The 72,089-nt window shown below is 39.1% G+C and overlaps 1 long non-coding RNA gene across 1 annotated transcript; it reads left to right on the top strand.

The window, feature by feature from the left end:
* Positions 1–44,826: 44,826 nt before the first annotated feature.
* Positions 44,827–62,093, top strand: LOC109145678. The gene is made up of 5 exons (XR_002047243.3): positions 44,827–45,162; positions 46,708–46,840; positions 56,900–57,022; positions 58,633–58,823; positions 61,873–62,093. It is a non-coding gene; the product is annotated as an uncharacterized LOC109145678 (long non-coding RNA).
* The last annotated feature ends 9,996 nt before the right edge of the window (positions 62,094–72,089 follow it).

Below are 72,089 nucleotides of genomic sequence, written 5' to 3'. Positions count from 1 at the left end.
AGACACAGGGAGTATAGTGCAGCTCTCATACCCTGCTCTGGCTACTGTGCCATGGTTAAAGATTCACATTGGCTTTGCCACCCTTGTTTGTTTCTCTTTTCAGCAGGTTTTTTTTGGTTTTTTGTGTGGTTTTGTTTTGGTTTTGTTGTTTTTTTTTTTTTTGTTTTTTTTTTTTTTTTTTTTTTTTTTTTTTTTTTTTTTTGTGTGTGCCAGCTACTCAGAGCTGTGGTCTTTTTCTAGTACAGGTCTAAATCATTAAACTGCACAGTGTTCTTTTTCTGTTAAGCAGCAGGTATCATTTCTGTCCTGACAAGAGGAGGCTCCACCTGCCGACTGCCCACCAACGCATCCAGCTGTCTGCTTTGCAGAACAGGCAAGGTAATTTGTAAGCAGTCTGGGAAGTTTAACAGTAGACTCTAAGAAGTGACAAAAAAAGCGCCTTTTTCTGCATGAAGATTGAGAATTATCAACACCTTTCAGTGCATAATAGTTAAGCCTTTATCACTTCAGGAGCTGCTGATAAGGTTAAGAACACCAGACAAACTGCTCATTAGTGGAAAGGTTTGCCTTTTACATTAAAGACTGCTGGGTACTGAAGTTCCTCCAGTGAGCAATACATCCCTGGCATTTGAGAAGAACGAGCTAATCATTGTACATAAATGAATATGGAAAAGAAAACCTGGCAGGTTCTGATGATATTGGCAAGGTTTCCCTCCACCTTCCTTGCCTGAATTGTAGGCACCTGAAATTGCAAACAGCAGCAGTTCAGGAGACTGTCAGTGGACAAAGTGCTCTCCACGACACAGGGTAAGACCATGGACAAAGGTTGCCTTCTGGACCTGTCCATTCCATCTGCAGAGGTTGCCGGCTGCCCTCGAGCCATCCTTGCTCCAGTGCCTGGAGGCTAGAACTGTGGCTCTGTGTGGGACACTCTGGTCCCAGCCTACTTGGAGCACAGGTGGGTGTTTTGCTGCCTGTTTGAACTGACCAATCCTTGGCTTGAGTTGAGCCAGGATTTGTCAGTACCCATGAAGAATGTTACACAGCAGTTTCCCACAGCAGGAGAGATCATAGCAATGCTCCAGGGGAGTGAGGGACTGTCCATCTGCACCAGGAGCACTGCTCTGCACCTCTACACTGCCTGGCATCTGCAGGCTCTGGCCACCACTCAAACTGCTCAAAGCAAGGTGCTGTCATTGTGAAGTTATTAACATCTACTTTGTTCAGTGTTACCGCTGAGCTACATTAACCACACCAGTGTGGGTAATTTAAAAGATGGAAAAGTAATATTTCATGAGAAGGCAGTGTTTACTTCATTCTCCAGAATTCTTCAATTCATGTAACTTTCACCCTCTACCATCTGGAGACCACAAAGCAAAAAAGCAACTTAGGCTTTCCTCTGGCTTAGTGGTAGATAACCTACAAACACGTCAAAATTAATTTTCACACAAAACTGCTTCACAAGAAAAAGACAGGCTGAATTGTGCTGGGGAAGGCAACAAGGTAGTAAGTAAAATTTTTAGAAGGTATTAAAATAAACATATTAAGGATGGCGATGTCTTTTACAGAAAATAAGTTAAATCAATAGCCTTTGCTGCAGCTACTGCTGGCTGGTGGAAACTCTTTCACCATGCAGCTGATGGTGTATCTCCAGTCACTAGTGAACTAAGTCCTGTGAATCAAAGCTTGCTCTGTTGTAATTACCAACTGTTAAATATATGTATATGAGTGATGTCTTTTTTCTTGAACTAGTAGAATAAAGAGATGAAAGACTTAAACCAGAATTTACTGAGTTCTTCCTCCATGGCTGCTCACTTTCTCACAAACACATTTCCTCAAAGAAGGGGTCTGGCTCTTTACTTTCATGAATGTACATATGGCATTCCAGCTAAAACCACAAGCTTTCCAGTTTATCACCTTGAAAAAAGGAAAATTGAAATAGTTTGTTTATATCTATGAAAAAGCACATGACACATGTCCATGATCAGCTTTCCTGAAGAAGGGGACAATTTAAATTCAGAGAGAAGGCACCCAATTGCTTTCAGAAATTTATCTGTAGATGTTTTCATACTTAAAATAAGCTGGGGTTTACTATGAACAACTTCCATCTTTTCACTGTTCCCTGGGTGCATGAGGAGCCTTTTGTCTGCAGTTCTCATAGAAGTAGTTTGGGCTGATGGCTCTCAATGCTTCCCAGAATCAGCCCTCAGTCCTGGGACCACACCTAGAAGTTGAGTAAGTTTTGACTGAGGTATGTATGTGCCCAGAAATGAGAGAAATGATCTGGTGTGGAAGAATCAAGTTTGCCTAAACCTGTGGAAGAATAAAGTGATTTTTAGTACAGTATTGCATCTAATAGACATCTAGTGCAGATATTATTTCAAAATTCAAAACCAATTCCACACAAACCCAAGATATAGGCTGTTTTGTTGAAATGCAAACCTGAATGGCTGGTAAATCCTACTCTATAATTTTTCCTTTGTTATAGGATTTTTTTTTTTCTCATTTGTATTTTACATCTTCTTTAGTCATTTATACAAATTCAATACAAAATAAGTAACAGTAAGCTTTTAACTTAAAAACCTGCCAGGTGCCATATTTTATTCTTTTTATATGGATATTACCTATTCTTCTAACAATTTAACTAGGCATTCCATTAAATCTCTGTAATGCAATTAATGTAGAAGGAAACAAATTTTCCATGAACATGAAAACATCACGTTTAGAATATTTAGTTTAAAACTGTCTGTGATTTGATGATAACATTGTTTACCTTCATTCAAACCTGTGATTGTATCTTTATTCAGTAGTTTTTGTGGGTTTGAAAAAGTTGAGTCCCTTTTCTCCTTTTCAGCTTGTTTTCAGAATTTGAAAAACGGAGATACAAAGGGAGCTGTGGCAGCTGAATTCTCTTTCATGTGTGTCCAGTCCAGGTGAAGCCCAGCATAATGTACTGTAATATGTCTCTTCAATTCTCTGATACAATGACCTGTGCATCCTCTAAATCCCCCACAGAATGCACAGACACAGACTGATTGAGGTGAGTATGGACTTAAGTATATATATTGTTCTTTGTAGCTCTGAGGAATCGGCACTTTTGCCAAATGTGAGATGATGTGGATTGTAATCTATTGAGATGTGAGTTCAGACTGGGCCCTGTTATACATTGTAAGAATAACTAAAGATTTGCCTGGAGTAAGTTTTGTGGTGGGTTTTTGTTGTTTTTTTTTCTTTTCTTCCTCAAAACAAGCAAACACACAAAAAAACCCCACCCCTTTTTTACAGTTTCTGGTACTTTGCAGTTCCACTAGCAACAGTACTCATGAGAGTACCATTGGGCTAAGAGCCTCTTGGTGTAGGCTGGGGTAACATGATACCAGAAATCCCAGGCCCTTCCTCAGGGGCATGGATGCAACTTAGAGAGAAACTGCTAAAAGGTCTGCACAGGGGAACAATGGATTTTACCCTTCTTGATGGTGCAGACTTTAAAAAAAAAAAAAATTCTGGAAAAGAGGAATGAATATTGAGCATAGATGCTCCCAAATCATAGCTCATAACTATTTCAACAAGATCACCTTTCCAGTATAATTGGATGAGAATATTTTATTTTCTTTTGCCCTAATAGGAAAGGAGTAGGGCAGCAGTTTATCATATAGGTCTTGGTGACACAGGAGTATTTTAAATGCTTAGTCTTTTGTTCCATAATGAATGAGAAACAAGAGGTTTAACACTTTAACAGGGAAGGTAGTCACAGCAATTAAACAGCATTTTTAATAATCCCCCAACCTTTCTGTTGGAATCAAAAGCTTGATCCTGATTCTAAACTAATATGATTGTGTTGTGAGTGTGTACCTCTCTCTGGCTCTCTATCTGGTGTACAGAACTCCCCTTGCTCCCCTTGTCTTCACACTCCTAAGGAGCTCATTGCTGTCCTTACTCTGGATCAGCCTCCTTTGTAAAATACCCTAGTTAACCAACCTGGGGGATTTTTTCTACTGTCATTTGTTGTCAGTAACACCATTTCTGGCCACTCAGGTTCACTGGTCCCACGGTTCTTGGGCTGCCCTGCCTTTGGCTGCACTTGGCTGGGGCTGCTGGGAGAGCCCAGGGGAAAACCCTCCTGTTCTCCCCAGGTGCCACGGGGTGGGGAGGCTGATACACATGCTTCTTTTCTGCTTTCAAGACTATAGTCATAAATGCATAACCACAGGCAAATATATCAGGATCTTAAATGGTTAAATAAATAAAATTATCACAGCAATTCTGTGGGTCAATAAAAGAAAGGATAGATTTGAACATGTGGCTCTTAGAAAAGTTTGGGACAGGAAAATTTTGTCTAGGATTGCAGACTCCAAGAGATACTTCCACTTATGAATAGTATACAGTAAAATTAATTGGAATCTTCATACCTAACTGAATTTAAGTTTTACTAGATTCAAGATTTTTATCTTAAATATAAAAACCGCAGCTTAAGACTTTAACATTTAGATTACAGTTTTTCTTTTACAAAGTCAGAAAAAAGAGATTTGCATGAATTTCCCAGTAACATATTTTATAGAAAACAATTTCTTATAATATTTTCAACTGCAACTCTTCCAATTTTAACTACTTTAGTCAGGGTCATTCTGCAATCTAAATTTTTAGGCGTAATTTTTTTTTTCCTTCAGCACTTAAAATAGAAATCTAAGAACACTGACATCTTAGCAGTAACCCAGAAGATATTGCTTGTTGATGTTTGGGTTAATGGGAATAAAACATCCAGAATGTTTTACCCTAATTGGCTGGGTTTGTGCTAACACATGTGCTACTGTGTTCTAAAATATCTTACCAAAATTCTTAAATACATTTCAACAAATCTGTTTGAACTCTACATTTCTGTTGGAGGCAGAATAATGTCTATTGGTTTTATGTTTGATTCCAAACTTCTTGCAAGGGAGATTACAGGTTTGTGAAGGAAGTGTCCTTCATGCAAATTCCACCCACTCCAGGACCCAGCTTTGCGGAGGGGGGAACGTTCTTTGCTAACACACAGACGATCAAGGTGGGGAACCTACTCCAGAAAGCTGAGGTGAATAGCCAGCTCCCATAGCTGGGCCTGTAATAGCCCACGTGCACTCATGCTGGCGTGCCAGGGTACCTTTGTCTGTGGGTGAGATTCACTGGTTGCTTTAATAGCTAGTACTGTTTTTCTCAGAGAATTAGTGGGTCATTATGCCCTTAGAACTTTTCTTTGTAAGAGATGAGGGGTTGTGATGTAATGCAGGACTTTAAGTACGTGTTTCATTCAGCACTCAAAACTACTCACGTCGTATAATTCTCTTTCAGTCACAATCTTAGCCTTTTTGGAGGATAAAATTAATGCAAACAAAGGTGGAGAAACCCGAGTGAGAGGGACCCGTTTTGTACAGCCAGTGGTGCCCTCAAGCTAGGTAACTTGTTGCTCTACAACTTTTCCTTATGAAGGTATTTTGAAAGCAGAATGTGTTTTCCTTCTGGAATAATGCAGTTAGCAACCACTGTATTTATAGTTTCAACTTGTGAGAAACAAGGCTTACATCTATTAAATTTGTCTCTCTTTACTCATGTGATTTCCCCCTGAAATCTAATGAAAACATCCTTTAAAGTTTATTGTAAAGATTGAACTTTAATAGAGAGATACTGAATTTGGGTCTTCCTGTAGCAGAACTCAACACCTGGAGTGTAACATCACCAAATGTTCACAAAATTGGCAAATATAAGTGCAGTAAAAACTATCAGTATTCAATTGAACACAGTAGCACAGCATTGTCTAATGCAATAAGAAACCAGTTGGGAAAATGCATGTCCAATTTTTTTGGTATTCGGATACAGAAATGCAATGGTAAGAGCTGAGTTTCAAACGTCTTTCTCAGCTTAAGAAAAGGAATGATAAAACAGGGTTGAGAAATCTCCTGCTGACTTTCAAATGTAGGTGCACAGGGGAAATATATTTGCTTGACCAATGACCTTACCTTTCTATACCCACTTAAAGGTGATCCTGAGATATCAACACATATTCCCAAATTTGTCGAAAACAATTTTTGGAGCTTACATTTTACTCTTAAGGAGATATTAAAAATGTATGTTTCTAGTGCTTCTGTAGCACTCAACCAGGATGTTGTCAATGCCATCATTTCATGGCTTAGGCTGGTCTTGTATGACTTGTCAATATTTCTGTTTCAAAATCTTCTTCACGAAAAGTAGTTGCATCCATGGCAGGGGTTATTAAGGCTGGATACCAATGTTAGGTGACAGGTAGTCAAATGTCAAAATAGTCCATAGCCACCACTGACTTCCATCAAAAAAGATTGATGCCAGGCTGTAGCTCTTGTTTTCCAGCTACCAGGAACTACCACTCCTCAATCAGTGAACAAATTGAAATCTGGAAGAAAAGAAAAAAAGTCAGGTTAATGGATCTTTCTTTGTTGGACTACTGCCGTGTCTCCACTTCTGCTTCCTGCTAAAACACACGCTTGAAAATTACAAGTCAACGAACACACACTTCCTTAAAAGCTGAGCATACTTTGTGCTGTGAATAGAATAAAAATTCCTTCTGCTTCCTGTCTCAATGCCCCCAAACAAACAAACATTTTCTCCTCCTTCAGCAGCCTCTATTGGCACCTGTGAGGGGAAAAAGTTTGTACAAAATCACTCGTAGGTTGCAAGAATATAGATATTTAACTAAACCCCAAGCGTAAGATAACCCAACCCAGCTGCCAGCCAAGCGCTCCCTTTCCAAATCAAATGGCTAAATAAGATTAGTGAGAGGGCTTACAAATACACTGGGGATGAAGAAGTGATTGAGGGGCTATAATGTCAGTATATAACTAGGAGAGAAAATCAAAAGCAATTATAAGATATGTAGGATATTGCCATCTTTCTTATAATATTTATTTAAGAGAACTCTGAAAGGGTAGTCCAGCTGAAGCATAATCATCCTTACCATTCACCCTATGCAAGGAAGTGAGAAGGAGCAGCTCTGGCACTTCCAGAGTCTAAAAGCTGTCCTTAGCTATATCTTCTGCAGCACTTTCAGAGGAGTGTGTTGACCAACAGAAGTCAGATGAAATAATTGTGGGCTCCCTCTCAGTCACTTCAGACTCAGTAGATCAGCAGTGCAAAGCATTTACAAGCTTATCTCTGACCTGTCAAACACCTGGATATGTAGAAAACCACAATATTAAAAAAAATGTAAAAAGTAAAGCAAAAAATTTATAGAAAATGTGAATCAACAAATTATTGCATGTGAATAATTTATTGCAAGGCACATGCTAACATGGTGATTTTTCTCCACCAACCATAGAACACCTGAAGGCAACAGAGCTTCTGTTTCCTATAGGCACAGCATTTTTTTGAATCTGCTTTTTCTGCATTAATTTTAGAGACTAGGGCTCCTGTTCCCATTGTCCTTTTGCTTGTAGGCAGCTTGACTACCAATGCCAACAGCTGCTGCTGCAGGTGCTGCCACGGCTCCTCTAGGAAGGCTTCCCAAAGCGGGTTGTCCATTTGCAAAGCCAGAGGGGAGAGATGGAGACTTATGGATGAGGAATGGGATTTGAGGGTCTGACTGCACAGCCTGTAAAACCCTCGCTGGGTGCAGGACACAGAAGAGGATTTTCTTGTAAAAGCCAAATTGGGCCACAGGACCAATTCAGGGCACATGTCAGCAAATTGGGAAGTGGCAAAACTGACCTTGGGCTGGTCTCAAGGCCACTTAGGTATGGCCCAGAAGACTGCAGCAAAGCAAATGTGGTCTCAATCTTCAATGAAAGTCAACATATTGGGTAAGTTACATGGTTTGATCCAGAGGTAGCTGAAACCATGAGCTGCTTCAGGTTTTGGCAGGTTCTCTGCAGGTGGGACAGTTTGAGTATTTACAGAGGATTCTTTCAAGAGACTGCTGTGTTTGAAGTTCTTCACTGGTTTGAAGTGCTCTAACGGATTGATGGATTTTTGAGCAGATTTCTGGCAAAATGTACATATGTAAGGTAAATGTAACTCCTTCGGGACTCTGCACACTGAGTATTATTACCATGATCACTAATGTGGGCTGCATCTCTGCAACCTTGTCTGCAGGAATGCACTATTTTATTATCATATTGCTGTGTCTGGAAAACACTAACAGGTATTTCTTCTCCCAAGGACTTTATGTAGCACCAGAAACTCATTTTACCACAGAGGAAGGGAACAGGTCAATTATTATACTCCCTATGGTTAGTAAACTGATTTTGTTGCCTTTTTGGTTCCTAATACTGAAATCCGAGTAGTGAACATGTGTGGGAGCGCCTATAAAGACAAAGATACTTTATATATGGATATATGGATCCATTTTCCAAATTCAACACTGTATCATCTCTATTTCTTTTGTACAAGTCAGGTTTTTACTCGATTTTACTGTCTCTTACTCTTGTACCAATATGACCACTTACAGTGAAGTTCAGTATTTGGACGTACAAATTATTGATATGTAATGTATGCTAAAGACATATTTTGAATAAAAGAAAAAGAGGTCAGCTAATAATTTTAAATCTCCTCCTGACACATATTCTCTTCTCATGACCATAGCATCTAAGTCTTTATTAAGGCAACAGTTTGAAATGTGCTATATATTTTTGCTAGGTTTTCCTGATTGTGAGGTAAAGGGAGCAACATTGCACACCTGAGAAGTTAGTGAGCCTTTTCATTAGTAGCAATAAAGAAATTGCCACTATCTAAATATATTTATGAAAATTTTCCAGTGAAGTGAAGCAGACAGGGCACACATCATTATATAAGACAAGAACTGAAATTAGCAAAACTTGTTTAGATACTTGGGTGACCTCTGCAAAAATCTACCATTGCCATAAAACTCTCTAGCCTTGCTTGTTCCTAGAAAATAGGTGATGTTGGGAAGGTGCCACAAAGGCAGCCTTCCTAAACAGCTCCCTTGCTATCAGTCACTCAGAGCTCCTGCGTGACTGGTCTGTTGACGATTGAATTGAGAATAGAAGGGATGAGATGCAAGTTACTGGTTTTACAAATGAAGAATGAAATTGGATGCATTTTGCCCACTTTGCAATCAGCCATTATGTATATGCTTAGATTGAAAACCTAATCTGGTAGTTTTCACATCCAATCATATTAATGAAGTAGCAGAATTACTTGTGTGATTCTGTACTACAGTCAATTTAGTAAATAGATATGAAGGAGAGTAAAATACGTAAATTTTTATAATACTCTTATAATTCTGTAGGAATTAAACTAGTAAAAAATGTAGATTGAACGTTGTTTTAATTGGTTTATGTTTAAAGATTCTTTGATCAGCGATAACAGTAATATGTATTAACATGTTGCATTTTAAAGTGACGCTGCCTTTCATTAATCAAGTGTCTGTATGGTTGATTAATTTGAACAAGGTTTAAATTGCTATGAAAATTTATCATTCATAGCCATGATCTCCATTTACATATATGTTAATTATTGTAAATGTAATCTTTTTCTGAATCCTCTGGGCTGCATACTAAAAAGACACAGTGATCACAGTGAGTGACTACTTTTCTATTACAAAGTGAACTCTTACCAGTATTCAGTAAAGTCTGTTTCAGTTGTCAAAGATAGACTCAAAACATTAAAACATTTTATGCTAAAGGCAAGTTCAAATACTGTGGATGCTATTTCCTTTTCAAATTATTTCTTTATTCAATGGCTGGAACATTTAAGAAAATTAAAATAAGCAGTACCAACCACTATAAAATTAAGTTCTGTCTCTATGGGCTTTTTTTCCTTCCTACTCTGAGAGTTTCTCATAGTAGCTACATTATTAATAATCATGAGAGTGGGGTTTTCCATATGTCTTTTGAAAAGAGTGGCTTGAAGAAGTTACTAAGTCAAAAGAACTCTTTGTAAAACAATTAGAATGAGTTAAATTGCATAAGACAGACATCACCAAGGTTTATAGTCTTTTAGCATGACACAGAAAAAGAATCCCTTCACAGTGGCTGTAAAGTAGCTGTACCAGAGCTTCTCACACACAGCACCACTGATGCATGTGCTTAATGCAAATAAACACACTTGCTGTGCTCTCTTCAAACTCTCCAGCTCAAGGAGATGACAGTCATTTGTCTAAAACTTATTACATTTGACGTAGTCAAGAATTTTATCAAGGTTTAAAGAGAGAAGGTGTTTCACAGAATATTTCCTACAATGTTACATAGAGAAAATGCATTGGCAGGAAATGGATTTCAGATACAAAGCATAAAATATTTCTCTTTCAACAAACAACTACTACAGCTTTTATTAAAGAATGCATATCAATAGAAACTAATTACTGTCCATTAAGTTACACTCTGGGTGTATTGCTGTTAATTCCTTTTTTGCATTCACAGAAACTGACATTTACTTGGGGTTTTTTTGCTTTTTTTCTTGAAATATCCAGGCAGATTTTATTCAGAAATGACTTTAAAAATATCAGAATTGCAAGCAGCAATGTGTTAGGGCCTCCAGACCCTGTTCCAGGAAATATTTCAGCATATGCTTATTTTCATCTTTGCTAAGACAGTATCTCTTCACTTACTTATCTTTAGTGTATGGCCTGGTTTCTTCTTCCAGAGGGTGTTAAATTGTTCCTTACACATTTTTTACTTGTTTCCAAAGTGGTTTTGTTATTTTTAAATTTTTTAAATGAATCTTTTATTACATAGTTGAAAAAGGAACCACTCCTAGGTGCAAAATAAAAATTTCCTTTATTTCCACAATTTTTTATAATTTTATGTTTAAATGGTTTGTATTTACATAATATATGCACTGAAGGACCAGCCTCATTTCTCAGTCACAATTTAATGCAATTAAAATGTCTATGTGGAAACCTTTGCAAGCATAGCACCTTTGTACTACCTGACTGAGCAGTTTTAAAGATACTTAATTTGCAGTTTTCTGGTAGACAGTTTGATAATGAAATATGTTTTTGTGTTTTGGGTCCCAAGTCTGTAAATGGATAAGATTGATGTGAAAGTCACATCAATCTTTTGGCATGAGCATGCACGCAGATTTTGGAGTGTTGCCGTCAATATTCTGAACACTTATCTTTATGTAGTGTCCTAATGTTGCATTTTGCAAGATCTGAATGGTTTGCTGAATGCTGAGCAGAAAAAGGTCACCTTTTTTTCCCCCTACAGTCATGGTGGCTATCGTGTTGTATCTTGTGGCACAAATTGTTTGAAATTCATGGTTATCTAAATCGCTTTTTTCTCCCACAAACCTGAAATAGGCACGGTATTCACATTTTGAAGAGATTTTGGTGTTAATTGATCGAGCTGTGTATCTGCAATGGTACCCTGGATGTTGATATATTTGTATACAAATAAACACATATATATATAGCATCTGCTATATATAAATCTGGGAAGAGGCATGAACTGGGGTTTGTTCACAGTACAGGAATAAGGATGCACACAAGGAAATAGTTTGGGCACAGAGGTAAAGCAAGCGAAGAACAGAGGATTACCTTTTTATAAGGCACGTTACCACCACTCACTGCTATGGAATGTACAGAGGCCAAAAAATACAAAGGATTTAAAGAAAATTAGATTAATTCATAGAAGAAAAAAATCTCAGAAGTTGTTAGAAATATTTGTGGGTTTTTGGTTTAGGAAGCCTTTCAATGGCTGTTGGGGGCAAGAAGGACATGCCAGCTTGCTGAGTTAACAAAACCATTGGTGCCTCTGCAGCTGCTAGTTGTGAATTTTATTTATATATTTACTAAATGAAGAATTGGGTTCATATTTATTTGTTTAAGTCATTTATATTCAAATGTGACATTTGGGAAATTTTATTCAAACAAAGATACCTCTTGCTAGAAAGAAAATTATTTCAGCTGAAACTTTCTAAAATATAGGACTAAAATATTATCAGGCTTGAGAAACCTCAGATCATTTGGTAGAAGACCTGTGAATTAAGAATAAGATTAAATAGGGGCTTACAATAAAGCAGGAATTTTATTTGTAGTAATGGCTGACTCTCAATTTTGCTGACATGTATGTATGTTTGTGTGTGTGTATTTTAGAGGATACGCTGTACGCGTCGGTTGATAAATCTGTAGTCAACTGAAAGGATATAAAAACATTCAGCATGTTTTAAATAGATGTACAGTAAAACCAAGGTCTGAGTTACTTTTTTGTGGAATAATTCTTGGTTTTAGTTTATAGGGACGGTGGGGCAATGATCTTGACTTACATAGTTGAGCAAATGACTTTTCAATTTCAAAGCCTGTATATGATTCTTTTTTATCCTGCAGACAGAAGGTGATGGAATTATCCTTGGTGATTACTGAGTTTAACATAAATGAGCCCAAAACATTTTAGTTATTTAGGATACTTTGTGGGTATCTGTTTAGAGCCTAAAATTGTCTTGTAGCAAGGGTGGGAACAATGCAAAAATGAGTACACAGACGTGTATTCTGTCACAAAAATATTTCTCCACTTAAAATACTGTCAGTTTAAAATTTTCTGTATCTACATTGCATAGATTTCATCTGTAGCAGCCCCAATAACTTAGTCCATCCTGGGATCTATGGCAGAAGTTGCCATTTAAAGAGGGATTGGTATGTTGGAGGTGGACTTGTGAATAACTGAGCCTTTGCAAAGGTAAAGGTGACCCCATCAACTCTTTTTGGCTTGCCGTATTAGAGAAGGAGAAGTTACTGGAGGGAGGAAAGAAGTAAGTGATGTGTGGAATAAGGACCTCTGCAAAATCCTTTTTAATGAAAAGAATCAGAGTAGGTCACATGTGCTTCTACCACAGAAAGGCAAGGTGCAGGGAGAAAGATGAAGTTTTACATGCATTGCTAAATATATGGGGCTAAAAGACCACATGTAGGATGCAATACATAAAAGGAACCTGCTAGACCTTCACTGTAGCTTCAGTACATAAGTGTTGGTGTGAGCTGGTGCCCACCTAACTGGTGTGAGTGACAGGTAACCCCATGAACTAGAACATCTGAGGAAAACCAGATTATTTATGGGAGCAGGTTAAAATTTGCTGTGTACGGATGCATCACACTGCAGTCCCATACCTGCTTTACACCTCTTCCAAAGCACTACCTGTGGCTGTGTGCTTCACCTTTCCCTGGTGCCTAGCTAACATGATTGGAGTTGTGGGAGGAGAAGAGGGAGAGGACAGTTTTGAAATCTGAGGGACCATTAAACACTTGAGCATCTGTAATATGCTCTATTTGTTGGACAACAAGTATGGGAAGCAAGGAGGTATATTAATATCCTGAACCTATTTCTTCTGTATCTCCTGAGGCCTCCAAAGAACCCTTTGAATATACTTACTTGAAAAGTACTGTGCTGAAACACTTACTATGGTAAAAGTGTATTCTTTCTCGTTTCCTCTTTTTAAAATAGAATCTGCTTTAGCTCATAGAAGAGTTTGGGCCCTGTTATTAAATCTAAATGCAATAAACCTAAGTAATCTGTTTATGTATACCCTTATGAAATGGGGGGGGGGGGGGGGAAAGAAGTTCATCATCTGGATGCTAGATAATCCATGGAACTTTTAAAGATGTATTACTTTCAAGACCATTTCTTTTGTTTTATAGAAAAGGATGCTGCTCTCTGTGACTTAACCAGAATGAACACCTCCATTGTTTCTCTCTGTTAATGATCACTTTCAACATTCTCCTGAGCAATTTGTTTTTCCAAAGAGAAAATAAAAAATATTTAGCAACAGAAATCACCAGAAGGATTACATATTTCATGTCTCTAAAGCCTAATTTCTTCTTTTGAAGGGTAATAGTCTTAGATTTCTAATACAACCTAAGAATTGGATTGCTTTGGCCTTCTACCAGACTCTGAAAGAGTTATCATCTGAGCTCGAGTGCACCCATGCTGCTGCCTATGCACCGCCCTATTGAATTTGGCTGGGGGAGGGGGGCGGTTCTGCCATGCTGAGCAGCTGCAAAATTGGACCCTCACAATAGAAATTATTCTGGTAGGCAGCCAGGAAGAACAAATATTGGGAGCTGGGTTTCTGCAGCTACAGACCCACAGTCACACAATGCTTCACCCCCAGATCTGCTTTGCTTGCTCGATTCCTCTGTGTGTGAGAGCCTGCCCTCCAATCACTTCAGCATCTTCTGTATTTCAGTGCCCTGCCCGCACACAAGAATGATGGAGTCAGCACGTAGAGCAGAGGCAGGCATGCATGAACACCAAAACAAAGCCGGTTTGGTCTAGTTTTAGGCCAGATCACTTTGAGAGTGTCCTTTCAATAAGGACTGGGAAGCTTTCAGATTTTTATTCAGATTAGCTGCATTTGCGGGCAGTAATAAGAGATTTAGTTTTGTCTTCTGCTGGTATTTCATTTTTTCCCATATACCCAAAATTTGCCAAGAAGATTCCCTTTCCCTCCCAAATAATAATAAAATCTCAGTACATTGTTCAACCCTACTTTACATTTTTTTTTCTCTTCTAGGACATCTGTACTCTGCATACTTTTGCATTCTCCCCTCACCCTTTTCTTCTCAGCTGCTCCATGTTTTTATGTCTCTCAGGAGGGGTTAATTCTTTACAGCTGCGTCCTGCTTGCCAGGAGTCTCACATGTGCAAATTATTAATCTTTTCTATTGCTACAGTAACTCCCAAAGCTTTAAACACCCCCTACCTAAAACTGGCCCTTTTCCAAAAAACTTTTCATATTCCCTTACTGAAAGATAATTTGGTCCCCTACAGGGTTTGCACTGTTATTTAGCACAATTGCCTAAGTAGAGTTCCTTATTTCCCCATAATAATTTACAAATTGGAATTTAATTTAGAAATTCAAGCCCCAGAGTATTGAATTTCTCTACTTGTTGTACAGTTGATTTGTTAGTTTGTTTGGGTTTGGGTTTTTTTTTTTTTTTTAGAAAATGACATTGTTTTATTCTGTTTTGCTTTTAACCTTCAGTTTTGAATAATGTGTGTAGTTTAGTGATTGTAATGATAATGATGTGATGTGCAATTTGTAGTATCAACTGATGTAGCTAGGCTTCCTGTCCATGAAACACAGGAGCTGGTTCTTAAATATGGAATGGCTTAACTGAGTAAGTACAGAATGTTCTAAATCTTTATTTAGTAGGAGGTCTAGATATTAACATCTGTTTAGCCCACTTATGTTTTTAATTTATGATATTAACTCGATGCAGTAGTTCCATGGTTTGTATCAGCAATCAGATAGGGACATATAAGTGTATATATTGTGTGATTCTTGCCAGATACAGGTCTATGCACAAATAGAAATCCACTGGTTGTGCACACACATCACTGTGTCTATAGGCGTACGCACACATTGTTTTGGCCTGGGATGACTGATGAGCTGGCATTTTTTTCTACCCTCTGTCTTTCTCTTTCTGATGTGTTCTCCTGATTTCCTATTTATTTCTCAGCTGCTGATTGGATATCATTATGACACTTCCAAGCTTTCAAATAAATAATTTATTTTGAAAGTTAGATATGTCATAATAAAGCATTAAGACACTCCAGGCAGTGTATTTCTGGCTGATTATATACCTCCAGTGGTATTATAAGGCACAGGCAGAGGACTGAGTGATTTTAAACACCTGACAAGTGCAATAATCCCCAAGAAGTGCATGGCCTGGAGCATCTTACTGCTGTTATGAAACAGAATTTATAAATAAAAATAAGAAGAACAGCCAAACCTATTTATTTGTTGGGCATTATGACTCTGGTATGATATCACTAAGAACCAATCACTAACCTTGTTTTATGCTGATCAACATAATGGTCATTTTCTAGTGTGAACAATAAACCTAAATACTTCTAAGAAAACATTAAACAGCTTTGAGTTTAATGTGTGCAAAGGAAATGTAAAGGTGGTTTAGTTGCAAGTCAGACACATGATCTGTTTAATATATACAGAAGGCTTCCCTGTAGGCCAATTAAAAAACCTTCCAAACAATGCTGACTATTAATTCACACAGTATTTATAACTCAAGTGAGTTAAATTTTAGCATCTCGGTGAAGAGCTCTGTAAGGAGGAGAAATAGATTTCATTAGGACAATAACCAGATATGAATTTGTTTAGTTCAGTGAAGTAAATTTTAAACAAACCTTTTAACAGCAAGGAGGTTATGGGAGATGTAAGAATGCTGCTTGTAGATTATTTTCTCATTAGGAGTAAAAATTCCTGATAAAGAAGTCTGCTTCTGAAAACTTAATATGTATAGCTTATAAAACTGTATCTGTAAGAATATGCTGCAGCATGTAGTGGTATCATCAAAGGTGTAGTTGAACAAATAGTACCATAAAGAGCAGTTATAAAGAAGTGTTTTGTTTTACTTGTTTTTCTGTTGCATACATAAAAATAGAACTTCAGAAATGTCATAGCCAACACATTTAACTGCGGGACATTGAAAATCTTCCTTGTGATTCACAGCCTGACACTCAGTGTAATCAAAAGCTCTTATATTCTTGTGCATAAGCACAAGCTGGAGTGACTTTCCTATTTGACTCTCTAGCAGGGAAAATGTGTTCAGGTAAAGGGGATCACCCTTAAAATAGCATGGGGTGTCTGTGATAGAAGTATGGAAAAGGTTCTGTGCTGCAGATAACCTATCCTGAGGAAAGAGAAATCATTGTGCAATGGATGACTGCTGGGGAGGAATCATTCAGGTGGACTGTAATTCACAGTATCCCAGAATGGCTGAGGTTGGTAGATCTCTGGAGACCACTTAGTCCTCCCTTCTGCTCAGCACGGTCACCTAGAGAAGGTTGCCAGGAGTTGTGCCCAGCTGTGTTTCGAGTATTTCCAAAGATGATGGTTCCATAGCCTCTGGGGGTAACCTCCAAAACTGTTCAACCTCCATTGTTGTTATCAGGATTTCACAGAGTCACAGAATGGTCTGATCCAGAAGGATCATCCAACTCCTAAGTGAATGGCCCATATGGGGATCAGACCTCCAATCCTTGGTGTAGTTAGGTCTGACCAACTGAGCTCATCCAGGGTTTGACCAGCCTGTGTTTTCTTATGTTTAGATGGAATTTCCTGTATTTCAGTTGGTGTCTTTTGTTTATTGTCCATCCACGAAATACCACTGAAAAGAGTTTGGTTCCATCTTCTCTATTACTCCCACAAGCCAGATATTTATACACATTGATAAGACCTCCAGGCTGAACACTTCACTAAATCACTAAATCCATATCTTTCTTTTACTGGGAAGGCCAGGACTGGATCTAACAATCCCAGATATTTCTCACCAGCTGTGAGTAGGGGTGAAGGATCACCTTGCTCGACCTGCTGGCCATGTTCCTAATGCAGCCTGTGGTGTCAGTGGCCTTCTTTGCTGCAATGGATGATTTTTTGCCTATATTCAACTTGTTTCTGGGACTATTTGTTCCCTCACCTTTACTTGGATCAAGCTGAGGCTACCCTGTTTTTCACTGGATTCTCCTTCTTCTGTCTTAAAAATAGGAGTGACAATTGCTTTCTTCAAGTCCTCAGGAACTCTCAGTGACCTTTCAAAAAGAATAGAGAGTGGGCTTGCTACTCTCAGGACAGGTCCTTCAGACCTTGTGTGTGCATCCCATCAGGTCCCATGTACTTTTGCCCATTGGTAGAGGTACTTTTGCCCCATTTGATTGAGTGGATCCCATCTGCTCCTAGAAATCCTTCGTCCTTCAAGAGGATCACATGGTTGTAGAAGCCACAGCCCTCTTGTCAGTGCCAGCCATGTAACCAGCTGTTGACCCACAGGATCCCGACACTCCACCCCAATCTGGTTACCCTCACTGGTAGGACTGAGGAGAAAAGTTCCTGGATCCCCATACCCCTCACCCTCTGAGACATGTAGGTACTTAGGACTGCAGCAGCAAGAAACCTAAAATGCACATGAAGGAAAAAGTGCTGTGTGTTAGTTGTAGTCTTCCCCACTTGAAGTGTGGATTCCTCTTTCCTTTAGTCAGGCTCAGTAGGTGTCATGGAAGAGCCAGTGTAATACACCATGTGTATGTGCCATACACACATGGTGAAACAGCCACTGTTGTCCTGCAGAATATAATCTGCATAATTGTGATTACAATTAAAAAACCCACTACTTGTCTACTTCCTGCAAGATCAAATGTTTGGGTTTTTTTTTTTTTTAATTTCTGTTAAACCATTTGCCTATGAATGATTAGTGTAGGTATGCAGCACAGAATTCATTCAAATAATGTGTTAGTGCAGCCTGCAATCTAAGAGCAGAGGAACTGCCATGCCAGAGCAGAACAAAGGTCATGGTAGCCTGGTATCCTGTCTCCAAATACAGCCAGCACCAGATGCTTCAGAGGAAAGCATAGCACCTCTGTAAGGAGTGTAATGGAGTAGCTTTCCCATGAGGAAAGATCTCTCCCTAGTTGTGTCATTTCTAGCATATGTTTTGTGCTATTAAATATTAAGACTGCTCATTCACTTGGGATTTTTTTCTGTGACAATTACTTGTGTAGTGAAAAGTTACCAGAGAATTTTTCCTATTGACATAAATAATAATTTTACTTTTATCCTGATTGGCCATTTTTCTCTGCAGTCTTTGCATCCATGAGTTCCTCAGGAGAATTTTGTTTTCCATAAAAAAAACAGTTATTGATTCTTAAAAATTCCTAACATCTAATATAAAAATACTATGCCTCTGCTCCATGTATGTGCTGTAATTCAAAATGGAAGAAGAGCAAAACTGAAAAATTACAGAGCTATTAAATCTATTTGCTTTGTCACAACTGATAGAATAGCAGATGTATATATCAAAAACCCACAAACCTCTCTTGATAACACGGAGGTGCTCAAAGAATCTTGTTCCCATGGAAAGTACATATTTTGGACAAAGTCTTCCAGTGTTTAGAGCCTGGTTCACTAGTAGTCCATGGGTAAAGATGAGATATTTAATATATCTTCCCATTATAGTGAATCATCCTCTGAATTTAAAATTCAAGTGGGTAGAAGACTTTTTGCTTATTTTACCCTGCTCAGCACCAGGGCTTCAACGTCTTATGGAGATTGTAGAATCATTAAGGTTGGAAATGACATCTAAGATCATCAATGCCGACCATTAGTCCAGCCACCACCATGTTCACTGCTAGACTACATCCCCAGGTGCCACATCCCCATGCCTTTTGAACACTTCCAGGGCTGTGAGGTTATTTTGTCACCTCGACCTGTTGAACAGGTAGAGGGAGTAAGTGCAGCTGCCCGTTCTACCCAGCACTGGGCTTTTCCCTGTCCTGTGTCTGACTGTGCAGGGTTAGTGTGGGTATGGTAGTGTTGTCCTCCTGTGTTAGCGTCTCCCACCACACATACACACATGCGCACACCATTTCCTTACCTTTTTCCAGCCCATATCATCCAATTAATTGCTTCACATGCTACATTCTTCATAATGAGAGCGGGCCACAAGGACAGTATGCTGGTAAGCTTTTCCATTCTGAAAGGAAAGTCCATCACTCCTGCAGTGTACCAGTTCAGTGCTGTGAAATAATCCCTGGCTCTTGTTTTACCCTTCCCTTGGGGTATCTGCTCCACTGAATGACCCCATCGTGCTCGGTGCATTGAGATTTTGAAACTAGCTGCTAACTACTGTGGATGCATTTCCTGACCTTACTGGTGGGAATTGAACCAAAGTCTCTCAAGTGCTGTAGGATCTAATTAATATGCATCTTATTCCAGGAAAGACTCATTACTTTATAGATATTTATATAAGGGGTATGTCTGCTATAATGGTTAATAACTATGAATAAAGTTTCATTTCTGATAGAGGAATAAAGCTTTTGTTTAGATATGGATTTTTAGTTTTATTAAAAAAAATTAGAAAGTATGATTATGATAATTGGGTGAGAGTTCCAAATGGTGACACAAAGTTTTTTATTCTTGCCTTTGGTACTAGCCGGAATCAACTCTCCTTCCTCACTTCAAATTTAAAAGAGAGGCAGGGAGGAACTAATTTAAAAATTAATTCAAAGCATTAGCAAAGGATCCAGAGAGAGTCTGTGCTGGATGTGGAAAACTTGTATGAGAAAGTGAAGTGAGTTATGGGTGACAGGGTTTTGAAATAATAAGTGTAAGCAAAGTCCTGTCCTTTTTAAGCCGAGAAAAGGCATACCACAGTAACAAAGGCTACCTATGGATCTGGTGTCTCCTGATTTTGGGGAAGTATAAATATTTATTTAGAACCTTTTAAAAACTACTGTGACACATAGTTTTTATTGTGGTTAAATTTTTTGGCAACACTATAAGGCCTTCAGAGCCAGAAGGAATTAGCTGGTGCTGCAGAGGGGACAAGCCCAAGTGGCTGGGCAGAGCAGGCACCTGTATTTACTTTCTCTCAGGTTCTGCTCCACAGGTAAAAATGACAAAATAACCTCAACGCTTTGAAATCACATGGTTTCAAAGCAAATTTGGAGCCTCATGATTTTTGGACAACCATATTTTAATGCTTAGTTATGCTGCACATAATGATTCAGTCATGTTCTCAAACCAGTAGAACTGAAATACTGTCAGTTGATCAAATGCATTTTCATAGGAACATTTTACCATGGATATTGAAAAAATACTTACTGTATTTTAACATGCATATGGCTTAAGATTTCTACAAAGTTCAGTTTTACTGAACTACCTCTGTAGAAAATAGTAAGAATCAAGAGACTGCAAATATGGGGTTCAGTCCTGCAGTGCTTACCTTGGGACAGCTGTGACAGTTACAAGCAATGTCATTCTACTGCAATTACAGGGGTCTGGTTATATCACTGTATAAAATATATGTTTTTGGACACTTCAGAAGGCAGTGATAATTCTTCCCTATCTCATTCTGCAGTCCACAGGAGCAGGAGGAGTCCCAGGGAGTCTTGGGCAGTTTTTTACCATCTTTATCCTTGTGGAGAATCACAGCCCACACACAAAGATGATGTGCAAGTTCATGAGGCACTCCATGGCAGCTGTGAACATGTGTGTCAAGGTATGTTAATTTTAAAATGACAATTGCTCTATCTATCCCTCAACAGTCCTTAGAATTATCCAGTGGAGGGAATGCTTAGGAAGAAGAAAACAAACCAGGGAAATAAGTGAATGTTTAAGGGGGATTTTTATTTTCAAAAATGTATATCTTACAAAAAATAATCATTGAAGCAACATGACATTCTTGCAGTGCATGGTTTGATGAGGTAAGGGAAGCTCGAGACTATTGGTTTTATAGGTAGAAGTTGGCTGTGTACTTTGGAAGAGAGGCTTGGAGCACTGTACCTCTGTGTGTATGCTAAAAGCCAGCAGTACTGCTATTTTTCCAGGCTGTGTTGATGGTAAATTCACATTCTGGAGATGACTGTCCCAGAGCTTCTGTGGCTTTTAGTGAGACATGCCACCCTGGGCTGCTGAAGACTTTCTCTTCTTCACATCTCCTGTTCTTGCTTGGCCATGTTCCTGTCTGCGCTGAAACCTTTTCCTGCCTCTGTTCGGGCTAATCCACAGCAACAAGAGTAAATGGGAATGAGTCACATCACTTGTGACCAGCTGCATGGGGGTGAAGTTGGGGGTTACCCCTTCTCTACTCCCCCCAACACACACACGCACACGCACACACACACACACACAAATGGTTGTGCTTGTATTTCTGTGGGACACTTGATGTGGGTATGTGTCAAAGCTCACTTAAGAAGCATCACAGGGTTGAATGGACAGATATCACAGTTAGTGCCAGCAAAGCTACCCAAAATTATAGCTTTATGTTATCTGCACTCAGCTATTGGAAATCTATAGCTACATGCTGTGAGGAAAGCCAGCAACATAAGAACATAGGGATGGTCCTACTGGGTCAGGTTAAGGTTCATCTAGTCCAGTGTCCTGCTTCTGACAGTGGATGTCCAGTCAGACAAAGGCAGTATGTTGCTACCTCTTCTACTCCTCCACTTCCAACACTTTTCAGCTCAGGGTATTTCCTGAGCTGGAAGTTTCTTGCAGTAAACTCCAGAGAATTTCTTCTCTGTGCACTTTCCCAGTCCTCCCTCGTGACCTCTGCACATCCCTGGCAGCCCTTGCAGTGAGTTCCACAGGTTTTGCTCACTCATGCTCAAACTTTTCTTCTCAAACTGGATTTTGTTTGTTGCTGTCTACATTTCTCAGAATCAGTGAACAGCTGATGCTATGGGAATCAATGCCCTTTCACTCTTTCCTGACTGCTCATGGATAGACTTGTGCATTCTCTCTTCGTTCGCTTTTTCAAGATGTGTTCTTGCATACCCAGTTTTTTGCACTGATGTACATTATCCTTACTGGCTTTTTTTTGATTTAACCATATCCTCCTGAAAAGAGACAATAACTGCAGAAATATTAAAAATGCAAGTGAGTCATAGATTTATTTAAAGGCAGTGTTTACTTCTGTTTTATTTTTATTCCTTCCTAAAAATTCTTAAAAGTTTATTTGCTGCTTTGACTGATAATGAGCACTGACCTAATTCTTTCTTGGATCTATAGTATATTCTTACTGTTGAATCACAATTGTCAGTTCAGAACCTATTTACACATTTTTGAAGTTTAGAGTTTTTCCAGTGTGTGTAGCCTTTCTTTATTCATAGGGAAATTCGTCTACCATGGCATTGACCAGGCATGCAGCCTTGTAGGGTCCTCCCTGCAATTCCTGGCAGTCAGTCATTGTCCTCAATACCCTATATTTTGTAAAGGCAGGACTGTCTTTTGCCTGAATGTAGGTAGCATAAAGGATATTTAAAGTAAATCTGTTGCTCTTATCTACAACCCCTTCTTCCTAGATGTCAAATCACTCTGAACTAGGGTAGTTACTGCCTACGCTTTACAAGTGAGAAACTGCAGGATGGGATTTGCCATATTCAATTATTTATTGAGTGAAAGATCTTTCAGTGGTCAGTGAGTACCTATGCTTTGCCTGGGTGTCATCTGGCATTTACATTGCAGGATTATGTATTTGTTTTAAAAGCAAGGTCTTGGGTATTTTCAAGATGAAAGTACTGTTTCAACCTTTTCTCTGATACTTATTTCTAGAACTTCCAGTCATTTTAGTTACTTGTGGATGACATCACTTGTTTAACAATAAAAAATTGGAGGCCATCCATGGGAGTATAACAAAAAACCATCTATGGAAAGGAGGGGGAATTTCACCCCTAGGTGTTTAAAGTTGATTAGACCTCATTACAGAGTGCCTTAAGTGAAATGATTTGGAGCCCTGCATTTCAGTCTTCCATACCCTGAAATTTTTGGGTCACAAAACCCACTAGATTTGTGTAGGGACTAATACTCCCTCTACAGAGAGTGAAGCCTTAAAGGGACATTGTGTTTGAATTATCTTTCCATCCCTAGTGCAAGTTGTCAGCACTTACATGCAGTATTGTGGCTTGCCTTGCCTCATCATCCCTTTTACAAGAATCCATAGAGGACTTCAGTTTTCAGTGTTGTCAATTTGGCACCTTTTGCTTGGTACTAAATTCACCTTAAAAAAAACATGTCTACACATTATGGGTTCTATTCATGAATGACTAACACCTCATTTGCACTTGAATTTCATTCAGGTTAAATGGAAACATTGTGCAATGCTGTGGAATTTACACAAATTTTATATCCTTGAATACAGATTGCTGGTAATGAAACTGACACTTTGTTGTGCATATTAAAGATGCCCAGAAGCCAAAAGAGGAGGAAGAATAGGAGAAAATGCGATCAGATCTGGCCTGAATGAGCAAAGTACCCTTACAGAGGAGTGGGAAAAGGAAAGAGGAAATCAAAACAATTCTGTAATGAGTAGGTGTCCCCTACAGCTCAGCCCTGGGAGCAAGTCAGGTTTGGGCTTTTGATGCTTGCTGTATCTGCTTGGACACCTGAGGTTTTCACCGATCTGGGCAGAGACATTTGTCACTGGTATCACTAGGTGGAAATATGTGCTCATCTAAACTAAGTCTCCCACTTCCCATTTGAATTTTGTCTTCCTAGATGATTGCTGAAGGAGTTTTCCCTACCAAGCTTTCTTTGTGTCTAAGTGTTTGGGGGGTGGCAGGGGAAGAAAATTCATGAGGATGGAATCTGAAATTTGACTCAAAACTTCTCTTGACTTTTTTGTCATTTGTGTATTTGGACCACTGTGACTTTTCTGCTGAAAATATTAAGCAGGAAGAGCTGTTGAATGAGCTTTATTTCATAAGATTTGTTTTCTTTTCCCTTGATCACATGGTGCCAAGCCCAGTGGCTCACCTATCTGACATGGACCCAAGTGTGTGACAGGAATATGAAGACTAACAACTACACAATCCTGTTCTGAAATTTATTCAGAGTTGCAATTAGATGCATGTGATCTGGAGGATATTACTGCAGGACATACTATGATATGGCCTTATTACAGTGCACAAAACCTTATGTGAAAGCATTTGTCAATAGCCTGTAGAAGGTAAAAGTCTAGTTGCTTGCAAGAATTTTTCAGGTCAGTAGTGACTCTATGCTCAAGCTACAGGACCTCTTCTAATGGTGTTACTGAGCAAGTTGAATTTTTTAAGAAGAGGTCTGTGCAGCAGTGGGGGAAGATTTTGGAGAATTCTTTTAACTTTAGCTCAGTAGTGTATGATCCCTATAGTCACAGTTAATTCTTAGTTTTGTACCATACAGTGTTAATTACAAATACCTGAGATTTATGTGGCCTTGTGTAAACTCTCTACATCTAAGACTAATAAGTCTTGTGCCAGCTAATACTTCCTTATTTACTTATTTTAGTGATTAATATGTACTAGCAGATATCTTTAGTTCTGAGAACAAGGACTGTGTATCAGAATAAAGAATGATAAGAGAAGAACATTATGACCTGACTACATATTTGAGGTGCTCTCAAGGAGAAAAATACATTAGGAGATCCAGAACCATACCTGAATAAGTCCATGGAAATAATTAGCATATATGCATGCATTCAGGAAATGTGATGAATATGTATTAGTTTGAGGAATATAACCTGGCCTGTTAGGCTACTGGGCATGCATGCTTTGAGGAGAATTCCCCATGCGTCCAGTGCTGCTAATAAAGTAATGCCAACTTTCTAACCCAGCAAATGGATTGGAGAGTTTATTTCACGGTTTTCAGTGACAATGGCACCTGCCTGTGTGCCCAAATGTACTTTTGGGTAACGGCAACCTTCAGGTACGCTTTTCCTACTAGATAGAGATCCTAGCTAAAAAATCAGAAGTCTCCTGCTGCTGACTGTTAAGCTTTACTGGTGATTGTAATTATCTAAAATAACTCTTAACCCACTGGAAGGAGCTGGTGGCTGCTCATTATTATTCAAACTGAACTGCCTTGCACCATGTAGAAGTTTTATCATCTCAGAAACTAGTGCAAAGTTTGTCTTCACAGGCACAAATATAAGCTAACAAAAGAGAAATCAGGGAAATGTTTAAGAATCTTTTTACTCCCTTGAATACTTATGCCTTTTCTTCAGTCTACACTAGGTCTTTTTTCCATGATACACAATACATCCAATTTTCTCTCTTCACTGGTTAACACATGTGAGAATTATTGTGTGGGAAGAAAAAAAAATCTGCTATTTGAATACCAAGTCACAGTAGACAAAATCTACTCTCTGAGTATCTACTCAGGGGACAGGTACTTTCTCCACCTTTCAGAGGTCAGCAATCAACGATGTAAGTTTTAGGAGTATAAATGATTATGTATAAGAAATCTTCCTTTATTCATTATTTTTTTTTGTTTCAATTTCCCTGCAGAAATTGATCTGGGTTGCAATTTTAATTTCAACAGGGCTGCTTGGAAAAGCAAATCTGAAAAAGAGGCTGTCATAGGCTGCATATCATTATTACAAATTCATATGAGCAAGATTGGGGTTTGAAAGTCTGGCTTCTGGCTGCAATAATACCAAAGTGAGTCGCAGCCTGTGGAGGAAACATGTCAGGCACATAATCCTGTTCTTCATTTAAAGTTTCTTTTGTCAGGAATATTAAATAAATAGAGTGTAAACTATTGAAGCTACCACGCACAGTTAAGCAGCACCCTATAAGGAAAACAAGCACCAAAGAACATATACATGACCCCAGCAATCTCTAAAGTTGCTTTCTAAACAACACTGAGACGTTTGGATCAGCTCCATTAAAAACAGAAAGCATAACAGGAGAACATATCAGTGCATACAGTTTTCAATTCTTTTTTTTTCCAAACAGAATTTGTTTGTATTCTTGCAATCCTATCATGGTTACCAGCATGTTACTATTTTAAAAATTATAACTTGACAAGATATTTAGACCTGATGATCCTATGCTGGGAGTTTTAAGTTTCAAGGTGCTTCCCTCTATCAAGGCAAAGAATCATAATCAGCCAAAGTCCAGTTACCAGCCTCTCCTGTTACCATGTGTAGTGTGATTTTGCTCCATGGTGATGCAACGTTGCAATGATTTATATCAAAGCAAGCAAACTTCAAGCTGAAGCTGCAAAAAATACAGGGAAGGTCAGTGATAGGAACTGATAACGTTGCAGTTTCTCTGAAGCTGCAGAGAAGCCCACTATGAACACTACAAAGCCGAGAACGTTTCCCTAGTCTTTGATTTCTTATTTTTGAAAGGCTGTAATGGAGCCAGCAGGTAACCTAAGACAATCAGGGAATGTTTTAGCAGACAATACCATATATCTGAATTTCTTCTATAGCTTTATACTATCTATACATTCCTTTGCTTTGTGAAAAGACAGAGAGCTGGTGCAAATAAAACTAAGGTCTCTAGAGGATAATCATGTAAGAGAGTGATTATGATGTGCAGCAGTTATTTACCTATCTACAATCATAGGCCAGTATTAATGACAATGGAAAAAGCAGTTAATGATAACATTGGATGAAGTATATCAGCCTAAGTGTTAAAATACCTGACTGGAATCATTCAGTTCTTTGTCAATTAGCAGAGGTGAAAGAGAAAGACATGCTCTTTTCTTCCTTATTTTGCCATGCTGTAAAAGTAAGACAAGAAAAATATTTTCCAGCCACCTGATGGTCTTAGATGAATTCTGTTCTTGTAAAGTTACACCTTTGTGCCTATAGACCAAAATGACCCTTAGTGCTGTGGATTGAGACACAAGACCAAAAGGATTTTCTAAGTGCAGTTTCATGACATGGGGTTCTTATTTCTGGTCTCGGCCTTAACCAAATGGGACCAGCAATGTGTGGTGTCCCTAACACACTAGGTAGGAAAAGGAGAGGAGTTGTGTGTCCTCCATCTTTTCCAGTCTAGCCATGTGGACCAGTTCAGCTGTCAGGGGAAGCCTCTCTATATCAATCCTTATCAGTCCCCTGACTATTTGAGATGTCATGATCCTTTTTACATTGCCTCAGTTTCCACCTTTTCTGTGATTTACTACTCAGTCATTCTCTTTCTAACTTCATTTTCAAGGCAGTATCTCTGAAACTCCTCTGACATCATCTTCTTGGAGGTATCTGAAACTTGGTGAAGCTCCAGTTTTCTTTCTTGACTAGCTGATCCTAGTTCAGAGCATCTATTAGCTTTTTTTCCCTCTTTTTTTCCCACTTTTAAACTTCTTACTCTCTGAATCAGCCATCAGACACTCAAGAGCCCAAGAAGTAGCAGTAAGCTGCTTTTTCTCATTCTTATACCACTATCTGTGTGGTGTAAAATCAGACAGTGAAAAGGGGTGAGGCAGTGGAGGAGACCTTCTTCATGTGCCCAGAAAATGGTATGAGACTGTAGCACATATTAATAGACAGCTTAACTAACTGAGTTTATATTAACAGTGGATTTTTTACAATGATTCCACCATAATCAGAATTTTTTGAAATGCCAATTTCACCTTTTCTTTCACATTCAAAGGCATAAGAGAGAATTTTGGTGAACTCTAATAAAAAAAAATTCTTAGGACTCAGTATTTTAATTATTGGAAACTGGAATCTTAAAAAATGAAGTGACAGTTCTGTGTTATCTAGAGGCACATTTTAGGAATAATTCCTTTTTATTCCATAGAAATCTCAATATTTACTTCTATTCAGTCTTTTAAATGGCGTGATAAATTATTGAAGCTGTGTTTTTAAATATAAGTGAGCTTTTATTCATACCTTTTATCCTCTGTGGAGTCATTTGCCTTACAGGATTCCTATTAGTGTGACTTCCTGTATATTCAATATATACTGTTTCTACCAAGTTTCAAGCAATTGTTCCTGCCAATATTACTTCAGGGTTTGTTGGTTTCAGGAAACAGATTTATCACTTGAAGAGCATTATTTGTATGTTCATTAGGAGAAATAAATGTGCTTTACATCTGTATTTATAAATTATGCTGTGATCAGCCTGCTCTGATGCTGTTCTTCTACATGTAGAACAGCATCAGAGCACTGAAATAATAATAATAGGGAAAATAGCAGTATCACCTTTATCTCTTCTAAAAATAGTGTTGCCACAAACATTAGAAAGGCAGAGCATGGGAAATACTGCTCGTGCTGCACCATCACAGCTCTTAGCAAAGGGGCTCCAGAGTTCCTGGGAGAGCAGAGCAACAGCAGGGCTGGAAACACCGGGCTTAGGCTTGCAGTACTCCTGCCTACAATTATGAGGAAAAAGAAATAGCCCAGCTCAAAATCTGGTTTAAAAAGTCTGTGTTTAAAAACCAGTGGGAACTGGCCCGGTATCAGCACTGAAAAATGTGTGAAAAGGCAGCAAAATCAGCAGGAGCAGATGAAGGGTTTCTGAAGGAGCCAGCTAAAGCAGCCTGAGAAGTACATTTACCAACTCTTGACAGTTCTAACTAGAGAGATTTGGAGCAGATAACAAGAAGGTATTTTTAATGTTATTGAAATATATCACAACGGGTAGGATATGTTGGGAAAATCAGACTCTTCATGCTTCTTTGTCCCCTGCAGGGTGGTTGACATCCCAGGGATAAAGGTTGTTGGTGAGCTGGGGGAAGGGTGAGGGATCAGTAATGTTCCTTCCTGGTGGAAAGGCAGGCAAAAGCAGTGCCACAGCCAGTTCATGTGATGCTCTCTGTTCACACCCCAAGCAAACACCTGCTGAGCAAAGCAGGACCTTCTGGGAGCAGCATTTGCACTGGGCAACCCATGAGCTGATGGTGATGGGAACATGTGGGGGTTTGAAGCCCATCTAATAACAACCCGGCTGCCAAAGGCAAGCAAGGGGATGGGAATCTGATTCTCCTCCACCTAGCATTGTTGTGAAACTAGCTGTTGACTTCCATGCTAATAGAGCCAAAACCAGCAGGCCCAGTTTTAAAATGTAGTTCTAAGACACAATAGCATGTTTGGGTTTTGTTTCTTTAATAGCACAGCTAGGAAAGTTGATCCTTCATGGAGTACTTTGCTAAAATGGAAAGAACATCAATATTTTTCTTCCAAATAAATACATATTTGAATTTCATCAAACAGGGTCCTTGTAAAAATAATTATGAAAATAGATACTAGCTGAGTATGAACCAAACTACCCTTTGTTTACCTGAATTAGAAAAAGGACGATTAATGGTAATGAACGTGTTACATTACTCATTTGTCAGAAAAGATCAATAATGTTAAATACCCCAGGAATGTCACAAAGCTGCCCCCAGTGCTGTGCAAGTTTTGTGAACAATTCTAGTGGAAAACTGTCTATCAAAGGGGCCACCCCTCCACACACAGAATTCTGCCTCCTGCTTCTGTCCTACCTTCTTGCTTGGTGCTGAGGAATGACCCCTGCTAACAGGGGGAAAAATAAATCTAGAAAATAAAGGTGGTAATTTTTTTGCTTTTATTCGGTTATTTTGCAATTCAAATAATTTCATGGGAGCAGGTACAGCTACAATTAGGCAAAACATTAGTCCCCAGAAGGGGGATGGGGGAGGGTGGGGGAACTCATCAGTGGTGCCCCTGTGGAGTGGAAAGAAGTGGGAGTTCATGCTGGCAAGGCAGCCACCCCTGCCAGCCCTGCTGCCACTTGAGAAGAGCATGACACAGCCCAGGAGGAGAGGCCAGAGCATTGCTTGTGGCAAAACTCTCTCCCTGTAGCTCTTCTGTAATTATTTCACAGTTTTTATATTTCTGTGTGATTCAATGCAAGTTCCTGGAGGCAGCAATACTTGCCATGAAGGACCAATTAATGGTCATCTCAGGAGAACTCACATGGTTGTATCCAGTTGTCACTGAGTCAGATCCAGAAATGGTTTATATGATGAGCAGGGATTGCTTTTTCCATTAAGAATCTTGCAACATTGGGAAACAGTGATATGATAGAGCCTATCTAGTAGTTTAAAACCAGTGGCTTAGAATTCACAGTAATTAAACACACTCTGACAAGTATTCTTCTGGAAAACGTTTTAAAGTTATAATTCACACTCACTGCAGATTGAAGGACAGATGCCCTTCGTTTGTATAGAGGAGTGGGATACAGACACATACTGTCTTCCTGATTTTTCACTGATTCCCATTCTCATCCTGAGTGAGTTAATTTAACCTTCCCTTGGCTCACTTTTCCCACCTACAAATTATGTACATTGTTGTTTAAGTACCTCAGAGAGATATTTCAAATTTTAATTAGTGTTTGTAAAATGCTTTGGGTTATTTGGATCAAACTGTGATTTATTATTCAGTAACGTATGCTACTGTGTGGTAGGTGTACACTGCGTGTGCTGCAAAGTAGAGTGGCAGCAAATACACTCATTTGTACTTTGTTCTCTGTTTATATAATGTGGGCTGTAAGATTCCCTTTCTTTGGTTTCATTTCCAACACGTTTGATCAAAGGTGTTTTGATTTTTCACAGCCTTGCCCTTAATAGGTATTCTAGTGCATTTTTATGTGAAAAAGACCAAATCATGCGAAGAGAAGGGACAACTAATAATCTGATCTACTTATACTAATTGGACACATCCACATATTTTTACTGAGCTTTTGTTCTATATGGACATGAATGTATGCATATCATATTGCTGAAGTTCATCCTAGGATGAGGTCTGGGATCTAGGTTGTGATTTTAGGAGAGTATGCCAGTTAATCCCGTCCAAAAATGTGGCAAAAAACTCTCGTCCAACGTGCCAGGCCCCAAGAACATGGAGCTCGTGGGGAACCTAGGACTGTGCAGGAATGGCAAATGAGCCCTTCTAATAAGATTGGCTTTAACTGATCCCTGCAAGTAAGACCCTGCAGACTGGAACAAGCCAGGGATTTTATCTATATTCTCAGAGAGATAATTTGCCAGTCAGAGTGTCTCCAGATGAGGATACGAGCTCTGAATCAATCAACTTTGTTTACATTTTTCTTAATACGAGCAGATTTCTCTGCAAGTTGTTTCAACTACTGGTATTATTCTTCATGTTGGGAATGACAGACCAAGGCAGAAAGGCTTTCTGAAGTTCACTCCAATACAAACCCACCCTTCCAAAAGTATTCTACCAACAGCATCACTCAGGTCCATCTTATGCACTTACACCTTGATTTGTTTTCATCTCTGCCCTGTCCATTTGCAGGTTTATTTCCTGTGATAATCCTTTTGAGCCCACTCCTTCCTTAGTGAGCAAACAGTGAGAGAGAGCCAGGGGAAGGTGATCCTATGTTTTTAGCTCTTTAAAGCAAAACAAGTGTTATAAATGTGCATATTGTAAGGGCAGACTAGGATATCCAGTTGTGGAAAATGCACAGCACAATCCCTCCTGGAGGAAACAGTAAAGGGACTGCTGAGAGTGAAATCTTCAGGAGAAAAGCCCAGGGCTTAGGGAAGCTGTGCAAAACCAAGTGATAGGGGAAAGAGTACTTCTGCTTTGCATGATAGTGTGGGTATACCCACAGTATGGGTATACTGTGAAGGGAGCATTTGCCTTCAGTTGTGCTGAGGCATCAAACATCAAGTTCAGAAAAAGAAAAATAATACTAAACTTTTAGAGTGTAAATATAAATTCTTTTTAAGATCAAGTGGAAAGATGATAATGTGACAGGCACAGGAAAGCTATGGAGAGGCCAGAGAGATTTGAGGTGGTGCTTGCTGGGGCTGCAACACCATACCCCCCTGTACTTTAGAGTGTTTAAAGTCTGTAGCAGTATAATTATAGCAAACTAAAACTCAAAGTAACTGCTTTGGTTACAAGGAATTAGATCAACTAATTTGACAGAACTTTAACTGAATGGATGATCCACTTAATAAAAGAAAAGAAAAAGGACAAAATTACTGGATGGTGTTGACCACAAGACAGATTGGACCTTGTCTTGGGCTGACTTTATGATGTGCATCCCATATCGCTGCCCTATGCCCAGAAATTAATTCTTGTGCCTTTGTATGCCTTTAAACTGAGCCTGAGAGGGGGAAGGAAAAACTGAACAAAATTTTCTCAAAGCAGTTTGCAGCTTGTTCAAGGTCACACAGAGATAGGGACTTTTCTTTCCAGCTGCGGCAGGGAAGCGAGGAAGCACCCAGCTTGCTGCTTTCCAGTCAGCTTTTGGCCAGTTGTTCAGTTTCTTTTTATTTCTCTGGAGAGAGACTGAGAGTTGAACTTTTTTTCCTTCCCTGGAATTTTGGATTTTCTCCCTTTTCTACTGGACTGCTTCAATATCAGAGCACATCGGGAGGACTTTGCACCGGGCACAGAGGGCCTGGCCCTGGGCCAAGCCCCAGCTCCGAGGAGACCAAAGGGAGGACTCCAACACTTTCCCAGGTTTTTCCTCCACAGCGAACAATTTTATTATTTAGCATTATTTTCCTTTTCCCATGTGTTTGTTAAATAAATAGTTTTTATCTCCTTCACTTTCCTTTGAGGAAAATTTATTTTTTCTGAACCTGGTGGGGGAGGGGTGGTGACCTGCCTTCTCTCAGAGGATATATTTCTAAATTTGGCCAAACCGGAACAGGCCTGAAACATAGTTTCTTATAGATGAATTTTAATAACTGTGAATTTATTGAAATACATGTGTAAGTATGCAAGATGTACCCCCATGTGCCCCACAATACATTTGGAAATATCTGTCTCAACTTTGTAAAACACACAAAACAAAATGATTAACAGTACTTTGAAACAAAGCTGACACTGGTAATTAGAGTAGTAATTCACTATGTCTTAATACTTGAACTCAAATCTTCTACAAGGAGCTAATTCACTATATGGAGAAAAGGAAGAATCACTCAGGACAGCAGTGAGGTCTGTAATAACCTGTTGTCTCTTTCTTTCCTGTCTCCAAGGTTTCACTTTTCCATGTAACCCTAAAGAGTGGACACAAAAGACATGTATTTGCTTGAAAGGTGAGAAATAAAATATAAGTCTTGACTTTAAGTAGCTCCACACAGCACTGGTTCTTGAGTTTGATTTTCTTGCCTGTCTACATACAGCCCTCTCTCAGTTTCTCTGCTATTGTGCTCAGTGTCACTTTTGCTGAAGGAAAGTAGCTGAAATGTCGCTTTAACCAAATATCCTGAGATGTTGGAGACAGATCTAAAACTGAAAAGAGATTGATTCTCATGGGAAAATCCTGTTGTTGGACAAGCAGATGTAAATCACAGCTGGCTTACAAAACTAGTGAGAAAATGGATTTTTTTTTGCAAAATTGTCAAGCGGGTAGGCTAGGCTCTGATAGGCTAAGGAATCCAGCTTTGCCAGGGCATGGGCTCCACTGCTCACCTGAATGCACGTGGGAGAAACTCTACTGCTAGTACCCATCCAAGGCTAAAGCTGTCATGTGTTTTTTTCTCTCCAGCATCTTCCCAAGGTGTCCTTCACATCTCCCAGTCCCCACCAGTATTATATAACATTCACATTATTATTATCATCACTTATTTTAAGTTTCTAAATACTTTTATTTTCCATTGGAGGAGTTTTCCTGTGTGCAGCAAGGAAGCTGTTCTGCATGTCTTATAACATGGCTAATGCTGAGCTGTGGTCACTTACGACAAGGGCTGATCCCACCAGGACCACGTGCAGAAATGAAATTGACCCTGTGTGGCTGCCTGCCTGCCATTTCCCATTGTTTCAGTGGGTCCCAAGAAGGGCTGTCCATGTGAATGGAGTTATTGGTTTGCATTTAAGGAGCTGGGTACAAAACTCTGGGAGAGAGTTGGGAATAGTAAAGTGGTGTAGAAATCTAGTGTTCAAGAAAAGAATCAGAGGGATGCAGAAGACAGCTCTTCTAGAGAGTCAGGGAATACAGGATATCAGGCAAAGTGAAGCAGGGGTAAAGCAAGTGGAAATGTAAGGTCACTGGTCTGGGGACCAGCTGTGGCTGCCAACAGCAGCATGTTGTCCACCCAGATACTATTTCCACTTGAGTAGGAACCAGTGGTGGAGGAGACTGGATCCCTATGCCCTCTCCAGGAATCAAAAGTTGTGTTCTACTGTGGCCAGCTGAGTGGTGGAGGATACCAGATATACACACCAAAGGACAGAGTGACCAGTGCTTGTACCTCCTCTTGGCCTACTCTTCAGTTTATATTACAGCTCCTTTTCTACTCTTTGCCCACTTAAAACAGTCATTACTCTTTTTTTATCTCCTAACAATACAGACAATTTCACCTTCTGCATTTTATATGGCTCTGTCACTACCCTCTAGTATTTTTGATTTCAAGAGCTTTTTCTGAACCTTTTAATTCTCAAGACTAGAAATCTTATTCAGATAATAATTCAGTCTCCTTTAAAAGTCCCTATCTATATATTCACTGCTGTGATCCAGGATATCTCATTCTTCCATCTCTTCCTAAATCTTCTTCTGGAGTTCATTTTTTTTTTACTTTTACTAATAGCCATTTTCTTCAACGGAAAGTTTTAATATGCTGGAGAATAATTTGAATGGTTTTTTCCTTTCATGTGTTGGGAAGTTTGTTTTTGTTTTTCCTTCAAAAGATGGTGGATAGATTTGCCATGAGATGATTCTTAGAGAATATGTGAGAGCATGCTAACATCATTTGACACCTGTCAAACCAGCCATCTTCCCCCATGTCTCATGCTAGAAATCTAAGCACAGAGGTAGGTGTCCTCTGAGATAGTGGTAATTTCCAGTAAGCAGACTTAGAGGAAAATACAGGCTTTTTCTTCTTTCGGGTGCCTGAAGAACTGAAAACATGCTCTCTTTATTTTTATAACTCACTGCTAGCAGTTCCTCTCATTTACACTTATATACTCATATGTACATACAAATGCATATATGCATATACTTATTTGCAGAAAGAAGTAACTGTAATAAAACCCTTAATGATACTGAGGAAGCAGTCACCTGTTACTCTGCTCTGGCAGTTTCAGCTGTCGAGTGAACTTGAGTTATTGTGGTGATTTATCATTACTGCTTTAAGCCATATGCTATATTCTGCACCTATATTTTATATTTATAGCTTCCTGTATTGAATACTTAAATTTTCATCTTATTTTCACAGTGAAAGAATTTTTTATGTGAAAAGCAGTAACCAAAATTAGGTAATGATTACTCGTATCATCCTTGGTATCTGTTACCTTTTTTTTCCAAGTGGTTGACCAAAACTGTACCCATTTCACCTGTATTGAGAAATTTGGGCTGCAGGGGTGAATAATGTTAGGGTCTGCAACTGTTGGTAGTTTTCTAGGGATGACTTCTGTCTTAGATATTAAAACAATCTTGGCTGAGGCTGGAGGTCTTTGCCTAAAGTCCCTGAGAAGTGGTGTTGTTGATGATGGAACTGCTGGAGCATGTCCCCTGCCAGCAGTGCCTTGCCAGGACATTCCTCATTTCCCTGGGCTGCTTGTTCTCACCTGAGCAGGGCAGCTCCTTTCTCTCTTGGCTGCTCTGGAGGAAAAGTTTCAGGGGTGGCTCTGCAAACCAGATCACCAAAATGAGCCAGGCAGAGGAGCTGAGAGGTGTGGTGGTAACGCTGTGTCCTTTCACCAGTCTGGTTTCATGGGCCACGATCTGCAGAAAGAATGGGCAGCACCTGAAAGGGGAGGACTGGGGATTAGCGGTCATGAGCTCTTCCCCACTGGAAGAAATGGCTTCACCACTGAAGGAAATATCAGTAAGTACAGAGATAATAAAAGTAAAGTAGGAAGGTCAGGACTTTTATTAATTAATATTAACTGATCATGGTAATTTCCTTATCTGGACCTTGAGGTCGATTTAGGGCTGTGCCTAACTTTCTGCCTCATGTTTTGCACAGAATTACCAAGTAATTTGCCCTCCCTACGCCGTAGTTACCATTCCTCCCTCCCCTGGTTACAATATTTGTATCTACAGTAGTAGTTACTCAGATGGTTTGGTTTTCTTGTCCTTTCTATTGGAGGCGTGACAGTAGAGAGGAGGAGGTAAATTGCAGATTTGATCTTTAAACTGAACTCTGCAGTATAGGAGATGTTACAATGCTTGTAACATGCTTGGTTGATGGCAGAGCCTGAAGTGCAGGACAACTCTTTGCCTCTGAAATGCTATCAGCCTTCTTTACTCTGCCTTCCAAAACAAAACACAAAATAAATAAAGCTTCCAGCATCAGTAAACATCCCGCTGTCTGAACTGGCAGCTTGCCAACTCATTTGGACTGTTCTCCCCTCTGGTATAAAACACCCATGCAAGGAGGGAAAAAAGAGTGAGGAGCCCCCTATGATGGCATGTAAAAGAATGCCTTACCAATTTTCTTATTTGAACAATAGGACAGGAAATCTTGGATTCAGTGTTTTTAAACGAGCTTACTCACATTCTTTTATAACTCTTTCTTTTTTTTTTTTTTGAGCATGTATCACTTAAAACCATGCAATTGTCCATCTGAGTGAATAAACATACAAAACCCATTCCTCTTTGAAATTTTAGCTGGGATTCAGGAAAATAAAGAGAAAAAATATCTGCATGTAGATGCAGCAGTTTTCTGGGATTTTAGTCTCCCTCCTGGACAGGAGTGGCACATGTGTTTGGATTCTCTGGTGTATGTGTTGGGGTTCCATGGCTGAATGCATGAATTGCACAGGCAGTGGACTGAGCTGCATTTTCAGCATGGTTTCTGCTCAGTCACTTATAGGTATTTATGATTCGGTTTTGGAAATATCCGGACTCTGCCCCACATGTTCTAGAAATTAAGAAAAAGAAAGGCCCTGCAGAAGGACTGGCTGCACATAGGATATTTTCTGAATGCTGATTTTTATGCAGAGATTGTTGATAAGAGTTAAGAATTAAAAAGCATTTGATATAAGTGATGAAGACATCTACCTGGGAGGTTTGCCCAGTGTCAGCTACCTTGAGACTTGAACTGGGGTTACTGTCTGTACATTTCAGTCTGTGTTTCTGGATTTACACAGGTGAAATGTTGACCTAGAAGAATATGGAACAAACCACTACAGCTTTAAGCTGCAGAGGTTTATAAAAAAAAAAAAAAAAAAAAGAAAGGCAGAAACAAAGGCAAGCAGATGGCTAAAGATGAAGGTCACATCAGATTGAGAAGTTTGTCAAAATGTGATGACATAGGTAATCTGTAAACTGTTATTGCACCTAGCTGGAGGTGCTGAAAAACATTTTGAAATTACAAAAAACACTGGAGTCACCAGCACACAGGCAGGAATGATAGCCTGGAGTGGTTCTGCTCTATGGATGAATGCCAGATGTGGAAAGCGACATATCTGGAATTAATGATATTAAACATGCTTTTCTTTTATGCTCAATAATAACTCTATTATGATTGATACAAACCGCAGACACTTTATCTAGTACAAATGGAATCGTCTGTCATTGACTATATTAAATCATCAATTTCTGCATGATGAGGATCGTTTAGGGTAACTAATCATCTGTCTCGTTCTGAAGTCTTTAAGGCTGATCAGATAACGTTTTGAATACTGCCTGAGCAACCATGACAATCTAACCCTTCCATGTAAGGATTGAGAGGGGCCCATTATGCCGTCAAAGCCTGTGGAAATATCACAGCTCTTTCTCTACATAATACCCTGCTGTAAATAAATCACTCTCCACCGCAAACTTTATTGATCACAAGCACTTCCATGCTTGTGTCTAGTGAAGTCTCTACAGAATAAAATGCTGCTTTATATTTTGTCTTGTCAAAATATTAAACGGCTCTGTCAAGCGGAGTCAGGCTAGCAGTGATGGTGTAATTCTGCTGTAGCCCTTCTCATTCCCTCTTTCTATCTCAGCTGCCAAGCTTACAAAGCAGGATTTTTTTTATAAACTTTCCAATTATAGTCTCGTAAGATTATGAAGCCTTAAGATAAAGTGTCCTAATTTAGAGTGGTAGAGTACTGGAACCACTAGACAAGAGCCTGTTAGATAAAATATTTCTCACAAGAAAAAGATAACCTGGCTTATTTATATACACAACATTAATGGGCAATAGGAGATAGCCTGGAATTTCCCTATTATTTTACCAAGTGAGATAGGAGAGAAATATTTGAATTAATTCAAGCTCAAAGTGTTTATTATTCACAGACAAAAAACATCCCTCTTATTATGAGACAAATGTACCAAAGGAAGAAACTGAGAGACTCCAGGTTAGTACAATGCTTTGCATTTTCATACCCTATCGTTAGTTTGTAATTCTGTAAATAAGATAATGTATCTGTAGTGATACAGAAGCACCATCATGGTTTGAGGGGGAGGGAGGACTGCTACTGCCTCTGACTTCAGCTCACGTTGTGTTTGTCATTGGATGGTCTCACTTCAGCACTGCTTAGCCACACAGAGCACTGCTCTTTTTTAACACCCTGCGAATCTCCAGGGGAAAACCTGGGGTCTTGCAGAGCTTTGCTGAGAACAGCTGGGGCAGATTGTAAGGAGGTTTGGGGCTGTCCTTGGGAAGAAGCTGGAGCACTTTCAGGGCTGCTTGACGTTGTAATAGTATTCACTACCTCAGGACTGCAGAATCTTAAGCTCTGTCAAGCATTCCCATATGCTTCCCTCTCCAGGAAAGGCGAATAAGAGCCAAAAGTGGTGGCAAAAAATTCTAACCTGTGCTGAAAATAAGGCTGAAACACAGAAACAGGCAGCTGACAGTGACTTCCTGACTCCTGGGCTTCTCAGGGAATCAGAGAAAATCTGGTCTCAAAATCACCATGTTTTATTCCCTTCCCTGTTTGATTTTCATGCAGGTAGAGTTTCTGTTCAGGGAGCATAAATGTGGAGTTCACAACCAACCTTCTTTCTCTTGGTTGTCTTTTTTTTTTTCCCTGTGACAAATCAAAATCCATATTAGGTGAGAGAACAGCAGAGAGACCATCTGCAGAGGAAGATGGGCAATTGTGAAAAGAGGTCAAGAACAAAATAGGGAAGAAGGAGCAGCAGATCCAGAGGTCAGCGGAAGGACAGAGGCCGTGAGTTGGAGGTGTACCCACTCATCCCACACGTAAGCTCCTTTCACTGAGGCAGCGGGGAGCGATCTCTCTGAAAAGCACCTACCGCAAGGAAGTCCTGACTCTTCTGTGCCTTACAGATATGACTCAAACAGAGATACTCATTCTCAAAATGAAAGCAGGCAGAGTGAAGTTACTGGTGTGACGGACGCTTGACAGTGAGGGCTCCAGAGCAGGAGAGTGCTGGCTGTCCCCATGAGTGACAGACCCACCATCAGGTTTTCTACACTGCATATGCAATCACCCCAAATAGCTATTTTGTGTGATTATGACCAAGGAAAATTACTTTTTAAATTATTCTAGACAAAAAGTATTCCATAAAGCAGCCATGGGCAATCTCTGAGCCAAGAAACTGCAGGTGTATTTAGAAGTCCTAAAATGGTCTGGCCGTTCTCCCTTGTCCTTGCTCTTCCTTATCTACAAATTTTTCCCCTCCAAAAGGGACTTAAAGATTCCCTTACAAGACTTCAACAACTTCATCTTCTCCTTCTTTATTACCTTTAGTGTTGTCCAGTTAGGGGAAAAGTGAGGAGCCTCTTACATCAGTAATGGCAATAGTTAATGACAGGAATACAGGCTGTGAAGAAGCAGTTGTTTAGTCAAAACCTTTGTTAAATCTCTTTGAAAAATAAAAATTTGTAAAACTATTTTTTTATGGAATGCTTTCAAAACACAGAAAGCTATGAAATTCAGTGATTTGTGCATTAGTAATTACTATTGCTCTGAACTAAAGAAAAAGTGAAAGGCATCAGTAGTTGAATACTCTGTCCACTTATGGTGCTTTATTATCTAAAGAAATAGTATTTTTCAATTAGTAAATGAAACACTAGATTGCTCTTTCCCAAACTTTGTGTGATCATGTTTCATGTACATTCTTAAGAAATTTGATTACCTGGAATACCATTGCTTGCTTCCTTTGGTTTCTTTATGCAGTTTTGACAAATTGCAGTCTACAATCCAAGCTTTCTTTTGAGATTGATTTCCAAAGGAATGGAATTTAAAAATAAGAATGGCTTGTGTTATGGAAGAAGTATAAATACATCCATAACTAACATACAGATTTATCTGTTTGCAAATGTTCTAGGATAGTTCTAGGTCATAGTTAAAAATGCATAGCAAAGGGCCTGAAAATAAAGTAAGAGCAGTGTTCTCATTCTTTAAAATGATCATTTTTATAAGTATAAAAAAATCCAACAATAAGCGGCAGAGTTTGTATGAAATGCAATAGAACCTTTTCATTATGCAAATAGAGTTAATGTAATTAAGGAAACGCACTGTGACTGTCTTCAAGTTAGCACTAAGCTGCAGTGCTCAGAAACAATGGATAAAAAAAAAAAAGGTATTACTCCGAAAAGGTAACAATTAGTGACAAGTCAGTCTGTAGTAACACCAGAGATTACTCTGGTGTCAAAAAACTGCTTTTCACGGCTGAACAACTTCAGGATCAAACACCTGGAACAAGATAAACAGCTTCTTTACTTAAAACATACTTCCATGAAGTACTTTGCTGTCCTTTAACTTTCATTACTTTTGCGGGCACGGTTAGTAGGAGGAGGAAAGGAGGGAGGGGAAGGGAGAGAGAGAACAGATCCCTCAAGAGTGGTGTGGTTTGGTCAAAAGCTTCAGACCTTGAAAATCTTTGCATACTAACATCTGAAACAGGTGGTCCTGGGCTCATTTTGTGAGCATAAGTTGCTGTGTGTCGACCTTATGCTCCTGAGTTTTCTCAGATGTGTAGCCAGGAGGGATCTGTCTGACTGTGTGTGATTTTTTTATATCTTTCAGCTGAATCACAGGTCTTAATGCAAAACGCACTCAGGGACAGCACAGGGAATTGTGACACTCCCTATAGGACTTTTCCACTATAAACCAATAAATGGATTACACTGATCTGTAAAGTTTTTTCATTTGTGATTGCTAAAATGTGGATAAAGTCCTTCATTTTAATATTAATAATAATAATAATCTTCATTTAGTCAGCAATACACGGATAATTTATTGGAAACTGCACAGATTATTGTGAGTGGAGATTTTCTGTGCCAGTTACTAAGGGCTGGGAATAGGGCAGGCACATAAGAAAAGAAAATAAAATTCCCGTCAATGGAGTGCAGAAAGCTGGAGATGAAGGGAAGATGCAAATAGCAATAGTGGGTAAAAGCACGGGTATTGCTTCACATTTAATGACTGACTGCGTTAAGGACCCCAGTCATCTCCTCTGGCCAATCATTAACTGCTTGGAAATGTCCTCCCATTAGCTCTTATTGTTAACAACAAGTTACTAATACATATTTAACAGTATTCATTATTTTTTTAACTGCCTCGTAGCAGCCTCAGTGAGAGAGCATGAGCAAATGGAAACTGCATCCCCCAAGCTCTGAGAGCCAGAAGAGAGCAACACAGCAGAGCTCCATTTTCCCCAGAGCAGCCGTGCTGCTGCCCTGCCTGTTTGTGAGCCCACAGCCCTGTGCCCTGCTCAGACACGGCCAAGCCTGGGCTTTGTTGGAGCAGCACACTTCAATGTGTATGGCCAGGCAGATGCAGCACAAGCCTGGTTTTTTGAAACATGAGCAGTGCAGATTTAAAGTGGTTTTGACCATGCAAACTCACTTTTTTTTGTTTGTAACAACAGTAGATAATTATGTTGCAACTAAATGTCCTCAAAGATTTCTGGGGTTTTGTTTCTTGGGGTTGGGGTTTTTCAAATTTTGTCTTCCAAACTCTGTCCTTTCAGTTGGTCTATATCATGTTTTTGAAGACAGCTGGAATTCAGAAAAACAACTAAACTACTGATGTGTTATTAAAATGCATTATTTTAAACAGAGGCAGTCATGAGTTTAAAAGTTATGATTCCTCAAAATTCTATTAACTCATTTTCAGCTGGATAAACAGAAATGCACAAAACAGACTAACTTGTAGGGACTAAGTGGCCATGAGCCTGAGGGCCTGCCCTAATAGTATGTGTGTCTCACATTGACCCAAAAGATCCCTAGGTAGAATTTGTTATCTGAGGAAGTGAAAGTCGACGATTTATTGCAGTTAGATCCCCAAAAACAGATTCACAATTATCAAATAACAGAATCTGTTAGTTCTGCTGCCTTCAGTAAAATAACAGATCTCCATGGAAATAGGATTACAGGAGAAACCATATTAGATTAGGGTTCATCTGACTCAATTTCCTGTCTCTGACAATAGCCAGTACTCCAGAGGAGGGTGGCACAAATAGAGTATTAAATGTACATAATTTTTCAGTCTAAATGTGTAGAATCTGACTGTAAAATCATCCTTTCTCCTGCTCCTTGCTTCTTCCTTTCAATTTCCTCTTACATATCTTTGGCCCTTTGTCTCCTGAAGTGTGATGCTTTCTGGATTTTGGGTTTAACTGGGAAAATTGTTGAATATTTGAACTGTCTCTGAGTCATATGACACTGTTAAATGGTGTCTGGAGTATAAAAACTTGGCACAGTGCATTTTTTTCAGGCTTGAGCTTTGTCTACTCGCTTGGGGTGCTGTTGTGGCTAAAATACCAACACACACACATACAGTATTACTATTTTGGATCTGTAGACTAGTAACTTATAAAATGTCACAAAAAATTCCTCTACATGTAAAGAGCCAATAATCTTATATTGAACTAAATCCATGACAGATAAATAATGCTGAACACATTTCTTGAACACAGCATCTAGGGCTACCTGATAACCCATATCTCAAAACTTCCCTCGAAGTCCCTTTTATATCTGGGCCCTGTTGTTTGGTTGTGACTGATGGTTGTAAACTAATCAGCGTGAGGTGCCAGTGAGGAGGTCAGAAAACTGCTACAGATATTGTTTGCATTGCAAAGATCTGCTTGCCCCAACTTTGGACCACAAATTATGCTGGAAACCAAAACTCCCACTGTTCCCACAGCTCCTGGTATACCTCCTCCCCAAGGAACAAAAGGTATATTTGTGTTTTTTACCATAATTAATTTTCTTCATTGGAAAAACCAAGTGAAGCAAACTGTGGCTGGATGTGTAAGTACTTAAAATACACAAAAATATTCTCACTTTTGGGCACTCTTTGAGACCCTTTTCCTTGGGGTATTTTGGGTTTTATGGGCTGGGTGCAGAAGCGTTTTTTTTATTGTGGGCTCCTGTAGCATGCATTTGACCCAAGGCATATGGAAGAACTGCCCCTGTGTTTGCATTGAGACCTCATTGATCAGTAGTTTAACAAAGAACAAAGAGACCATGGTGCACACACTGGGAGCTGTAGTACCACTTGCCCGAGCAGCACACTGGTTAATTGTACGCAGCAGGACATCTAATGTGCTGCCAAAAGATGTTGGAGTAGCTATGAAATAGTAACTTGAAGGGTTAGTAACAAATCAGTATTACCTTCTGGGCTTAGTCTGAGGAGAAAGGGCAGCTCCTTATGGATTTTGTTTTGCTCTCCCTAAATAAAACCTCTAGATCCAACAGGGTAATGTTTTGTCTTACCAATGCATCTGTTTCTTTCTTGGTAAATAATATTTTAATTCCATGTGTAGCTAATGTTTTAAAGATAAGTCATTAAAGAAACAAATTTTAATTCTAGATTTCCACAGACTTATTAGGATTATAATGAATTAAAATATAATGAAAAATAGCCTGATTAAGGTTATTAAGAGGTTATATCATCTTTAAGCCATACCTCTGTTGAAAAAGGCTCATGAAAGGAGGAGTGTCTCTTAGCTGAGACGTCTGCAGTTTGATTAAAAGCATGAAAAAAAAGTGCACATACTTCCCCACCTGGAAGGATAAGACAAAGATTTACTGTCACTGAATGTGCCAAAAAGTCCTGGTCTTCTGTGCCGCTTAGTCTTGAGAATGTCCAATTCATATTTCATGTCCAGCTACGAATGGAATAGGGAGAATTTACTGTGATTTCTTCAGATGTTTGAATATTAGCAAATTTTTGGAATGAAAGCTATTAACATATCAGAAATGAGAGGCTTTTAAATTGGAAAACAGGAAGCTGGTTATTGTCTGATAGATTTTTCCAGGATCCTTGTATTGTGCTGAAGCAACAGGAAATTAGTGAAAATCCACTAAAACAGCCATTCTGCTGTGCACGCAGAAATCCAGAATTCCTTATCAAGCCTCATAATACCTCATCCATTTATTAGAGCTCGCCAAATAAACTAGGAGTTACATCAGTCCTGCAGCAGTTTTCAGGAGGCTACAGCTCCCTGAACCTGAAACTTTGACTGCTGACAAGTTTCTTGAAGCAGAAATGTTACTGAGAAGCCACCTTCCCTGTAGCATCCCTGCTCCTGCTGCCACCCGCAGCTTGGTGCCTCCATCTGCCTGGCTGTACAGCTGGGCAGCAGTGCCAGCAGGCTCTGTCCACGAGGTCCAGGATGCTGCTGAGTTTCTCATCAAACACCCTGTGCTGCAGGGACTCTTTCCTCCAAGTACTGCAGACAACCCTGACTGTGAGTTTGACAGGCGTGCACTTGCCTACTTTTATAACGAAGATGCTATTGGCAGACCCTCCACAGGTTGGCTAAGGTGATATCTTTAGGCAGAGATTTACAAGATTTTGCAGGAAAGCCTTCTCAGCTTTTTCAGCATGTTTTTTAGATGATGCCACAATGCAGCCATTGCCAATGTTCAGCTTTGAGAAAGGTTCCTGAAATATTTTTAGCCTCTGACTCTTCTTTCTGCACTTATAAAAATCCTTGATAAAGTATTAGAAGAACTAGATATTTACTGGACCCCATACACTGCCAAATCTCTCTTTCTCTGTTTATATTTCCTTATCTAATTTTGTTTTTCCTACTGTAGGCCACCAATTGCAGGAGTTGCATGTTGTGATATACAGATACAATGCATTCCCTCGAGGGACTGAGTACAAAAGTAAGTTGCTTACTTTTTAAACTCCATTTTTAAACTATTTTCTTCTGTGAATAATCACTATTGTAGTAGCTCACTCTTTCCCTTTGTAGCTGTGCCTGATCATGTTTACTGAAGATGAAATGCAAACACAGTATTCATAGTTCTTCCTTAAGTCTTCATGCATTCATCCTAGTATCCTATCCCTTAGTTGGACTAGAATATCAGACTGTGTTTCAAAGTGTTTTTAATGCTGATGTTTCAGTGTACTTCCAAAAAAGCTAACTACCTTTTTACCCACATTAATGTAAGATGTGGAAGCAGGAGACAGAGAAGCTGCCGTAGCAGAAGAGCTGACCAGCGCTTGTGGCTTAAAAGCAATATTTTATACCTTATGCACTGTAGGTAAATCATTCATAGTTGTGCTTGGCCAGTTGTGCAACATCTTATCTGAAGGAGAAAAATTACCTTCTGACTCCCACAGAGTATCATTTTCTGCCCAAATGCTTGAGAAAGCTCTACTGCTATTTGCTTAAAGAAATAATTTTTTTCTTTCAATCTTCTACTTTACTCTGTTAGAATTAAGTATTTTCTGGAGTGCCCAGCAGTTGAAGGGTGCACATTTACCTGGCCTTGGATCTGGCACTGTCAGTGCATTCTGTGTAATTGCCGCGCTTTATCTTGTTTATGAAAATGTTGTTTGCTTTTATCTACCAAGGGTGGCATCCAGGAATGCTACATTTATGCTTGAAACACCAAAAAGACTTAGAAATGCTAAAGATGAGAGTACACTTTATTGTAAGCATGACAGCAGTGAGTTAAAAAACTTCTTCATCTTTAGCCCTCTGTAGAGGCATGCTGCTCTAGCTATAGGAAAGGCTGTGCAGGGGTAGGGAGCCGTGATGTTCCAGCTGTGCTCCTGTAACTCGGATATTTGCAGCTGAGATAGCTAGTCCTCTCAGCTATTCTGTGCTGTAGGAAAACCAGTCATGATTGCTGTCCAGGCACCATGACTGACTGCTATGGACTGATCACATAACATCTTTTTTTTTAGCATCATTCTTCACATGAATTACTAACTTCAGCCATGAAGCCATGCAGTAGATTGCAGAACTCTGTTATCTCACATAATAAATTAGGTTTAGTAAACCAAGCCTTAAAATAACTGTCTCGTTTGAAACTCAGTTGCAGATTTTCAGGTCATATTTTTTTACAAATTAACCTGAAAACACTTCTGGCATGAGTAATGTCAAGAATGATGTACATTTCCCTTGCTATGGGCTAAATCTTCCATCCTGCCAACTGTGCATGTGAGGGATGTGTATGCAGATGGAAAGGAGAAATGCCTTGCACCCACAGCTCCCAGCCTGGTATCTGTGTGCACTGCAAAGGCTTGGTGCTCGGAGAGGGGGCACATGCTCTCATGGAGCATCCCAGGGTTTTTGTCTCTTCATCTCCCCTCTGCTAGGTGCAGGGTATAGATACAGATGCTTCCATCATCCTCAACATCTTTGAAGTGATGCAAATCTGGAGTGTAACTAAGCTGTCTTCTGTCTTTTTTTCTTCCAGCTGATGGTTTTGCTCTGAATGCATCAGTCCAGAGAAATCTGTGGAGGAGAATGAAAGCGGGGTCTTGTGCACATCTGAATCTGCTGTCTCCAAGAGGCCTTTGGGTCCACAGAGCCAAAACAGCACATTCACGGTAAGCCCTGGATTACAGAGTTTTATTTTACAAAAGAAACAAACACAAAGCATTTTAGATAGTGTTAGACACAGAGTGACATTAAAAAGCTGTCCACCTGCAGTCTAGTTAACACAGTGTCATACCATTAAGCTTGTTGTTAAGAATATTTAAAAGCCTGAAGGACTCAGCACTTCTGCTTCCTCACATAGGAAAGCACTGAAAAATGGCAACATGTTTTGTTTAGTATGAAGCCAAAACTCCTTAATTCTAATATCAAAGGACCAGAAACCCTGTTCAGTGAAAGAGTTGTTCATTTTGATGTACTGCCTGTGCAGAATATATTTGCTCAGGCTATCAACAAGGTAATCTCTTTGGGTTTTGGGTTGCATTTTATTAAGACCTGAATCAAGACCATTAACTTACTTTACTCAGGCCAGCATGGACAACTGCCTTCATAATTGTACTGGTGGATAAAACATAATGAGACTTGGATGAGTGTTTAAGAAAAAAGTGTTTGAGATTATGTCCCATTAAACGCAGCCATTGTTGATAAAATTGCAAATACAGAATCTGATTTCGTTTGCTTTAGGAATGTTTCTAGAAAAGCCAACTCAGTATGTCTCTTTCTAACCTAAAATTAGGACTGGAATGATAATACCATGATTTTCCTGTTATATAATAGTGACATAACAGTGTGACAGAAAGTGACATAGACACATAAAGCCCATTTTTTCCTAATCTACCAGAATGTGTTATGTCAACAACAACAAAAAAAAGTCTTTTAACTAAATTTCTGAAAAGAAATCTCCAAAATGCTGCCAGGATATAGCCATGGGAGAAAGACACAAGAAGGGACTAGAAGCTGTTTAAGGAGAATAATGAAAAGAAAAAGCATTGTGAACCTATAGAGGGTTAATGTATGCATATATATACATGTGGGTGGATTTTCAGACTTCATAGCAGAAATTGGTTTATTTTTGTGAAATAAATTTTGTGCAAATGCATGTGATACTTATAAGCAAAAAAAAGACAGTAAGAAAACTCAAATATTTGAGAAAATTCAAGATCAAAAAAAGAGTAAGGAAACTGGTAAAATTTAACAAATTTAGCTGAATGGACAGGATAATGGTTCAATGCTGACAAATGTAACATAAGAAGGAATAATTTGAGCCATCCAAATACATCATTATTGTCACTCAAGGGGAGACCTGTGCCTTCTACTAGATGGTTCAATGAAAGTCTCTGCTCTGTGTAGAGTAAGGGTCAAAGAAGCAAACAAACTGTTAGGACACAAAAGAATTGGGAGAGAAGTAATGCCCAAAATCTTATAATGTCATTAAATAAATCAGTGGTATGCCCTGACCTGGAATACTATATTCAGTTGTGGTTATCCTGCCTTGAAAAGAATGTATCATAAATAGATGAAGTATAGAGACGGGCAATGTAATTGATTAAAAGCATGAAAAGCCCTTCATTTCAGACAAATCAAAAAGTTTAATTTTTTTTTAAATGAGAGTGAAGATGACCTAGATAGGCCACTAATAATAATGGATACACTATATATAGAAGAGGTTATTTATTTAGGAAGAAAACAAGTTAAGAACTGCAAGAGTAATTATTGCAATACATAATTTTTCTCTGGAACTCAGTGCAACTTGGTGGCCAAGACTTCAGCTGAATGCAGACTTCAGTCAGATATTTATTTAAATAAACATATCACCTATGCTGCAGTCCACAGGATATAAGAGTTTTTTTGAGTTACAGACTACCCCAAGGGTGAACATTAACCAAATTGTCAAGAGAGTTAAGAAGAAACCTTTCCTAGGGGCAGGTTATTTCATAAATGCTTACTGCAGGGTTTCTGACTCCCCTCCCTGAAACACATCTAGTACAGGCCACTGTCAGAGAGCATATCTGAGGAGATGGACCACTGCTCTGATCCAGTGTGTCAATTCCTATGTTGAATCAATGATACAGAGATGAAAGGTTCGATATCCTATTATCAGTCTCTTGAACCATCAAATTCTCCTCCTCTTCCCCATTCAGCTATTGATTAAATTAAATGCAGCAAGGTAAATGGGGACAGGAAAGAAATTCCTTATCTTAGCAGAGCTCTTTGTCTATGTGCTTTAGTCTGCATTATAAGGAGATGGTAACCCCAAGCTACTGAGCAATCTGTATACTAGATTTTTTCACAGCAGCCTTTCCACACAAGGATCCCACTATTTGGTTATTATTTTTAAGGACATTTAAATTTTTATGATTTTTAGATATATAAGTATACATTTTCTGCTCATTACATGCTGCAGTTCTGGAGCAAAAAAGAGGTACAAAGAGTCTGTGAAGGACAAACCCCCACCATTCATCTGTATACTTGTGCCATGCTGACTGCTGTATGTTTTGGAAAGATTCTCTGTAGATTCACCAATCTAAAGAAATAATGAGCTTAAAGCAGTGGAACCTCTGAAAACAGTTGGCAGTTAGATAATGATGGATATGCTGCAGAATCCAGAGATCTTGGTGGTGGAGGATGAATGATGCATATAATGAAAAGAAAGCTGAAGCCGATCACCTTCCCTGTTAGTATAAACACGTAAAATGCAATTCACTGTGATGATGGTGGTGGTGCATTGCATAATAAATTATGTGTCTGGATCATAAAGGCAATATTTCATGATAGAAAAGTTTAATAGAAAATGTATGTAAATGAGTGTAACTTGCCAAATGATGCTTTTTGACTCGAGTGTAAGAGGAGAAAATAATTTCTTCTCCAGCACATTTGCAAGTTGAGCTGAAAAATGTCTGTGAGTTCCACTTTCCAATTTCACTCACATTTTCAGACATAGAGGGATAATAGATTAGTTAAGAGCTGTGCTTTATTGCTGTAAAACTGCTCAACATTGTGCAAAATTTTTGAAAGTGCTATGAGTGAAAGTTAGTGGTGAGGAAAACATGGTGGGAATTGCTGATTAATAGAGGAGAAGGACCCAGCCAAATCCTGTTCCAAAATTTCCAGGGCTTTGCATGGGCTCAAAATTAACCTGGGGGGCTATAAATGAAGATTGTCCTAGCAGAGAAGATTTAATTAGCATAGAGCTCCAGTGGGGGAAGAAAACCCAGGCAAATAAATAAACAGATAAAATGCTAGATGGTAACATACTGGAGAGAGACAGGAATGCTCTTGTGTTTCCCACAGTCCACAGAGGTGTTATATGAGAGGTGCAGCCAGGCTTTAACAACACCCTCAGGCATGTGGTGGGACTCTTATGGTTGTCCTGTGCAGGACCAGGAGCAGGACTTCTATAATCCTTGTTGGGTCTCCCAGCTCATGGTAGGACTCTTCTTAAGGACCTCCTCTTCTTAAGATGAATATGAGAGTTTTGGGACATGTTCAGACAGGAATGTCTTTATTTACCTAGGTTTAACTACTAAAAAAATAGGGAGTGGAATATTCTGGTGTGAGTACGGGGTTGAGTTGGGGTTTTTTTTCCATGGTGTTGGCCACTCTTTGAGTGAATTTGTAGGATTTGGGTTTTTTTAATAATTTGAGTGAAATACACTTTATTATATATATATATACATAAAAAAATATATATATGCACCAAAAAAACTTACCTGTGAGGCACTTTTAACAAAAAAATATTTTAATATTACAGCAAAAATTGTGATTTACTATAAAAAAGTAAAATTCAATGAAATTTTCCAAAATAAATTCTAAGTAAAATTTACACATCATAGACAGCTGAAATACTGATTAAAAGCACCAAATTGACATTTTGAAACATAGCAGCTTAAATCATTGTTTTGTTTTGACATTTTGATGCAAAATGTAGATATTTTTGTGTGACATTTCCAAAGAAAGTTGGGATTTTTTTGGTAACTGTCCTGCAGAAATGTTTTATGATTCAACAAGCAAATGTCAAACTTGTAGAATTCCCATGCAACATAAATTCCACTGGCTGATCAGCTCTTATTCATGCCCTTTGAAGAAGAGCCTATCACCATAATAGAAATCTGTATTTCCACACAAAAAGTTTCAGTTCAAATTTGAATTCTAGCAGTCTCACATAATTATCCTTTTTGGCAAATTCTGTTGAGAAACAGTGGGTGTAATATTTTGTCACTTAGAGTTTTTTTGAGGCAACAGCAAATCAGAGGGAAAAAGCATAAAAATCATATTTCAAGAGTGATCTAGGAAATTATTTCATTAGCTGAAACTGGAAGTAATTGTCTTTATTTAGTCAAACATTACACTGCCCCCACCTAGACACAAGGTGAATAAATACTCACAAAAGGATTTTATCTTTGTCTCAGCCGTGCATCATTCATTTCTGGCTAGTGGGTAGGTGTCCCAGATGTGGAAGGTGTATAAGGCTCTCTTGGCTGATGCCAGTCTTGTTACTAGATGCCAAAGCTGATGCACTGGTTTTCCAGAACTGCACATAGGTCATATTAAACAGCTATAAACAACAAAACCCACCCCCCCCCCCCCGGCCCCATTTTTGCAGAAAGGATGGGTTGCCCATCTGTAAATCTTCCTAGGTAGATTTGGGTAGTAAAGCAACCTATACCTTTAAGGACGTGAACAGAGCAGAACATGCTGCTTGATACTGAGATCTCCCAGGACTGGACCAGGAGTTAGAATTTGGTTCTAGTAATGACAAGGACCCATGAGAAACCAGACTCTGAATCCTCAGCCATCAGCAATTGGTGGCCTGAGAAGGAATTTGATTGTCTAAACTGAATCACTCTGGCACAGATTTCTGGGTTTCATTCATTTCTTCTGTACAGTTACCTAAATTCACATAAATGAATGGAAAAATAAAAAAAAGTCTTAGTATGAATGTTTATTTGTCAAAGAGAAGCAAAATTAAGCCATTTTCTCCAGTTTTATTTTCAGATATTATCACCAGAGCTTGATTTCTATTTTTTTCTTTTTTGTATCTAGATCCACAATATGTTTATTACAAAAAAAAAAAAAACAAAAAACCAACATGAGACAACAACAACTAGAAATCCCCTAATAACATGAAAAGCAGTACAGCTGTGCTCTGCTGAAATGGTTAATAGGAAAAGGAAAAAAAGAAAATTAGACCCTTTATTCTAGAGAGCATGCATTTATGCAAAGAGGATGTTTAGCTGGGGGTGAAGAGATGAGAACTTGGCTAGTTATGAACTTGTAGAATAATCATGGGAAAAATGATGAAGTGTTCATAGTGATATAGTAATGACATACATAAAGCAAATGTGTTATGATTAGATCAAATTGCAAAGAGAAATGAGTAAATGTTGAGAACAATGCTGTGTTCAATGTGTAAACAACACATCTCTCTCCTTAGCTGGGGTTGTTATAAGCAAGCAAGAGTTAAAAATACAAGAGCAATTTTTAGAGGCAACCTCATGACTGGCAATCAGTGCTAATAAGATTCTTTTCCTCTTGCAAGATTCACAGAAAGCCCTCAATCCATGCCGAGCACATTCAAAGGCAAGGGACTAAGCGCTCCCCTTACAGGTTCATTATCATTCGCAGGTTATCCCAAGCCAAGTGAATCAGGAAAGCAAATGAATTAGTGAGAATTAAGGAGCCTCTGCGGTCTGAACCCTCTCCAAATCTCAGCTAAGATGAAAGGTAGACGCTGATGTCTTGTGTCCCAGGGTTTTCAGAATTGGAGCCCCAGTGCCAAGCTGCTTCCTCCAGAGCCTTGCAGAAATGTGCAGGCAGTTAATGTTGCCTAACGTCTCCTGACCGTGGGTTCAGCCATGTGGGAAAAGTTTTACGAGGCTGCAGAAACCAAACCCCCTTTTACTCACAATTAATTACAGGAGAGTTGTTATAGCACCTCGCTGTCAATGAGTCCAGTGAAAGAGCACTTTCCTCTCATCTCACTCAGCAATAATCAAAGATACTCGGGTAATGTCTCAGTGCGTAATAATATCAAACGGGGTAGTTAAAAGACAGCTCTAAAGCACATTGAACCACTAACAGTACTGTTTCATTGGAAACAACACCTTAAATGATAGGATTTGTACCTGACAAGAATTGGGATCTCCAGTGTTTACCTTCCCTATTTTCATCTGTCTGAAATGATGCAGCACCTGACAATCTTTTAATCATTTACTTGTTTTTAGTTGTTGTGATGCAATGATATTCTGAGGGAAGCTATGGCCTTAAAGTACCTTATGCGTTGGAAAGATTTGAAAGGAAAGCAGTTTGTTTTCATTAAATACTTGTTACTGCTAATTATATTTGATCATTATAAATAATAAAGTTTAATTAAAGAAGCATGTCACCTAGAAAAAAAAATTGTTTTCCAAAGGATAACAGTATGTCTTTGCACTTGCAAGTAGGGGATGGAAATACCAAGTGAAAAATGTGCAGATATATTTGTTTGTGGGTCTGTGTGTGTTTGCACATGTGAATAAACAAAACAGTATTGGTTTTGGGAGACTAGAGGTTTGGTAGAAAAAAGAAATCTATTCAAAAGAATTTTTCCAATTCTGATAATGAAATTATATTTAAAGAGCTATATTGTATCATATCAGATGTTATCTTCATGTGTGTTTCAAATTATTTAACGTAAGTAATTATCTACAATAAAATAACATTTGGCAAATGACATTTACCAGTATTTCCACAGCCTAGGTTTGTATCAATGTTCTCATCAGATATATTTCTCTGCCATGATTTTTAATGTCATCTGTTTCATGAATGTGAAGAGTTCAGTATGAAATTACATGTTTGTCATAATAAATGTATGGGTTTAATTTTATTTTTTTTGCAAATGATATTTTTTCAAGGTTAGTTTCAAGGAAATTAATAGAAAATTAAGGCTAATAACTCAGCATGTAACTGAAGTCTTGAATTCATGTACCAATGTACATAATTGTTCCTTTAAACAATCATGCTGGAAAATTTTCTAGTTTTTACTTCCCCTCTTCATATAATTCCTGACTCATGACCTCCTATCTACCAGTCAGGCTTGATGTGCATGACTGTATCTCATTTATAATAATCATGATCTTTACAGAGTGATCGATTAAAATATTATGGTTCTTTTAAAATCAGAACGCATATCAAACGAAGCCTCACTTATAAAATAGAGAAAAAGCCCAGGCTTTTGCAGTCTCCTCACTGTCAATAAGATGTTGTAAAAATCTCTTAATATTCAAAGACAGTTAATCATCAAAGAAGCAAATATGTTAATATGGTTTTATCACAATTGAAAATGTTGTTAGTGGTTCTATGGATTACACTGTTCTATATACACTACATTTAACACAGTTAAAAAAATGAGTCCCTCCCTGTCCTGAAATTTTTGGGTTTTCTTGAAAATCACTCCCTCTAAAAAAATATGTAGTTTAAATAAAAAGATAATATAATTAAAAGAATTGTTTTGTTTTTGGTACGCACTCTAGTTCATATAAAAAGTATTTTAGAAACTGCAGAATATTTTAATCCCGTCCTTTTTTTTAACATAAAATTGCTGAATGGGAAAAAACACCATCATTATTTAAACTGGGGTTGAAAATATCTAGAGGCTTCAACAGTGGAAAATTTCTTTCCCTTCTACTTATAATTAAATCTTTTTTTTTTTTTTTTTTTGGTGGGGAGGGAGGCAGGGGGAAGGAGCAGGAGGACAGTGTTAGTAATCCCGGCCACTATATTGCTTGCAAAGAAAATGCTCTAAGACTTAAAGGAAAGATAAAGGTGAACTACAGGATAGTGTTAAAATTCAACAAATCTCATTCTTAATTCTTTAACACTGCAATGTTGTTAATTTCCTAGTATCTTTTTTATTTTCAAGAAGCCTTGTGCATTTGTGCATGGAATTTGTACATTTTTCTGTTTTTTAAATTAGATGAAAGAAACATTTCAAATGATATAATTCTACCTACTCTCTTCCCAACTCTGTATCATGAGAGGATTTTATTAATTGTATTTTTAATACTGCTCTTGTTTTTAATCAGTTTCCTCGAGGTTAGCTTATGTATTACTTTTAATAAATTCTATTTATGTTATCCAGAGAATTAAAGATAGCAGATGCAGGTAAAATCCTTTTGAAAAAGGCTTGAGCATAGAACAGAAGAAAAAAACCCCCAAACCAAACCAGAAAACAATTAGAACAATCTCCCAGCCAGTATCAGCCTAGAAAGAAGCGAAGCACACACAATACCCTCAAGTGTGTGCGTGTGTGGGTGGGAAGAGCTTCATAATACCAATATTATTTAAAATGGTGTGGATCTGCGGCAGCCTGCAGCAACAGCAGCTTCAGCCAGTGCTGCGCCAGCGAGGCAGCGGGCCCTGCCCTTGTGCTGGCCACAAATGACCAGTGAAATCCCAGAGGCCCTCTTGAATTTCTGCATTCTCATTTCATCAGCTGCAAAATATCTGTCACTCACGTCCCACACTGGGCAAAGTGACACCTGCCAGTCTCAAGAACAAGGACAAATTAATGTTCCTCCACCAACTGTGTCTCAGAAATGAGTGGCGAGCGGCAGTGCAAGCAATCAACAGCTTGAGTACATTGTTAAAGTTTGCAATGCATTGCTGGGGGTTCCTTTCAGACAAGGTAATTTGCAGCAGCTGTTGTCGGTTTGTGCTGTTATTGAACATGTGTTCTGCTGATTTCCCTCCTAATGAATCTTTTAAAAATATTTGCAAAATACGTGCAAAATTGCATTGCTGAGGTTTCATGAAGCTGCAAAACAAGGTGGCTGGTTTTAAACAATGCTTGGGAGAGACAGTGCAGCAGCTGCCAGACAAACATGTAAGCTAGGCACTCACCTTATCCACTCCATCTTCCTAGAAATCACTCAGAAATATTTTGGATACTAGGTATAAAATCTTCAAAAAACCCAAAACAACAAAAAACATTTCTGATGTCTGTCATCATGTCACATCATGTTATGCGATATTATATCTGCTTGTGATGAGATGCAACATGACAGGATGTAATGCAATGTAACATATAAAAAAATGTAAATAATCCACTTTTGGGGATTAGATATCTGCTGTCAATTCCTATAGCAGGAACCTGAACTGAATTTATTGAGGCGGATGGGAGCTCAGCGAACACCAGACTGTGCAGTGGTGTTTGCAAACCAGCACACATCACAATTCACTGCCTCTCCCAATTACTTTTGGATAGTTTGGCTCTTACATGACTGTATTACAATGTTAAATAGAAGTTCTTGTGGTGAACAGTCTTGTGACTCAATAATTTCGTTAATTATCACTGCCTACAGCAATCACTCTGATGATGACTTGCCATGAGTTTGTACATTTTAAAAAATACTTGTTGGAAATAGCTGTAGTGTTTTTCATAGTAAAACACACAGGGTGAACAGAAAATTGTGTAGTACCCATGACATAACTGGGGGGTAAAAACAGTGGTTTGGGCCAAATAAGAGGCTGCTCAGGACAGTGTAGCCTGCTGAGGTCTCCCTGGGGCTGGAGACCTTCCTTCCTTTGGTGGCATAGCTGTATCTCTCAGTTAGTTACTGATCAAAAAGCACCTACATTTTAGGATAGGACAGGCTCCACACCCTTGTATCACAGTCACAGTTCACCAGTGCTTTCTGCCAGCTCTGGAGGAGTGGGCTTGGGCACAGCTCTGAGCAGGCTGTGCCCACAGGTGCCTCAGGAGCCAGAGGGCTGTGACATGGAGAGTGGGCATTTGAAATATTGGTGAATGTAGCCTGAATGCTTCGGGGTATTCTGTAACAGTGGGGAGTTGGCTTTTGAAGTATCACATAGGTTACTGATGATTTGGGGAAATGAAAAGATCTAGATTTGCCTTCACATAGCCAAGGATAGGCAAAAGGGTTTATCACCAGCAGTGGGAGGAATGCAGAGGGGAGTACCCCAGTCCCCTGACCTTCTCCCAGCAGAGCCCAGGTCTCCCTTTGCTTCTGCCCCTGAGTTCCTACTGACTCACTGTGGCAGCTGATTCCAGCCCAAAAATTCACCTATTTGTGTGTCCGGAGCCTGGGAAAAAAAATCCATGCCATTGTATTTCACCAGTAATTAAGTGCTAATGGATGTTTTAGAACTTGTTTTTAATTTTCTTTCAACAGAAGACAAAATGCCACATTGTCTGAAGCTTTGTCTGCCCCACAGGCACTCTGCAAAAATATCTCCTTACAGCCACAAGGGCTTCATCCCCAGTATGTTTGACTGTGTTGGGAGTTTGAGCACAGGTGAGTGGACAACATTTTAAGTACTAGGTTTATTCAGTGTTCTCTAAGCAGGGTTAGATAATATGATATTTACAAAGCCCCATTCTCTGTATCCTCGAAGGTTTGCCCACTTTGGTAACATTGATGCCATTGAACCTGTATTAGCAGCAGTGAGGGGCGGCTGTAAATTTTGCCTCGTGTAGACAAGGCTTACAAGGTAAGCAGGCAGACCCCCAGCTGCAACTGCTTGCCTGGGAATGGAACCTTTTATTTGCTGTCATAGTGATGACTTTTAATTGTCCCAATAAACAAGCTTTTAAAAAGCTTCTAAAATGTTCTCTAATAACACACTTTGGTCTTTAGCCATAGAAATGCAGAAATAATTAGAAGTGCCATTGTGTACAGTGCCTTCTGGACTGGGCTGAAGGTGAAGGAGAAAGTATCATGCTATCCTTGTCAGCTGCAAGGGTAATTACTGCTGGCTGAAATTACTCAACATTTGTTTATAAGCTCCCCAGAGCATGCTGTAAATAGATTGTCTGTTATAGTCCAATCACATTAAAACGCTGCTCCTTGCAAACTGCTACCTCCTGTTTTCTGTAAGCTAGACAGAGAAAGCCTGCTGCTCACTTATTGAGCACCAAGCACTGAAGAGCTATGTTTAATATGATTGTTTTCATTAGCTCTTCTCCGTCTGATATTACATTTATAGTTTGCTGGGCTTGAAGACTGGCGTGTTGCATTGCTTTCATTTGCTGTAGTAAGAGTGAATAGCTTTATTTCTGGAGGCTGTATGCAACAGTTGATGGGAATTTTGGAACAGCAAAAGTGGGGGAATATCTACAGACAACTTGGGCAATGGTGTTTTTCTAGTTGCCTTCTAAATGCTCTGCACCAGTTCCAGCAGTGGTTGCGTTGCCTAAATTGTCCTTTGAAGGACAAGAAGTATTTTCATAAAAGGTTAGAAAGAATGTATTTTCCTTAGCACTGAATTTCACACTACAGTATTGTCCTGTCCATTATGACCCGAGTTGTATGAAATAGTGATGCAGCCACAGCCTGTCTGTTTGATTTGCTCTCAGCATGATTTACCACATCATATCACAGCAGTTCAGGTATTTCCAATAAATATGGGGACAAATTCATCGCTGACATATGCAGAGAGAATTCCAGTGCTGTCGATAGAGTTGCATTTGCTCCCACCAAGGTGAATCTGCGCACTAAACTCAAGATTTAGGGGAAACAAATAGAATTTTGCAAAAAAAAAACCTAAACCCCAAAACAAAACAACCCAACACATAAAAACAAAATCCAGACACCTGCCATCTCCACATATTATAAAAAATACAAAAAATAAAGGCAGTACATATCCGATACTGGGTATCAGAGGCAGAAATTTGAAACCCCTGTTTCATGAGTAATTCATGAGAACACACACAAAGGGTATTTCAACAGTACTCATTTTTATTTACCACTGATTATTCCCCCAGATCAGTACTGATTATATATAGAGCAAAGTGTGGACTCATGTCACATTTATTTGAAAAGGTTAGTATCAACAAGCTGCCTTGCATATCTCCTTAGCTGGAAAAAAAGTCTAGATATTGCTGAATTTAACCTGATTTTCTTAGGCACTGCACTGGTGTAAATCCTCATGGAGGACATTGCAGCTATGACAACTTACACCAGCACCTGAGCTCCCCTGGAAATAACACAACAAAGCAGCTATGTTAGTGACCAGTGGAGAATTATTAAAGGAACACAGATAATGGGAAGAAAATAAACGACCTGGATAGAAGAGCTACTATGCAATGAAGTGCAGGTAAATCACTATACTGGACACCTTCCAGCCTCATGTCCTAGGTGCCTTTCTCCCTAATTTTAACATCTGCCTTATGCTTCTGTTCTCTGCAAACCAGTCAGAAAGGGAAAAGAATTGAAGTTTGGATATTCACATTTGTTTCTAACTGGCATCATTGCCTGTGGAAAACTGTCCTTCTGGGAAAGATGCTGGAGTGCTAGAAGTGATGATTCAATTGCCCATTAAGATAATTCCTGGAAGTACTACTTTCTTGAGGCTGTATTTCCAGGAATGGCAATCACAGCGTCACTGCTCTGTCAGTGCGTTAGGTATCTCCAGAAGCAGACACAGCAGGTGAATATTTCCAGTTACTACAAGTAATACACCACAGGTTAGATCTCGTGGTTATCTTTATTTGCAAAAGCTGACTAGTGCAGCATATTGCAATCTTTTGATGATGAACTATACCAATTGTTTTGCAATAAGCAGAAGCTTCTTTGCAATCCAGGTAACATTTTTTTATGTTCCTATTCCTGCTTTTTCGTGCTATTAGAGAAGCAGTGAATCTTTAAAGAGAAACTTCCTACAGCTAAAAAAGACATTAAGGGGGAAAAAAGCTGGGAGCCATAGTGACAGGTACAACTAAGGCTGTATCCTTCGGTTCCCTGGAAACCAGTCAAACACTATCTCATCTTGCAATGGTTGTGTCTGATCCTCTGCTTCAGACATCTTCCTAATAATGGCAACTACAGAGGTGACTCTCTGCAAATAAGGGCTTACAGCAACTGGACATCCATCATATATCTCCAGAGCAACATTAGACCACCCTAATGGGTACTCCCGTCTTCATTATGATATTAATTCTCTAAATTTCCAAAGTGATTTCATTTGTAAAATGACAAAGGCTGGCTGCTCAGGAGACAAAGTGTTTTCATCCCCCTCCTGCATGCTTACAAAGGCTTGCTCTCTTTAGTCTTTGGGGGAAAAGAAATTTGATAGCATTAGATCTCTTGTGATACACAAGGCTGCCTAACAGCTACACCACCTGCCAGCACCGCATGCCTGCCCATCCAGCCTGAAGATTCTAAAGCAATGGTTGATGAGTAGAACATAGAAGTTGGGGGAGGCAGCGGGGGGCTGGTAGAAACTATGCAGGGAGAAAATAGAAGCTGTATAAAATACTCAGTGTGAAAGTGAGGCAGGATTGAGGGTAAGGGTGAGGTCAGAGCCAAGGCTGGAAACTGAATCAATCTGACCAAGGTTGGTTTGGTTAGATTAGGTAAAAGCATGATTTTCTCCCTGGTGTATCAGAGCCTTTGCTGTGGCCACAAATTCACTGACATCAAACCAAAGCAAGCTTTTCACAAAGAGACAATTCTTTGCATAGCTCCTGATCTTCAAACTCTTGAGGATTAAATAAAATAGAGACGGAATTTAAAAAGGAAATCAGTAAACCCGTGACGTCACTAAATGTTTTTCCCCAAATAGTGACTAACTAAAGTGCCTGACTGAATAATAGTGAGGAATTAGGAAGCTCTTTTAAGGGCAGTGACAGTTGTAACCTGGCTGGTGAATAAATTTGAAAGCAAAACAGGACAGTATTTAATGCACTGAAAAGTATACAAGACACCAATCTCACTAGGCTTTATTCTGCTTTAAGAAACAATCTTTTAATTTGTTTGGTTCTGGATTTCCTTTCATTTACACTTGTTCTGTCCTGTTGCCATTTGCCATCGAGCTTGCAGGCAGCAGTGTGCAAGGAGACTTGCACCAAGGAGTCCAGTTCCTCTTCCCAGCAAAGACCACCTTCAGCAAGCAGCTGATTTTAGTTGCTCCTCTTACGATTGCATTCCCTTTGTCCATGCTACACTGCTGGATTTCTATTGCACCAGCTACTTCTACACTCCCTTTAGGGATGAATCTCAGTAAGCAGGGCCAGCACTTGGTACTGGTATAGCTGCATGGCCCCCAGTCTTAGGGCATCCTGTATCCCAGGTGTCCTTCAGACAGCAAGAAGATAGCAAAGAGCCTGTGGGGGACTGCAGCCCAAAGCCACATCCCCACGTGTCTCACGCACTCCCTTCCCAGGCATGTGGGGCAGCTCTTGGGATGACTGTGCTGGGTGGTGTGACACTCAGAGTGGCATGTGGCTCTGCATCCCACCACTGCCTTTCAGCAAGCATTTACTGCAAATGGAAATTTTCATTAAATTTTATAAACATGTAAAAGTGTTTCCATCTCACAAATTTGGAAACATCACTGTAAAATCTTGTTTAAAACTAAATTAATTAGCAACATTAAATATGTTGAAGAGGATGACTCTTTTACCCCAGAGGAAGCCTTCATGTTTAGTGTAGAGTTAAGCTCCTTTTTTTCCAATTCTCTCTTTCTTTCTGACCCTATAAATCTTGCATTCTTTGCTGAACAGCCATGCAGCTTCAGCAGGAAGCAGACTGCCCCCCTCTTTTCCCTTCTCTGCCCTCCTTCCCCAAATCTCCAGCAATTGTGGCTTAACTTGGTTGTCAGAGCCTAGGCTGGAGCTGTAGATTTGAGCCCACTCACACTGAGGAGGTTGCTGAACCGTAGTCAGCTCACCGGTTTCTGGGTGAGTGCTTTAACCACTGCTATAAAAGATGAGCAGCAGTATCACCACCATCCATCTTTAAAAATAAAGGGTAATCCAGTTGTCCAGCCCTTGAGGAACAAAGCCCCTATGAGTCAGAGGGTTTTGCTGAATGTGAATGAGGGTTACATCTTAATGCTTAACTGGAGGCTCTGTGTGCACATGTTAGTCCTATAGGAAAAACGATTTTGGATTATTAGCCTCTCTTCATCACTCCCTAGCAGATTTGAACATCACCTCAACTCCACATACTTTCTGCTAAAAATCCTTGTTTCCAGTAGCAAGAATGCACCATGAAAGCAACCTGAATCTTCAACTTGGATGCCTAAATTTTCCTCAGAAATCATATCTTTGAATGTATTGTTTTAGACATTGGGGCTGAATTTTAATGCTATAATGATCCTGCCAGATGATGACCGACTGTTGTTTCTGTGTCATCTTTTATAGGCATGGGAGATGGAGATGCTCAGAACCTCCTGGTAATATGCTACTTTCCAGTTCCACAGCTTCATTTTTCTGCACTTCAAGTGTTCAGCATAAAGTCATGATGGTCTGAGGTGGGTTGGCAGCTGTCCCTATCTGTTATTTATGATTTTTTAAATTTTGCATTCCATAGAGTCAAATTCAAACATGCTGTAAGAAACTCTACTGTGATTGCTTATCTCAGGGATAAACTTGTCTCCATCTTATATGCTTATGATGTTATTGATGGCCCTTTGGCCCCCAAATTAAATTATTAATGGAAAATTCTTTGTCATTTGTTTCTCAATGTCACATGAATGTAAAAGTATTTTTCAGTGCTGCTTCATGGAGAAGACATTCTGCTTTTGCATTTAACTTCACCTTTCTGAAAGAGGTGCTAAACTATTATTCCTTTCCATCTTTAACTAAATACCATAGTCCTCTGTCTAAGATTAATCCATTGCAGCTGCTAGTAATGAAAGCTCTCCTAATACCCCGAAGTCGTGCTTTTTTTTTGCAAAAATCATAGGCTAATATTTAGAGGCTTGTGCCAGTCTCATGTAAGTTAACGAGTATAAATCCACTCTGGCATCATATGGTTTCTGTCTTCCATGGCTGCCTTCCAAAAGCTTGAAACTCCAACCTAATGTGTCACTTCAGTATGGACAACATACTGCATAATTTGTTAGGGAAGAAACCATCCCATTTCCTAAGCATTTTGGATGCTCTCTATTAATCTAGCATAGACCTGGAGCAATCATTGTACTGTGTTTAGGCTTCCTGAGCTTTACTATGCAAAGAATTATTTTCCCAAGGCTGACTGTAAGAGCTATAGTATTTTGGGCAGGAGGTCTGTGCTTAGGAACAAGAGGAGCATTGCTTTGCTGTGAATCAGTGGGGTGAAAACCACGGTGAAGCATGTCTCACCACCTCATTTGTGGTGAGGAAAGCCCAGACCCATGAGGAGTGGTGTGGCATAGACATTTTGCATGTGTCCTTTCTGCTTTCATGTTACGGGGCAGCAGAGCTATGACCACTTGGTACGGTCCATCCTGGCAGTTATGCATGGAAGGGTTGAATGGAATTCTTCTCTTTACAGGCCTGGGGAAAGTGAAAACTTGGTGCAAATGCTGTTTAGTCTTTTGCCAGGCTCAGATTCATAAAGACAAAAATGTGGCTGGAAGCCACTTCTATTTGCTCTCTCCACCCAAACAGTACTTTTATTGCTGAGTCTCCAGAAGGCACAATACAGAACCTGACCGCTGCTCTCCTCTCAGATGCCTCTCAAGTAGAAAACAAGTTGTTTGCCATTTTCTTCCCTTGTCAGATCAAGCCAATACACATACTCAATATACCTATCTTGAGAAGTTTTCATTATTGATGACTCTCACTTTCTCTGCAAACAATATATTTTCTGCAGCACCCGTCCAGGTAAATAGGGTTCACTCTGGAAATAGAAGGAGCAGAACCATCTGGGAGAGTATAAAAATGAACTGACCTGAACTACGGTTCTGAAAACACTGTAAATTGTTTCCGTACCTTGACAAAGTGCTCACACTGGGTAGGAACGCCTTTGTTGTTGTGACTTGTCCTCTAATTGTCTGGCACCTTCCAGGGAATAGTTTTGCTCATTTGCTAAATTATGACACAGGGAGATAGTTTGCCAGCTTGATCTGGTCTTTCCTGCATTAGCAACAGTTTTTCATTGAGTTCCTATGGAATCCAATACATGAAAAAGCTGAAAGTTTGCTCAACTTTTTTTGATGTTTATACAACACCTGCTTTCAGCGGTATTTGAACCAGTGGTAGTGGGGAGATGCCACAACTTCATTGGACTCTGGAGCATGACTGTACATATATGTTGCAGGTTTGATAACAAACTCTTTCAGGGATTTGGGGTGTGGAGATGTCTGCACTCACTTATGCTTACTCAGGCAGCTCTGAAGTAATTTTGCACCCCTTCCATGCACGTATATTTTAAGAAGTCACAAGCGTATTGCATATAAAATAGCTGTGTAGTATAAGTATTATACATCCATGTGGTATGTCTCTTCAGCACTGCTCTTTCAGAACCTTGCCATTCAGGAATGTAGGTACACTCAGAAAAATTCTGTTAGCATATATAATTTACCATGAAAAATATTGGTCCCACATTACAAAAAAGTGTGTACTGTACAAACACACTCCAAGCTTGTTGCTTTCATCTTGTATTTTTATTAGCTCTGTAGACAATATTTGTTTTTTGCTATTTGGAATGGTAATAACAGGAATTATGTCTCCTTCACTAAGCAAGCTTTTTTAATATAAATAGGATTTGTATATGCTAATTAATAATGCATTGTATCTACACTGACTACTGGATACTGTAACCCTTAAGAGGAAAGGACTGCACATAGGCTGGTCACTTCAAATCCAAACTTGTCAGGTATTCTCTGTGCACCAGAGCAATGCTGCTCTTTGAAGGAGGTGTCTTTATTATGCAGTTCAAGGTGGCCAGCACCCAGGCATGATATTCTGCTTTTGACCTTGTAAAAATCATTTGCTGTTCTGAAAGCAGGAACACCTCATGATAAAACCATACTAGGTGATAACAACATTTTGCCAGATTGTGCTGAGAATTGCTCTGAGAGGGAGGAAGACGTTTCCATTGATTGTTCATCAATCTTCAGATTGTCTTCAAATGATGAACAGCTCAGAATTTCAGCCCTGCATGTCCGTGGTGTGAATGTACCCCAAAACCATGAGGGAGCGGGGGGATGTGGCAAGGCAGAAAGGGTGAGCCCCAGCCATGCAGACTCACACACAGCATGACAGGCAGAGGACAGAGGGCAGCCTTCAGCTTTGTGTCCTGAGGAACAGTATTATCAGTGTTTGGGTTTGCGGAGCCATTTGCGTTGGTTTCCAGTGCAGGAAGAGGAGGCTGATAGTGATACTATTTACAATTCATTATGAGAAGATTGCAGAAGATTGTTGAAGACAGGAACCACTGACCTCCCATTTCTCTTTCATCTGTAGGAGTACATTCATAAACGATAGTCCACTTTAAGGACACTGGAGTGGAGAATTATACTGGGCTGCTTCTTCTACAATCTTCTTTACCTTTTGGGTCAGCAACATCACTAATTGGCACTTGACAGTACTTCCAGATACTCCTTGTGAATCTCATAGTGTGATTGATGGTTGATTACATAAAGAGAAGAATCCTCTGTTCCATTTTAGTCTGTCAAAAACTAGATGTTGCATAGCATGTACCACATCTGGCAATTGATAGCACCATGTTTGTTAAGGTTATCTGATTGGAAGAGCTGCAAGACATGAATAAGGCAGCAAAGCTGCATGTGATAACCTCCCCACAGTGAAACTGCATAGGCTGACAGTTAGCTTCATGCTTGCCATTTTAGCACTCTGCATTTTTAAAGTGCAGTAGGGAGCTAAAGTAATGCTCCCTATTTTCTGAATGCACTTGCAGACAAAGATAGCCTTTAATGTGCTTAACAGATTCATTTTTTATCCTGCTGAATTTTTCAAAACAATTTTTCACATCCTAAAACAGTAGGAATTATTTTGATGCCTGAAAGTATTTGAGGGACTAATTCATTTTGCAGTAGAACTACTGCAACTTTTCTCTTGATGATCAAAGAAGAATAACTGAAGTTTCATACCATTTGTTATTACATGTCTAAAGTATAGCTCTTTCTATATATTGTATAAACCAATTTTTTCAAATGCGTGTTCAATACAGGAAAGTTAGTAACCTTGCTGTTCTCAAAATATGTAGGCTGGTATATACAAAGGAGTTGCTATCAGCCCTAATGAGAAAAACCTATTTTATTGTGTGGGATTAGTAATGTGCATCTTCTTTGGCTCATTTTACATAGTTTCCTCTGCTGCAGACATCGTGCTAGTTAACAGCATCTTCAACAGAAAGCAAAAAGCTGTACTAGTGCATGCAGTGGACTGGATAGCTCTGACCTGCCATTGAGTGATGGATGTCTTCATAGCAGCTGAGGAAAACAGCATAACAGAGAGAAATGTTAGTGTTGCATTGCATATTTTTGGGCAATATTAGCTCTGAATCTCAAATGCCCTAACACTTGCATGCATTTCAGCACTACCTCCCTATGAGTGCATTACATAAATCTGAATTCTGGGCAGCGCAATGCAGACTTGCAAACCCTTCTTCTCTGAACTCTATTATTTATAAGATTAAAACCCCCGAGGTTTCAAATGGCAGGTTTATTGTCAAGTACAATGTACTTTTCGTTCTGAATGGACAAAAGCCTTTGAGCTTACCTGAGTCTGCCTGGCAGTCCTCAGTGCTACTGTGTATTAGTGGAGGCCAATCTTTTCTCCAGGGGTGTAAGACAAGCATCCCATAGGGCCCTCCACCTGGACCACTAATACATGCCACTGATACATGGAGGAGAGCTCTTCCTTTACAAGCATTGGGTGCATGGCCTCCATCCAGGGCAGCCTCATATTTAGAAGCACTCAGAAAATGTAGAAAATAGATACCCACTTGGTTCAGATTCTGAATTTCTTTGCACTACACCCACAAATAGATGTTGAACCTCACAGATGTGTTCATTCTTAACAGCCATTCAATGAATCTGGCATGGGGTGGCCAAAAGTATTTGCTCTGTGGTTTTCTATTTTTTGATATTCAAAGGATGTGGTGAGCCTTTAATGTCGTAAATAGAAAAAGAATATAAACAGTGGATTTCAGAAAGCCTTTTTAAATCTTGCTGGTGCAGATCTCACAATGCAAGTAAAGTTCCAGATTTTCTAGCAAAATAAATATTTAGACTGTGGTCAGGTATAATCAGAAGTTAAGGTTTTATAATTTTTTTAAATGGAGAAGGCACCAGAGGCTCCTAAGACGGCCATTAATAATCATATTATGAGACATTTCATCTGGGGCATTTTGAAGAACCATAGTTGGTCTTCGAAAGTGTCAAATGTCTTTCAGATGTGCTGGTGTTAATGAAACATATATTCATCAATCTTTAGGGTAGGAGGTTTTTACAGCTGCTTACCATTGCTACATATGCACATAAAAATCTCCTCTCTTCTTCTCAAATCACAGGCAAGGGAAAAAAACCAAATATTTTTTTAACTAAAAAGAGAGATATGTTAGCTTCTTTGACTTGAACTGCTCCAGCAAGTGATCTCAAAAAATTGCTGACCACCCTGTTTGCCACATTGGGTTGTTTCATGCCAAGACTTTTAGTACTAATGAAGGCACACAAATAGAAACCAGTTGAAGTTTTGTAAGATCTAGCTAACTCTTTGTTAGTTTTTGTAACAAAGATAAGAGCTTTTGGACTTTGGACATAAGAATGAAAGAAGTAAATAATGGTTAATATAAAAAAGGGCATACAGTTCTTTTTTAATGGATTAATAAGAGCAATTAACCTTGTAGTGCATTAACATTTTAGAACTGAAATATTTGTAAGCGAGTTAGTTTTACATGAAGTGTCTTTGTAAAGGTCAAAGTCAAACTGTATTTTAAAAGAAATTTTAAGCTTAAAAGTTTGTATTTGCTGACATTGTCTGTCCAGCAACACTAGGAATCACCTAAATTTAATACTAAAAAAAATAAGTACATATGAGATACATAGTCGATCAATACAATTTGCAAGTGCATATCTAAATTGTACTGTGTAGTACTAATAGAAACTTATTCCAGAATTAGGGGAGGAGCTGTTTTATTTCATTTTGTGTTATTTTTTATTTTATGTTTCCAAGTCACAGGTATTTTAATTCAGGTGTATGATGTTTATGCCAACAGACTACAGGAATCTCTGTTACATTAACAGTAGTGGCAATTGTGCTGATTTTAACATTCAAGCACACAACATGTCGTAAGTTAATTTTGGTCACTTCCATGTGCCTGTTCAGAAGGCTAAACTAATTAAAAGAACTGGCTGTGTTTATTGAACAGCCAAGACCTTGATACAGCTATGGTTTACAGATGCTTTGTATAGGCAGAGGGGAAACAACGCATGACCGAGATGGTGAATAAGAGACTGTTGTGAGGATTTGTCCTCAGAAGTTTGGTTTGAAAAAAGAGATTTTAGAGGTGATGAGCATTGATGTAATGATTTTAGAGAGCAAGCATTGCAGGGAGAAAACCATGGATTTCTTTGGTTTATAAGCAATGGTTTGCGTTGGGGCTTTTTCTGACCTCGGACTCATGGATGCCACTGTTTCAGGGTAAGGCTTTCCTCCTCAGAAACATGCCAGGACATTTTAGGACTGCAAATAAATTTTTACATTGTCTTTGCTGTATTTTCCTTTTGCTACATATTTTAATCTGTCTGTTGGGATTTTACCATTTAAGTCTTCAGCTTGTTTGACATGGTTCCTGATGGCTTGGGCAGTTTCTGTGGACTCTTCACAGCTGAGGAGTCTTTCAGAGGTGGCAATGACATGACTTTATGGCTCATTCATCTACCTTATCTCCTATGGCTCTATGGGGTCAAGTTCTTGGCTTTAAAGGATGTTTCCTCACTGAGGCCCAGGAACAAAAAATGTTGGTCTTTACTTTGCTTTCAAGTTTTCTGACTCTTCTTCTGCATCTGACTAGGAAGGAGGAGAACCCAGCAATAATTCTGGCATGAACAGAATGTGCGTAAGAGTCTGCTTTTTCCCCCAGATATTTTCAGCTTTCTCTTTACTTACTTGAATTCTTCTATTTTATACAGAAATTAGAGTATCCTGGGGGAAGAAGCTGTGCTTTATATGGCTACAGTGACAGCACAGAAAGCCAAGAAGGAATTAGGACACTATTTGTTAAGGGAGTAGCTTTCTGACTGTTAGTTTCAAGTTTTTTAATCACTGTTTCCCTCTCTTTTCCATAAAGCTAGCTCACAGTGCTCATAAGGCACTTTTTACTATTTAAATTGTTAATTATTTTTCTATATGCTTATGATACTTACATCTGCTGAGCTGCATGATTTAGGACAAAAGTCTCCCTGTTATGTGTCTCAAGCAATCAATGATATCCTTGCCTAGCACTCGAATGCCAGTACTAAAATTAGAATTAGAGGGCAACCAAGAGAAGACCAAATTGTAGGATTTGTGTAGGATAAGGAAGGCACCTAGATATATTATTTACCATTTAATTTTATATGACTGATGTGACAAGAGCCAGCAAGCCGGCCAAGAGCTGACGATACTAGAATGTGTAAAAAAGCATAGGAAGGGAGTGTTTGAAGGAAATTACGCTCTTAAGCAGTGGTCAAAACACATGAGGAGCTAGTCAAAAGCAAAAAAAAAAGCACAAGAAAACTCAGCATTCATAACAGCATAGGCCAGTTCATGGGCACACGGGATCATATGTTTATAGCTTAGTTTTTGCTGCTAGTGGAAATCCAAAGTTTTGAGCTGTTTAACCTTTGTTTAGGGATATTGCCAATTTTGTGGGCTTCAGAATGAGGATTAGACTTTCCAAAGGTTTGGAAGGTGAGCTGATAATTCGCTTCACAGGCTTAGGGCTTTTGCTTGCCTTCTCAGAATGATTCTTCAATGTGTATGGCATCATGTCCGACAAGGCATTGAGATGCTTTAGGGAGAGGTGCACAGGCAGAGAATGGAGAGAGTCACATATGGTAGGGAAACCCCATAACCAATAAAGAATATCATAGGAAGCCTTGGGGAACAACTGAGTGAGGGAGGGAGATCATAAGAGGATTCAGGTGTGTTCTTTAATGAATCCTACAAAAGTGGTTTAAAAGGGCTCCACTAAAGACTCAATCCACTTACTGAAAATAAGAAATTTTGATAGCTTCAGATGACATCTCTTTGCAGATAAGCTTGAAGAGCCTGTTTTACCTGAACCACAGCTGGCACATAATGCTCATATAGCTCTTTTATTAATTTATTGAAAGTTCTTTGGTGTTGAAAATCAACCAATTGAAAAGCAAGCTTGTCGCAAAATTTCAAGTTGATAAAGACAATCATAGTGTCTTAAAAGTGTTGGACTTAGGCAGATTCCCCAAACTATTAGAGAAATATCAAGACAGTTGTAGAACTGTTTCTCTTTGTTAGCTGGGAATTCTTTACAGCCCTTTCCCTCTCTACCCCTATGACTGCATATTTGACTCATTTTGGTTGTTTTAAGAAACACTGATTTATGGAAGGGAAATTTCTGAGGAAAAAGAAAGTCTAGGAAATTTTCTCAAGCCAACAGCACCATTTGAGAGGACCATCCCAAAATGTAGGAAACCAGAGTTTAAATTCCAGCTTGAGCAGCCCAGTAGCATCTCAAAATCACACAATACAAACTCTTCAGAAGAAATCAGTAGAATAACATCTACTGCCTACTTCATTGGATATGGCTGGAAGGAGGTGCAGGGAGGAAAAATCAGGTCTCATGGTAAGCTCAGTAACAAGCTTTCCCATAAAGGGCTGACAGTGAAGAGATAGATGAGGTCCAGGCAGTTTTCAGAAAGGAGCCCAATATCTCTCTTTTGTTTGAGAGTATTTTGTCACCAAGGCTTGCAGATACCTTTACATAAATAGCTAAAGCCACATCTCAAAAGCTAATCTGGTTCCAAATTGTTCCACATCCAGAGTGAAGGCATTGAACATTGAACCTTGTCTCCTGGCCTGTTTTTGGTATGTGAACAACTAATCACCTGAAAGGAAACAGTGAGTTCATGAGTATTCATTTTTGTATGGTCTTATCTAATAGCAAGCAAAATATTTAGCAGAATTCCTCTGTTGACAATTTGTTTATTGGGAGTGAAACTTGTAGGCAGGGGATCAGCAGTAGGTAGTAGATCAGCATCTGACATCTAAAAGTTTTTTGTTAACGAAGTGTAGGAATCTATTCATTTTCCAAAGCAGGGGGCTCACCAGTGAACACAGATCTGTGGCAAAAGGAATTTTCTTACCATTGCCACCTCTCTGCCACCCCAAAACCCACGGCTTTCAAAGGGCTGTTCTGAGAATGGAGACAGACCTGACTGAGAGACACTTGTTCTTGCCCACTGAATTCCCAGTGATCTTCCTCGGCAGATTCAGAGGACCACATTCCAGTGAGGTCCTCTGAGAAGCACTCAACATTGAAAATGTTTCAAACCTAACTAGAGTAGGGTTTTATCTTTCCAGTCGCCTCTCAAAACTAAGGTCAGCAACCCTGGCTTTTATTCTATTTTGTAATGAAACCTGCTGTTAGAGCCACACCATTTTCCTGTTTTAAGCTTTGAAGATGGTAAGCATAGGCAAACAACCCAACCTATCTTTGAGTGTCCAGCTCATTCCTGTTTAGATGCTTCTCTATGTTGTCTTCTTAGCCTCTCATACTCTCCACAGATAGAGTCAGTCTGGAGATGAAAGATTTTGCTATTTCATTTTTACATGATTTGTGTTTCCAGATAATTAAACTGTCCTCTAAAATCAAATGTAACAGTACTACTGTTAGAGAAATAAAAGTGTGCTGCACTGGTGGTGTAAAAAAGTGGTCCTGGCTCTCACACAGCAAATGTTCAAATTAGTAATATTAATTACAGCAATTGTTACAGGAAATCTACAAACAAAAAAGAACCCAAACTAAGCTAGGGAATAACATTTTTAAAGCCAAATGCAATAGTAAGAGAGAATTTCATGTCCCTAGTGAGTTGAGGGTCATGGGGCTGGTGGTGTTCATTCTGGGTTTTGGGCAAAAGGGATAACTGAGTCCTGTAGCTACAGCAAAGATTAATTCCCTAGTTTTATTTTTAGAGGGCTTGTCTAATTTTCAGCATTGGGATCTGCCTAAAAAAGGGAACAGAAACTCCTGCAGATAGGTACAACTTTCTCATGTACTTTGCTACATCTAAAGCATGAGAAGAGGAAAATTACAGATGCTTTTGAAGCATCTCAGTGGCTGCCCCATAATATCAAGGAAACAGCTTTAGTCCCACTGCCATCAGAATCTCCCAGCCATGGGGTCTACAGCACTTGTGGTACACTTGGGGCCGCAAAGGAAGGTGTCTTTGGCTCTGAGGTCAGTATTATCTGTGCATTTTGAACAGAAAGTTCAGATATTAGGAGATGATTCAGAAATATCAAATGAAGTTGATTACTACTGTGCTAGATCAAATTTCTAGTTATTTCTTCAATCAGCATTTATTGTATGAATACATCATAATAAAGGTTTCAGAAATATGATGAAGCTGTACATTTGGAGTAAACGAAGCACCTGTGTTTATTTA

Source organism: Corvus cornix, chromosome 7 (assembly GCF_000738735.6).
Source record: "Corvus cornix cornix isolate S_Up_H32 chromosome 7, ASM73873v5, whole genome shotgun sequence".
NCBI lineage: Eukaryota > Metazoa > Chordata > Aves > Passeriformes > Corvidae > Corvus > Corvus cornix.
The sequence above is the reverse complement of the archived record's forward strand: the minus strand, read 5'-3'. Positions and strand labels throughout refer to the sequence as shown.